We start from the raw sequence: 72,089 nt of genomic DNA on the forward strand, positions 1-72,089 counted from the left end.
AGAAAATGCAAACACCTAGTAAGCAACCTGAAAGCTCTAGCATGACTCATGAAGAAGAGGAAGAAATGCTACATGATATATCAAAATTACAAGAACAAGTGCAACAAATGTCACTCTCACAAAAGCTAACAGAAGCTAAGATAAACGGCGTGGAAGCTAAGATGAATGGCATGGAAGCTAAGATGGACAACTTGAATGTAGAAATTTTGAATAATATGACACTTATTCACAGAGATTATCCTGATTATACACTATTGTGGAATACATGCATAAGACATAACCTCCTCTACGTTGATCATCAATTTAGCAGCATTAAAAACAATGAAACATCAATCGCATGCACACATTAACACAATATGTATCCCAGGGAAATCATACAGCTAAAAACCCCACACTATCTGTATATTATAATGATTGAGAACATGTAACAATACATAGTACAATACTCCTCACAAGTATCCAACACTATCTCCACATGTTACACACAAACTAGCTCAGATCTGAAGCCTCAAATCTCCTCCACTGTTTGCCTGCCTCCACTGCGCAATTGATCCAGACTTAAACAGGAACGCAAAAAATTATAGCAATAACCATAAACACAGATATGCAGCGGAAATAATACTTCACTTCATTAATGTAAAATACTGAAATATGCTTACAAATAGTAATGGAAACAAACCAACTAGGGCGATGGTAGCTTATCTCTGAGAAGAGATGTGGTGGCTACATGCCTCTGAACTATTCTGAACTGTGTTACAATAAGGCTCGAAGGCCTATTTATTGTTGAGAAACAATGGAAAACCCTTAACATTCCGAAATCTAACCCTAGAAGATGAAATGCCAAATTGTGGGCCCCGTTTGGGTAAATGTGTACATCAATTTCCCGGGGTCGTAACTTTGGCATACGATCTCCATTTGACACGTACAATAGCTCGTTAGAAAGATCTATCCGAGCACTACAACTTTGAGAGGAAACATCAATCCATGGAACCATGTTGCCCCAGATTCCCAAAAAAACGTTGTTTAGGGCCTCAAAATGGCTCCGGAAGTTCAGGACCCGGAAAACCGCTAAAAATAGTAAACTGTGCTACAATTTAGGAAACTGAAAAGACTGAAAGAGATAGTTGTGGGGGTCCAAATGGGATAGGTGGGTGGCCACCAACATCCACCTGGATCATTCCTCCCCCCTTAGGAAGCAATGGTCCCCATTGCGTTGAGTTCCTCCATCTGCTGAACTTGTCCTGTAATCTTTGATGTGTCCAGTAATGGTGGGAAGCATGGTCGACGATGGTCCATATTGAACACTTGGTGCAGGCGAAGGAATGGAGGAATGATGTGCTCCAAAGAATTATTCCCCACAGCCTTGGTACTATTGTAAGGACCATGTCGGAGTGGTCTGAGCTTCTGATGGGTTCTAGTAAGGCGTTTTCTCTGTAGATGTAACCAAACTTTGTCGCCCACCTGAAACTTGTGTGGTACCCCGGTGGGTGAGGAGAAGTTGTTCCTGTGTTATGTCATGACCGTATCCCTTTGCTGCTGCTGCTGCGTGGAGGAACCCTTCGCGGGGGTCATGGATGTGGTAAGGATCTTCCCCTTACTTTGGGAGTGAACCAAATAGATGAATTTCCTGGTCTGTGATATGAGCTTGTTGCCTTTCTTAGCAGTGATCAAAGAAGTGGCGGTAGGTGGGGCTACCTCCGGTATCCTGTATAATGAATTATTCAAAGAAATAATGATAGCACGAGGCCTTGACTCATACACAGCATGTCGCCTTTTCAAGTATGGTTGGCCTAGTAATACATCACAAACATCCAGAGGTGTAACATCACACAATACCTCATCTGTGAAGGGCTTGATGCTGTAGGGAAGGCGGCACTGCTGGCGAACTTTGAGATCTCGTCCTTCATGAAGCCACCCGATACTTTACGGCTATGGGTGTGGTGTAGTTGGTAGGCCCAACCGCTTCACGAGCTCTACTGAAATAAGGTTCTTTTGGCTGCCACTGTCAACAATGAATTGCAGCGGCAAACCCTTCACCCACATCTGTGAGTGGAAAAGACACTCCCCCTCCTTTGGGTCTTCGGGCTCATTCTTCTGGATCTTGGCAGTGGTAATAGTGGCACTGGGATCCGCATCAATGATCTACTTCCCTTTTCCATTCCCCTTGTTAGGTTTTGGCTCAGGGTGGGAAGCCTTCAACTCGGCCACTAGCGACTACTTGGTCCGACACTCACTTGTGTTATGAGTGGGACTCTTGTGGAACTCACACCACTTTCCTGTGTCCTTCGGCTTCGTGGTGTTGTTCTTTTCTTGTGGCTTCGACGGGTTGTCTTGGGTCACCCTGCCTTGGATTTGTCCTTTGGGCTTCGGATTTGCAGATCCAAAGTCTCGCTTCTTCTCTTTGAACTTTTGCTTGATTTTGACAACGTATCAGTATGTTGTGCTGAGTGAGGAGATGTTTAAGAACTCCATCTCTTCCTGGATGTATCTGGGTAGGCAACCGCGATATTTGAGTGCCAGATGTAGCTCAGAATCTTTGATACCCAACTGTGTGCGAAGGGTATGAAAAGTGTTTGTGAACTCCGACACATCTTGGTCTCATCCCTGCCGCAGCGTGGTCCAGTTGATGTATTTGTCCTTAGAGCTTTTGACAGGGTAGTACTTCTCCTTGATGGCATCTCGAAAGTCATTCCAAGTGGGTGCGGCTGAAAATAGTGAGCCTGTACTGTCATCCTTCTGCTCGCAGTAGGTTTCCCACCAGTCCTTGACGTGGGGGGCTACTTTGAGAAGAGCAAAAACAATCTTTTCCTAACTTGAAAATTCATGAATAGAAAAATACTCTTCTAGCAAATTTAACCATTTATCTACGGCATCTGCGTCTATCTGACCCTCAAATATGGGGATTTCAAAATTAACTTGTACCTTAAAGGGTGTGGTGTTTCCAGAGTAGCTGTTGGAAGTCGATGCATCGCTTCTGGGTAGCCCCTGAAGGATTTGGGCAAAAGTGTCCATCATCACGTTCCGTTGTCACTCGAGGGCTTCTTCGAGCAAGATTTTGATAGGATCTCCTACCCCCTCATCTTTCTTCTCATCCGCCATAGGAGGCCGTCAGGATTTGCGAGGCTGGTCTCGCAAAGGTTCGACCAGTTCAAGCCCTAACTCCTTATATCCCGACCTCGTTGGGGACATGTAAAGAAAAACAGAGGAAAAGCAGACTGCTCTGATACCGCTGATCCAGACTTAAACATGAACGCAAAAAATTACAGAGATAACCATAAACACAGATATGCAGCGGAAATAATACTTCACTTCATTAATGTAAAATACTGAAATATGCTTACAAACAGTAATGGAAACAAACCAGCTAGGGTGATGGTAGCTTATCTCTGAGAAGAGATGTGGTGGCTACATGCCTCTGAACTGTTCTGAACTGTGTTACAATGAGGCTCGAAGGCCTATTTACTGTTGAGAAACAATGGAAAACCCTTAACATTCCGAAATCTAACCCTAGAAGATGAAACGCCAAATTGTGGGCCCTGTTTGGGTAAATTGGTACATCAATTTCCCAGGGTCGTAACTTTGGCATACGATCTTCGTTTGATGCGTACAATAGCTCGTTAGAAATATCTATCCCAGCACTACAACTTTGGGAGGGCCTCAAAACGGCTCCGGAAGTTCAGGACCCAAAAAACTGCTAAAAATAGTAAACTGTGCTACAATTTAGGAAACTGAAAATACTGAAAGAGACAGTTGTGGGGGTCCAAATGGGATAGGTGGGTGGCCACCAACATCCACCTGGATTAGAAATCTGCAAGGGAAATCTTGCACTCTGTGAATTCAAATTCCCTTGGTATACTACGCAAGCCATCATTGGCAATCTCAATCCATGCATGTGCAAATCTCATGCACAACTATAGTCACAACTGATAGCAATCTCAACCTCTAACACCTGTCTCCACTGAACTGTCCATGCACTGAGTTAACTGATGTATTCTTGAGTTAGTTTATGAGTTAATAATTAGTGAATTAATTAATAATTAATTCACACAACTCATCACTAGAGTATTCTTTAGTTAGACTAAATACAACTAGTTTAACCAAGTCAAACTGAACACAACTCCATCAACTCCACAATCAACTCCACCAAAACTCAACCACATGAGTTCTAACTGAAGTCCTGCATGCAATAGCTCAACTGACCCACAAGAAAAGTGTATTTCCTTCTGACAGCTGCATGTGCCACATCTGTAGCTCAAACTGAAGTGCTCCAAGAGGATAAGATAATGTTTATAGTCCAAATATTATTATGAGCTAATAATATTTGACTGTTCTATTTTTAGCCTGGTAGTCTAAAAATAGAAACCACCCATATGTCTAAAAATAGAAGTCCATCTATTTTTACCAACATGACCAATCATCCACAAATAGCATCCTGCAACTCACAGACCATGATCCATATGTCTAAAAATAGACATAGTCTAAAACTAGACTTTGCGCCAAAAATAGCCTATAGGCCCACTTAGTGAAGGTGACTTCTTTCCACTAAGCTCCATCATCTTGTTGCATTCTCAACATTGAAGATAGATTTGAACACAAATTTGAAGACAGGCATGGCAGATTTGAAGACAGATTTGACAAATTTTCTACAAGAAATACTTAATAATGGTGAAAAGGTAGTAAAGAAAACTCATGATGCGAACAAAAGAAATGTTAATCATGATTTCTTAGACTCTAATGTGGGATCGAAGACCCACCATATTCCAAAAATTGATATGAGGAAGTTTGATGGCAAGGATCCCGCAACATGGATATTACAAATGGAGCAATTTTTCGATCTCAATAATGTGCAAAACACACAAAAGGTACGTATTGCAACTTTATATTTGGAACCAAATTAGTTTGTATGGTATCAATGGCTTTGCTCTCGTAAACAAATTATCACTTGGGCAATTTTTACGGAAGAATTGATAGTACATTATGAGGATACAAAAAGCAACACTTTTTTTAGCCAATTGATAAGTCTCAAACAAAAGGGTTCAATAATGGAGCACATTGAGGAGTTCCAAAAATTGAACATAAGGGTAAAAGATATTCCAGAGGAGCATAGGATTGATGTGTTCATAGGGAGTTTAAAGGATAATATCCAACATGATGTTCGCGTTTGGGAACCTGATTCATTAGAGAAGGCATTCAGGTTAGCAAGAAAAATGGAAAGCAAAATTATGGCAACCAAGAAACATACCACTCACAACTATAAAGATGGAAGTGTGGTTGCCCCTAGTCTTCCACAACCTATAAGGTTGACACCAAAAAAATTGGAAGAAAAAAGAGCAAAAGGGCTTTGTTACAGTTGTGATAGAAAATACACTAAAGGTCATAAGTGTGCTGAGAAGAAATTATTCTACATAGATTGTGAAGAGGAAGAAGGAAAGGAGCAAGAAAGGTCAAAAGAAGAAGATATACTCCAGGAACAAAGCCTAGATAAAGAAGAAATGAATCCGACCATATCTTGTAATGCATTGGCGGGAATTACCACTCCTTAAACCATCAAGATAGAAGGACAAATCAAGAAGAAAAAGGTAATAGTGTTGATTGATTCAGGAAGTACCCACAATTTTATTCATTGTAAGGTAGCAAAAGAATTGAATTGCTTCTTATATTCAGCACCAGAGTGTCAAGTGATGGTTGCAAAGGGAGGAACAATAAATTGCTCTAGAAAGTGCCATAATATCAAGCTATCGATGGGAGAATATGTATTGACTAGCCCAATGCTTTCCATTCCAATGGGAGGTGCTAATGTTGTACTAGGAGTCCAATGGCTACAATCCTTGGGTACAATAGCTTTTAATTTTTAAGAACTTTTCATGAAATTTTCCATGGAAGGAAAGGAAGTTGAATTAAGGGGTATTGCAGGGAAACTGGGAAAGCTAATTAGCTCTAATGGAATGAAAAAGCTTCTAAAAAGGGAACAAAGGGGTGTAATTGCACAATTATGTTCACTAGATGTTTCCACATTGCAATCATCTATTTATCCAGATCTCCAAAAAGTCTTGGACAATCATTCCAAGGTATTTGAGACTCCCAAAGGTCTCCCACCTATTCGTGATCATGATCATGCTATTCATTTGATTCCAGGAAGTGTTCCTCCAAACATCAGGCCGTACAGATATCCCTATGCCCAAAAGAGTGAAATTGAACGTATGGTTGCAGAAATGCTAGAGGCTGGTATAATTCAACCGAGTCAAAGTTCTTTCTCTGCTCTAGTAGTATTAGTGCACAAGAAGGATGGATCATGGCGCATGTGTCCAGATTATAGGGAGCTCAACAAGCTCACTATTAAAGATAAGTTTCCCATTCCCGTCATTGATGAATTACTGGATGAATTGCATGGATCAATTTACTTCACCAAGTTGGATCTTCATTCAGGATATCATCAAATTAGAATGAAGACTGAAGACATTTCGAAAACAACATTTAGAACTCATGAGGGTCATTATGTATTTTTGGTCATGCCTTTTGGCCTTACCAATGCACCTTCAATATTTCAAGGTTTGATGAATTCCATTTTCAAACCATTCCTTAGAAAATTTGTGTTAGTATTTTTTGATGATATAATAATCTACAAGTCTTGGAAGGATCATGTTGAACATGTTGGCAGGGTGCTACAACTATTGGAGGAGAAACAATTATATAGAAAAAGATCCTAATGTTTCTTTGGAGTACAAGAGGTGGAATATCTAGGTCATATTGTATCTCATGAAGGAGTTAAGGTAGACCCTAGCAAAATTAAAGCCATTAAGGAATGGAAAATCCCCACATCCATAAAGCATCTGCGAGGATTTCTGGGGTTGACAGGGTATTATCGCAAGTTTGTTAAGAATTATGGGAGAATAGCATCACCTCTAACAACATTTTTGAAGAAAGATGCATTTTCATGGACTCCAGAAGCAACAAAGGCCTTCGAACATCTTAAAGAGGCAATGTGCCAAGCATCAGTCTTAGCTACACCAGACTTCACAAAAACCTTTATTGTGGAATGTGATGCTTCAGGAAATGGAATTGGTGCTGTTTTAATGCAAGATGAAAGACCCATTGCTTTTGAAAGTCGTCCAATCAAGGGAAAGTTTTTACACAAAGCTATTTATGAGAAGGAAATGTTGGCAATACTCCATGCACTTAAGAAATGGTGACCCTACCTAATGGGAAGACACTTCAAGGTAAAAACGGATCATGATAGCCTTAAATACTTTTTAGAACAAAGATTATCCTCTGAAGAGCAACAAAAGTGGGTCACAAAGATGTTGGGTTATGACTTTGAAATCATCTACAAAAACGGGAAGCAAAATGTGGTGGCAGATGCACTCTTAAGAAAGGATGAGGATGTGGAAGCATTGTTGTGCGCCATTTCTATTATCCAACCAGATTGGATAAACGAAGCAAGGGAGGAATGGAAGAATGACGAAGAAGTGTGGGCACTTATTCGAAAGTTACAACAAGATTCCAGTATGTCTGATACATTTAGCTGGCAAAATGATTCTTTATGGTACAAAGATTGCTTATACCTCTGTAAGAATTCCAAACTAAAACAAAAGATTCTTATGGAATTTCACACTTCTCCCTTTGGAGGGCACTTAGGATTTTTAAAAACTTACCACAGGGTTCAGAAGGAATTTTTTTGGGATGGCCTTAAATTAGATATTCAAAAATTTGTGGCGGAATGTTTGGTTTGCCAACAAAATAAAGTTGAAACAATTAAAACACCAGGTCTATTACAACCTTTATCCATTCCAAGCCAACGTTGGGAGGAGGTTTCAATGGATTTTATCACAGGTTTACCCAAGTCTGAGGGAAAGAGTGTCATCATGGTGGTAGTTGACAGACTTACCAAGTATGCACACTTTTGTGCATTATCACATCCATTTAAAGCCAGTACAATTTCTATTGCATTTATGAAAACAGTTCAAAAGATACATGGAAACCCAAAGATTATTGTAAGTGACAGAGATCCCATTTTCACTGGAAATTTTTGGACAGAATTATTTTCTTGTCTTGGTACTCAGTTAGCTCATAGCTCATCTTATCATCCTCAATCTAATGGGCAAATTGAGATAGTAAACAAATGTTTGGAAGGACTCTTCGTTGCTTTGTATTTGATAAACAAACACAATGGGTCAAATGGTTACCTCTGGCTAAATGGTGGTATAACACTTCCTTCCATACAACAACAAAAATTACCCCATTTATGGCACTTTATGGATATCAGCCATCATCCATCACATCATATTTAAGAGAAAATTCTAAGGTTCAAGCAGTGGAACATCACATCGAACATCAACAACAAGTCCTCCAACTCTTAAAGGATAACCTCGTGTTGGCACAAAATAGAATGAAACAACAGGCAGATCAACATCGCAATGAAAGAAGTTTTGATGTAGGTGATTGGGTATTCCTATGGCTACAACCATATAAGCAAATGTCCCTCAAGCAAGCTAAGAAGGATAATAAATTATCAACAAAGTATTATGGTTCGTACAAGGTGTTGCAAAAGATTGGTACTATGGAATACAAATTGGAGCTTCCTGCAGCTTCTTGATTGCACCCAGTTTTCCATGTTTCATGTTTAAAGAAGGTTATAGGCGACAAGCTCCCAGTTCAAACAATATTGCCAGAACTTGACGAGGAAGGAAAAATTATATTAGAACCAGAAGTAGTCACAGAAACAAGAACTCGATAGCTACGAAATCGATTAATTTCGGAGTATCTTATCAAGTGGAAGAACTTATCCGCTGAAGATTCCACATGGGAGGATGAGAATTTTATACAGAAGCATCCAAAACTACTCAAGCGTTGAGGACAACACCTTTTATGAAGGAGAGGGGCATGTTGGGTCCCTATAATACTAGTGATTACCCCATTACTATTGTAGTTGCATCCCTTATTAGTATTGTTGTGCCCCTATTATCCCCATATTGTTATTATTGTGCCCCATAGAATCCCTTTATTTTTATTTTTGTGGCTTTATATTGTTATTGTTAGGTCAACTGCATTATATTGTGAATCCTTAGACTCCTATATATAGAAAGGAGGTTTTTTCATTTGAATCATCCAAGAATTGTTCATTTATGTAATGTAAAGGAGGTTGCCCCCTCGAAGAGGCTGAATTCTAAAGCGTTGATCTATCTTTTCTATCTTTTCTTGAGCTGGTTTCATAACACCATTAGGCTTAAATTTCCTGGACTTCCAGACTTTCTTCTACATGATGTTCTATACCTCCTAGAGTTTAGAAGAAACTTGTTGTCTTTAGTCCATATCCATCAGAAAGGACACTCTATTCATATATTTGATGGCAAGGTCAAGGTAAGAATGACATCATATCACTCACTTGTCATCACTGAGATAAAAGAAGAAAGACTTATGAAGCTATAAGGAACCTTTGCTCGTTCACAAAACTTCTCATACAGTTCTCACTATGATGAAGGTACATTTCCATCAAGTTTTTCATGGCATGCTAGATTTGGACACTTAACTATGACAACCTCCGTTTCTTGAAAAAAATTGATGTTACTGGTTTGCCTACTATTTGAACAATGTAAACTTTGAAACAGGAACTGATACTGTTACCCGTTTCGTAGAGATAGCAAAAAAATGACCCGATTTTCAAAAGTGGTGATGCAGAATACACATGTTTTTTTTAGAACATGGTTTTTGGAACTTTAATTTTTTTCATGTGCATTAAGTTTTAGAATGGTAGTGATTTTCATGCTGATTTTAAAAAGTGAGTATTCTGCATCACACCCTTTTTTTAAAAGACCTATTTTTTGACTTTTAATTTTCTAGTGTGTGAAATGTAAAAAATTATTTTCTAAATTTGATAGTTTTTGAAGTGGTCATTTTATTCATATTTTCTTGTTCTCTATCTTAATTTTTTTTTTTTTTTTTTTTAGTGGGGTTTTTATTGTTTTGCGTTTTTAAATTAGAAAGTCGATAGTTTGAATTTTAGATAATCTACATATTTATACATCCTTAATTAATTTTTCAATCCACATGAAATAATTGTTTCTAAAAAACAACATTTTTTAACAATGGACATAAAAATAACCATTTTTAACATAAATATAACAAAAAAACTAAACGTTTTAATAATTTTTTGCTAGAATTAACATGTCAAAATCACAATTTTTATACAAAATATTAACTAAAAATGGTCAAATAATAGTTTTTTTTTTATGAATTTCATGTCAAAAAAATAATAATAACAACTTTTTTTTCAAAAAATAATAATTAACTTAAAAATCAATGCGAAAATCACAAATTACAAATATTGAACACATAACAACTTTAATTCATTGATTATTCTTTTCATGAAATGTCAGAGTCAAAACATTGCAAAGCTTGATTTCCAGGTATAACTTAAATTTAATCAACAATGTCACGCAATCCAAACTCTTCGTCCTCTAGAGTTTCATCATTGTCATCTTCCACAATATTTTCTGCTTCCTTTTGCGCTATTTCCTCTTTTAATGGGTCTTTGATGTCTGCAAATCTCCCAATATATGTCTTTCCAAACATTCCATGTAATGGTGGTTGGGGTTCCTTTGCCTTTTTTGCCACACGTGATTCACTAAAGTCCCCTTTCTTCAACCCAATTTCTTGCATTTCATCCGGAAGAAATTGAAGAGCATTAATTCTTTGCTGAATGAAATTGCATTGTAATGGATCTTTCTCAATTGCAATGCAATTTCTTCCTTTTTGAAGGCAGCATGCTAGTGTTGTACCTAATTATCAAGCACAAAAAATTAATGAAGTAAATTAGTACAATGACATATTAATTAAAAAAAGAACATATTGAAATTCAATTCCATGTGGCAAAACCTACCTGAGCCAGAAAATAAATCCAGAACCCAATCTCCTTCATTTGAACATATGTCTATAAGATAGTTAATCAATAATTGTAGTTTCTGATAAATGTTAACTATCTCTCCTTTCGTTTCTTTGTCTTCATATGTTAGTTTTCTCACAACAGCATCATAAGTCAGTATTTGGCTATGACTCTTTCTCTCCACCCGATTAAAAATCATAGACATATGGCTATCATCTTTTGCCCAACTATCAATATGAATGAACTCACAGTCATTTATAAATTGTTGATATTCATTGTTAAGAAGATTTGACTTTTGCCTGTAACATAAAATAGTAAAAGTTCAATTAACTTGTACATAAATGAATTTTTCAACATTAATCAAATATACCTTTAAACATCTTACCATGTAAGCTGCATCCTTGAATTTGTTTTCCCCTTGAAGCTTGACAATACCATTGCCAATTATGTGTCTGAATGAAATGTCACAAATCTCCATAATGGTGATGACGTCACTTCCATAAATCCCGCCACCACTTTATTAAAAGCTTGATAAGTATAAGGGTCACTATCATAGTAAATGTTTGGAATATTGAAACCATGGGGAATATCTGCAATAACCAGGGCATAATCCCTTTTTGCTACGAGTTTAGCAATGTCTTCACAGTCACCTTGTATTACTTGATATTGAATAGTGTCTAGCCCATTCCAAATGAAATGATTAAGAGTTGGATCAAGTTCAACATTCTTAATACGTTGCTTTCTCAGTCTTTCAATCTTTACTTTTTCCATAAAAGTCTTGAAACTGTCTAGTGCTCCATTATCTTCTTTCCTCATCTTTTACCAAACAAACAAATGTATGTGTAAGTTTTAAATTAAAAATAGTACACAGATGATTAAAACTGAATGTATAAATCAAGTTACCTTTTTAAATGCAAAATAAAAAGCTTTTAATGTTGATGCAGAACTTGAATCTAGATAGTTGCGTACAACATCATCCCAACTATCTTCATTCAACAGTTTAACCATTTGTTCCTGAATTTTCATGTAAACTTTGTGACTGCATAGATAAAGTAAGAAAAAGTTAATATAATGATATGTATAACAAATACTACCAATAACAACATGTTTTATTTAAAAGATAACTATAATCCTGGAAATAAGTAAAAATAATTCAGCAAACTGACTTTTGAAATTCTTCAGACATTTCTTCCAATGATAATTCCCCTGACCTCACACGAGATAATATTGTTTTGACAATTTTTTCATCTTTCACTCCTTGCATCGCCCTCCAAGGCGTGATGGTCATATCGTCTGGAAGTTGCTTCAGTTCAGGAGCTGATTTATTGTTGCTACATATCAATGGCTTAGACTTTTTGACCCTCTGGTTTTTAATGCCAATGTCTTCCCACATGCTAAAAATGTCATCAATCAAATACCAAATATCTCCAGTTCTAAATGCCAATTGGAAAATGTTATCAACACCTCTGAATAAATCGCTATATCTGCTGTCTTTTCCACCTCTTGAATTGGTTTTCTCTTCAATTTGATAGCCTATTTCTATACAACATTCCTTTCGGAAATCTGCAGTAATATTTATCTTATCCCCACCACATTTTTCTCGGAATTCACTATGAATAAATCTAACCTTTTGGATCAAAGTCATAGACATCCTATATTCATTATCTAAATTATGATCCAATGCCACTAACTTTGCTTCTGTTTCATTTAAACCAGCATAAATGATACATTTCATTGTTTCAAAACGTGGGTTATTAGGATATTCCTCCATCAATTGTCTTTGAGCTTCAACAAAATGGTTCCCCCCAAGCACATAATAATTGTATTCAAAACATTTTGACTTATCAAATGCTTCTTTGTTGGGAACTTGAAGTGGATCAACAAGAAGCACATAACTAACCACATGAGCATATGGATTGTACCTCATCAATGTCTTCAAGTTGTGAACATGCAGATGATGTGGCTTTCTGATTTGATATTGGCATTGTCCTTCACTTGCCTTATAGGTTTGTCTAACATTTAACTGAAATGTACGACCACCATCAATTAAGTTTCTCTTTGTCAAATTCTGTCGAATGGCATTTTGTTTTGTTTTGATTATGCCATCATCTAAATCAGCTCCTGGTGTAATGATTTCTCTGCTTTCTTTTGAAGTTTCACTAGGTTCTTGACTGCTGGTAATGACTACTTCAAGATCTTCAACTCTACTTTTTTTCGTCATAACATTCTCAAGAGATCTATTCTTGGGCATTGTTACTTTTGGTCTTTTACGACCTTCTTCAGTTCCAATGTCATCTTTAGTAATGGCAACATATGCTTCATTGTCAATTTCAACTTCATCGTCCTCAAAAGTAACTTGTTTACCCTTGCTAGATTTATCCACCAGAGGCATTTTTTTTCTGATTCTTTGCATGTAGTTTTGTAGCATCATCAATTACTACATTTTCCATGTTTTCCATATCTTCTTCTGACACTGAGTAAAAATGGCTGACAACTTTCATGATATCATGCTCTATGAAAAGAATGCCTCCCAACCTAATTGAACAGCTTTCAACAAAATTCTGCCAAACAAAATATCATATGTTAATATAAACAAAGTTAAAAAAATATAGCGAGACACTTTCAAAACGCAAAATAAAAATACAAATAACAATACTTACGATGTTTTGTGTCATCTCATTTACGATTTGTTTACACAACTTTGTAGATACCTCTCTCGTGTCATATAATGAATATGATAGTCGGTATTTAATCATTTCATGTGACTTGGGAGCTTTTGTAAGTACGTAAACAACTTCAGTGTTTGGTACCGAACACATATCTATGACTCTTCCCATCACCTCCAAATTTTCATTATTATGGGGTATATCAATGTATAGATATATATTCACAGTTGTGCTCTCTCTTTCTTTCACATACCAGACTCTTGATGGAAATTTCACCTCTTTTGAACTTTTCCAATCTGAGATTAGCTTCTTATCACTTGAAGCACTTGAAATATTTGTAGGCACGAGCTCAGGTGGAGTTCGTTCACCAATGTTTTTTGAAGATACACCTTTAAGACTCTTTGGTCTAGAAAGATTCACAGAAATTTTCCTTGATGTCATTTTCCTAAAAAAAACACATAAATTAGTAAATAAAAAAACATATTAACTTAAATTAATAACAAAAATATACCATAAATTTTTTATTTGTATAATCAGAATTGCCCAGCCACCTCTAACGGGCAGGCGGGTCGATGGGTGAGCGGGAGGTCAGGTGAGGGATAATGAGGCTAAGTAGACATTTAGGCAAGTATGGGCGAGCCCCTACCCACGCGCCGCCCACAACCCCCTAAGCTTCCCCCCTCCCCGCCCCCCCTCCCCTTCCCTCACCCTACCCCCTACCGTCCCCCTCCTCCCCCGCCCCCAAAACCCCCTCGCCCCCCTATCCCCCGCCCCCAAACCCCCTACACCCCCAACACCTCCCCGTGGCCGCCCCTCCCCACTGCGCCCACCACTCCCCACACCACGCGCCCCCTCCCTACCCCATCCCCCCCTCCCATCCCCGCGCCCTACCCCTTACCCCCCCTACCCCCCGCCAACCCTTATCCCCCCCCCTACACCCTACCCGCGCCCTACCCTTACCCCCCCCTACACCCCCTATTCCCCACCCGCGCCCTACCCCATTCCCCCCCTACACCCCCCATTCCCCCCCCGCCCCCTACCCTACCCCATTCCCCCCCCTGCGCCCCCTACCCTACCCTACCCCATCCCCCTACCCTACCCTACCCTACCCCCCCTGCCCTACCCCTACCCCCCCCCGCCCCCGCCCCCTACCCTACCCGGCCCACCCCATCCCCCCACCCGGCCCCCCCCATCCCCATCCCCATTCCCACCCGGCCCACCCCATCCCCATTCCCACCCAGCCCACCCCATCCCCATTCCCTGCCCGGCCCACCCCGTCCTGCCCCTACCCGCCTCACCCCGCCCCACCTCGCCCACCCGGCCCACCCTGCCCCGCCCCTACCCGGCCCCCTCCCCCGCCCCTCCCCGGCCCCCTCCGCCCCTCCCCCTCCCCCTCCCCCACCCCCTCCGCCCACACCTCCCACTCCTCCGCCCCCTCCCCGGCCCCTCCGCCCACCCCGGCCCCCTCCGCGCGCGCAGCGCCACCCCCGGGCCGCCCCGCCCCGCCCGACCGGCGGCGGGTTGATTCCGGGAATCGACCCGCCGCCGATCGGGCGGGGCGAGGCAGCCCGGGGGTGGTGCTGCCGCGCGGGAATCGACCCGCCGCCAGTCGGGCGGGGCGGGGCGGCCCTGCGCGGAAGGAGGGGGCCGGGGAAGGGGCGGGGTGGGCGAAGGGGCCGGGGAGGGGGTGGGGGAGGGGGAGGGGAGGGCGGGGTGGGCGGAGGGGCCGGGGAGGGGGCGGCGGAGGGGGAGGGGAGGGCGGGGTGGGCGGAGGGAGAGGGGGCCGGGGAGGGGCGGGGGAGGTGGAGGGGTGGGCGGGGGAGGTGGAGGGGTGGGCGGAGGGGGCCGGGGAGGGGCGGCGAAGGGGGAGGGGGAGGGGTGGGCGGAGGGGCCGGGGAGGGGGTGGGGGAGGGGGAGGGGCCGAGGAGCGGTAGGGGAGGGGCCGGCTGGGGAGGGGTGGGCGGGGTGGGTAGGGTAGGGGGCGGGGGGGGGTAGGGGGGTTAGGGTAGGGTAGGGCGAGGGGGGTAGGGGGGGTAGGGTAGGGGGCAGGGGGGGCGAGGGGGGTAGGGGGGGTAGGGTAGGGGGCGGGGGGGGGGGGGGGTAGGGGGATGGGGTAGGGTAGGGTAGGGTAGGGGGGTAGGGAGGTTAGGGTAGGGTAGGGAGCGGGGGGGTAGGGGTAGGGGGCGGGGCGGGTTAGGGTAGGGTAGGGCGGGGGGGGGGGGGGTGTGGGGGGGTAGGGAGGTTAGGGTAGGGTAGGGGGCGAGGGGGTAGGGGTAGGGGGGTTAGGGTAGGGTAGGGTAGGGCGAGGGGGGTAGGGGGCGGGGGGGGGGAATGGGGGGGTAGGGGGATGGGGTGGGTAGGGTAGGGTGGGGGGGGGTGGGGGGGGGTGGGGTAGGGTAGGGTGGGGGGGGGTGTAGGGGGGGTAGGGTAGGGGGATGGGGTGGGGTAGGGTAGGGTGGGAGGGGGTGTAGGGGGGGGTAGGGCTAGGGGCAGAAGGGGGGGGTAAGGGTAGGGCTTAGGGGGTAGGTGGGGGGTAGGGGTAGGGGCAAAAGGGGGGGGTAGGGTGCGGGTTGGGGGGCAGAAGGGGGTGGAGGGAGAGGGGGCACGGGGAAGGAGTTAGGGGGTGGGGCCCATAGGGCCGGCGTTAAGGAAGGGGGGGAGGAGTTGAGATTGGAGGGGAATGGGAGTTAGGGGGTGGGCTTATGGGGAGGAGAGTTGTGGGGTAGGGAAGGAAGAGTTGGGGAAAGGGTGCATGGGTGGGTGAGTTGGGGGTGGCAAGGGCTGGCGCATAGGTAGGGTAGAAGGGGGAAGGGGGCATGGGTGAATGGGAAAGATCGGTAATGGGTTGGGGGAAGGGGGCACGACGACGGCCTACCCACGGTTATTGGGTGATTGAGTTTGATTGGGCCCACCATGCTCACGATTGACATAATTGTTATTTTGGCTTGGAAAAATTATTAATTTAAAAAAAAAATCTTCTTCGACGTTAAATTAATTTAATATGAAAATTTTGAAAAAAAAATTGAACTTACCTTTCAATTGCGATAATTCTTCGTTGAATATGTTGTTGATAGCAATATAGCTGCTCCACAAATTCACGTCTTTCAACAAACTTCAGAAAACCTGGATGTGAGGTAAGTAATAGTGATAACGAAATTTAATATATAAGTGAAATTACGAAGATGTTTTTCTGTAGGATTGATGTGGGATAATTTGTTTTAAATTATTATAGAGCGAATATTGTAGAGTTATTTTACAATGGATTGAATGTGGGATTAATTTGTTTTAGAATATATTATAAATTTTTTTTTAAAAAATTAGTTGTTTAGTAAATATTATCTACTTTAACTATTAGAATAATTAATATAGAAGTTGTAGTTTACAATTTGAATTTCAGTGATTGATTTCATAAAAAAATTTAGTTTATGTTTTTCAATGAATTGTAGAATAAAATAATAAAGGTAAATAAATCTAACAAACTTTTGGAGGGAAATATTTTCGGGAAATTTTTTGGAGGGAAATATTTTCGCGAAAATTTTTGGAGGGAATAATTTTGGAGGGAATATTTCATTATTTAAGCTATATAATATTCTTAGGAGACTCCACTTGTATCATTCAACATCTTCTATGTGAAAGGGATGGATTGTTCTGATGGTGAGGTTTCGATTTATACACCATCAACATCTTCATCGCGTAACAACTCTATTCATATTGATGAATATAGCATGAATTCTTCCACTATGAATAGAAAGTCAATTCTTCCACTTAGTCCCGATTCTAAGGACTATGAAAGCAGCGGTGATGAAGAGCATGATGGTGAAGTTCAAAAGAATGGAGTGTCACGATGTCCACTTAGTCCTAATTCTGAGGACTATGAGAGTAGCAGTTTTGAAGAGTGTGATGGTGAAGTTCAAAAGAATGGAGGGTCACGGTGTCCACTCAGTCCTAATTCTGAAGACTATGAGAGCAGCAATTTTGACGTGCATGATGGCGAATTTCAAAATAATGGAGTGTCACAGTGTCCACTTAGTCCTAATTCTAAGGACTATGAGAGCAGTAGTGATGAAAAGTGTGATAATGAATTTCAAAAAAATGGAGTGTCAAAGTGTCCACTTAGTCCTAATTCTAAGGACTATGAGAGTTGCAGTGATGATGAGTGTGATAATGAATTTCAAAAGAATGGAGTGTCAAAGTGTCCAGTTAGTCCTAATTCTAAGGACTATGAGAGCAGCGGTGATGAAGCGCGGGATGATGATTTTCAAAAGATTGGAGTATCACAATGTCCTCTTAGTCCTGATTCTAAGGACTATGAGAGCAGCAGTGATGAAGCGCGGGATGATGATTTTCAAAAGATTGGAGTATCACAATGTCCTCTTAGTCCTGATTCTAAGGACTATGAGAGCATCAGTGATGAAGCGCGGGATGATGATTTTCAAAAGATTGGAGTATCACAATGTCCTCTTAGTCCTGATTCTAAGGACTATGAGAGCAGCAGTGATGAAGAGCGGGATGATGATTTTCAAAAGATTGGAGTATCACAATGTCCTCTTAGCCCTGATTCTAAGGACTATGAGAGTAGCAGTGATGAAGCGCGGGATGATGATTTTCAAAATATTGGAGTATCACAATGTCCTCTTAGTCCTGATTCTAAGGACTATGAGAGCAGCAGTGATGAAGAACAGGATGAGAGCAACAGTGATGATCCAATGATGGAGATGTTGCCAAGAAATATTGTATCGAGGAGTAGGAGCAGACCTTTTCGTATCAATGCAAACTATTCTAGTTATACAAGGGGTAGAGCAGAATATCTGACGAGAAGAAGTTCTATCAGCGCTCTCATTTCAAGTGAATGTTGCCAAAAAAATTGCTTGAAACGTATGGATTTCACATTTGCATTAGAAAGCAGGAAGAGATATTTGTCAATGAATAAAAGCATGCAAAACTCATATTTAGTTGGCTGCATGCAATCTACATTGTCAGGTTATGATTATCATATTAGGAATTTATTATTGTGTAGAAAAGCTTTCAAAATGTTTCATTCAATTGGGAATTTTCGTCTCTCGAGAATTCAAGAAAATTTGGAAAAGGATCCCACATTTTATTCAGAAGTACGTTATAAAAGACAGTTTGGGCCATTATCAAATACTGCAATGTCATGGATGAAAGATTTCTTTTCAAAGCATGGAGAGTGTATGCCAAATAGAGAGACAATACATATTCCAGATAATTTTTCAAGACGAGAAATCTACAACTTATACAAAGAATATGCAGAAAGTGCTGAGGGACAGGGCCAATTTATTACATATCAATATTTTGTGAAGATATGGAAGAAAGAATTCAATAATGTTCGTATTCCTAAGAAGACAAGGATGGGGATTTGCAGTACATGTGCTTCTCTTAAATCAAAAAGGGACAAATGTGAAGGCTCAGAAAGAGGTAAGTGTTCATAACTTTTACTTTCAAAATTGTATAGTCATCAACTATGAAAACATATTTCTTAACGAATTTCTTTTATGTTGTGTAGATTTAATTGTCAAAGAACTTCAGGAGCATCGCGAACAACAAACAAATGAAAGGAAGAAGTTGTACAAGCATCGACAGAAGTGTTATGATAATCCAAATAAATATTTGGGTTTGATAATTGATGGTATGGACCAGAAGAAAACACTTTTACCACATTTTGTTCGCACACCCAAAAATCTACAAGAGGAAAATTTTATTCAGTTTCACTTGGTCGGTTGTATGGTCTTCAATGGGAAAATGTTGCCAAGGGTGTACTTCACAGCTCCAAATATTCATAATGATGCAAATATGACCATAACCATAATTCATGATGTGATTTCTCATTGGTCTGGTAATCTTCCTGAAGTTTTGTATCTACAATTGGACAACACTTGCCGTGAAAACAAAAATCAGGTTGTTTTTGGGTATCTGAACATGCTTGTTGAATTGAGAATTTTTCAAAAGGTAAAGGTTGGTTTCCTTCTTGTTGGGCACACTCATGACCATATTGATCAGATGTTCAGTCGTTTTTCAGTCACATTGAGGAGGAAAGAAGTTGGGAGCTTGCCATCACTAATTGAATGTATTAAGAAATCATACATGCCAGAGCCTGCTTTTGAAGTGTTGGAAGAAACTGTTGACATGCGAAGGTTTATTCTAGGATCATATGGTGAGGGGAAATGCATTGAACAACTTAATGATATTAGCTTCCAACATCAATTTCGTATAAAAAAAATTGATGGGAAAACACTAATATGGGGCAAGAAGTTTTCAACTACTACAGAATGGGCACCGTCATCAAGTTTGCAATTTTTGAAGTTCATTCCAGATCGTCCAATATTTGCATCAAAAATATTGTTATTACAATCAGTTGGTGAAGTTCAGAATGCACGCAGACAGAATAGACATATAAATTATTCTGATTGCCTAGAAGAAATTAAAAAATGTATTAGATATACATATGAGTACTTTGACATTGCTGATTCAGTTTGGTGGGAGTCATTTTTCAATAATCAAAGTGATATCATTTCAACAACAACCAATGAAGATATACCTTTGAAAAATCCATTTATTTGGCCACAAAATGTGTCGAATGAACAAGAGGAAGTAAACATTGTTGAACAGCAACAAACTCAAGGTATTATTAATTCTTCACAGGCAATGGAAAGAGAGATGTATATTGGTTCTAGAAGATCTCGTGCAAAACGTGAAGCCATGGAAGACCTTTATAGGGGTTCAATACATGATATTAAGGAGGGTTGCATGATTGCAGTGCTAGCAGATGGAGATCCCAAAGGCTATCCATTTTGGGTTGCTAAAGTTATAAAGGTCTTTACAAAAAATGAGGATGTTACAAGTGTTGAAGTACATTGGTATGCCACAAATACACACCCATTCAATGGTGTGTATAAGCCAGAGATGGTAGTTGACAAAAAAAATGGTGGAAAAAGAAAAAGAAAGGGTACAAATATAAATTGCCGCCGCATAGACATATTACAATTGGAGGATGTTGACATACTTGTTTATGACTTCAATTTAACAAAGGGAGGAACTCTTCGCTTCAAGACGATAGAGATTCTGAAAATGTTGTTACCAAAAGGAATAGTGTTGACATGGGAGTCTGCTGAAACCAGTCGTAGATCTAGAAGACTTTTGAAATCTGGAATGTTGGGCATGCATGTGGACTCAGATGGGGCACTAGTTGATGAAAGAGAAGAATATGGAACATCTTCGTCAGCATCTAGTCACTCATCTGAAGATGTGAATTGTGATGGTGTGCAAGAAAATATGAGTGATTTTGAATAATTGTTTAAGACAGATTATATAACTGATGTATGCATCATATCTTCAAATAAAATTAATGTTTTCCATATGTTGTTAAATGAGAAGTTATGAAGCATTTTTATGTTGTTGGATTATGTCTTAAGTATGATAAATTTTATTGTTTAAATATCTACAATGCAATATCAAATTAGAGATATAATGTCTGTTTTATTCAGTATACAAATAAATACTTTTGATTTCATTCAGTGATATACTTTGTTCATAATGTCATGGTTTTTTAATTTTATAGTTGAAAAAATTTCAATTTCTTTTGTATCTAGCATGGTGTGGTTGAAAACATGTTAAATTTATACTTAGGAAAGAAAAATGATATTCTACCAGAAACATTAATGTGTTTTTTCCTTAAAAATTAACTTTGTTTGAGACATAAAAAATTGGTTTTATTAGCATTTTTTAAAAAGTTTGAAAATTGACCCTAAAAAAAAAAAACGTTATTCCAGTAGCATCACTTTCGTTTTGAAGCTATATTTTGCACGAAAATTTCGTAGTAAATTTCGTAGTCACCGCCATTTTTAAAACACGTTCAAAATTGACACCTAAAAAAAAAACATCGTTCCAGTATACACACTTTTCGTTTTTAGCACTGTTTTTGATGTTTTTTTGGGGTTTTTTGGCCAGAGTTCCCGTTTTGAGTTTATAGTTCCCGTTTCAAAGTTTACATTGTTTTTGTAGGAAACTTAAGCAATGTGATGCTTGTATCTTAGGAAAGCACAACAAACAATCTTTTCATGATTCTCATTCCAAAGCACATATAAAACTTGAACTCATTCATTCTGATTTATGTGGCCCAATGCCTGTTCCTTCTGCAAATGGTAATAAATATATGATGACATTTATTTATGACTACACCAGAATGTGTTGGGTTTATTTATTGAAGAACAAATATGAAGCTTTTGAAACATTCAAGAACTTTCATGCATGGATTGAAAATGATGCACAATCTCATATTGGCTCTATTCGTATTGATAATGGAAAAGAATACACTTCAAATGAATTTGAAAACTATATTCGTCAGCATGGGATCAAACATCAAACAACCGTGCCCTATAATCCCCAACAAAACGAGTAGCTAAAAGAATCAACATCACAATCTTAAATATGGTATGTTCCATGATGTTTTTCAAGAATATTAAGCTAATGTTTTGGGTTGATGCAGTTCTATGTGTTGTATATATAAAGAATAGGTGTCCATCTAATGCTACAGAAAACAAGGCTTCCTATGAAATATGGTATGGCAACATTCCTTCAGTGAGGCATCTCAGGGTTTTTGGTTCCATATTTTATGCCTTGATACCCAAGGAACAAAGAAACAAACTCGGTGCAAGGAGTTGCAAGTGTATCTTCTTGGGGTACTCAAATACCTCCAAAACATATCATCTCTGTGATGAAGTGAATAAGAAGTTTATAATACCTAGAGATGTGATCATTCTTGAATCTTCCAAGATTAACAATGTTGTTGAGCAACAACTTGATCGCTTGGATAGATTCAGACATGCAAAGTCTTTTCAAGAGTTTGATAATGGGATTCTACATCATGAAGGGGGGATTCCTATACTGGATCAATATGTGGAATCTTGTTTTGAAGCACTCTCTCCCTCACATGAAGCTACAACCATTGATGACACTTTGAGTAATGTGATTGCCATAGTTGGGAGAAAAAATCTTGATTCAAAACAATGTAAACTTTGAAATGGGAACTATAAACTCAAAATGGGAACTCTGGCCAAAAAACCCTTAAAAAACATCAAAAACAGTGCTAAAAATGAAAAGTGTTGATGCTGAAATAACACCTTTTTTTTCTAGGGTAAATTTTGAACATGTTTTAAATGTAGAAATTTTGAATAATATGACACATATTCATAGAGATTATCCTGATTATACACTTATAAGCAGAACATGCATAATACATAACCTCCTCTACGTTGATCATCAATTTACAGAAGAAGAAACATTCACAGGCGCAGATAGAAGCATCAATCACACATATCAACACAGTATTTTTCCAGGGAAAGCATCTCGCTAAAAACACCAACTATCTGTATATTATATTGATTGAGAACATGTAACAAACATAGTACAATACTCATCCCAAGTACTCAGTACTATCTCCTCATGCTACACACAATACAGCTCAGATCTACTCTCCAAATCTCCCTCGATGCTTGCCTACCTCCACTGCACAATCCCTGCAAGAGAATTGAATGAGAATGGTTTACCAAACTCGTATTTAACCTCCAAAGAATCACTCACACTGGGAAAGACGCGAGCAGAGGCTATAATACTTGGTATTGGCCAATTCATTGGCATACTCAATCCCTTTGATTGTGCAAATCATCATGCACAACTATAGTCACAACTGATAACAATCTGATCTTCTAACACCTGTCCCTGCTGAACTGAACATGCACTGACATGCAACTGAGTTAACTGATGTATTCTATAGTTGCATTATGAGTTAATAATTAGTTTAACAACTCATCATTAGTCTATTTGAAGTTAGACTAATTACAACTAGTTTAACCAAGTCAAACTGAACACAACTCCATCAACTCTACAATCAACTCCACCAAACTCAACTGATTGAGTTCTAACTAAAGTCATGCATGCAACAACTCAATTGACCCACAAAGAAAGCGTACTTCCTTCTGACAGTTGCATGTGCCACATCTGTAGCTCAAACTAAAGTGCTCCAAGAGAATAAGATCAGGTTTATAGTCCAAATATTATTATGAGACAATAATATTTGACTTTTCTATTTTTGACAGCCAGTCTAAAAATAGACTTTGATCACTCCTGATGTGATAACTCCTGCTGTGATCACTCCTGCTGTAGTCACTCCTGCTGTGATCATCCCTGCTGTGGTCACTCCTGCTGTGATCATCCCTGCTGGGATCCAAAAAATAGAACTTGCGCCATAATTTGCCTGCGGGCCCACTTAGTGAAGGCGACTCTTTTCACTAAGCTCCATCTTCTTGTTGCATTCTCAACAAGCATTTCTTGTTGCACACTTTTCAACACTCCCTCTCAACAAGAAAGGCTTCCTCTCAAACCTGATCCTGTGACTCTGGAATGTTCTCCATGCAACACATCTGGCCGATCCACTTGCTCTGTCATCAAAGTCTCTGACTGCTATTGCCTCTATCGACTGAAAACTCTGCATCTCTGTGCTCTTCAGTATCTGACTGCTCTAGCCTCTGTCACTCTGATCTCTGACTGCATCCGTGCTGCTGCTGGTTCTATCTCCCAGCATTGCATCTGCACTGCACCTCCCAACTAACCTCCCTGTTGGGCTAGAAACATACTCTGATGCTGCTGCTCTACCTGCTGCTGACAAGTGATCCCTCTCTGACATCTACGCTACTGCAACATCTCCATGCATTTCACACCATTGCACACCTCTCTGTGCCACCTATCACTGTGCAAAACACTTGTGCCTCTCGCATTGCTGCAACCTGCTAGCTATGCGTTGTCCTGGGATTCCCTACACTGTTGCTCTCTTTGCCGCTCCATCCGCATCTGTCTCTACCCAATCAGTTAGTTCCTGCTACTCCACATTGGGGCTCCCGTAGCAAGGTCTCATCTAAGAGGTTGGGTACCTCAAGGATCCTGCCCCTCCTCCTTGGGACGATCAATCCACAGCACCCCACCTCCTACTTGGAGGTATGGCTGCATGTGATCCCTCAGCCCACCTGGCTTGAAGTTTCCCCCTAATGGAGGTCTCTGGATGAGTAGATGTCTCTATTCGATCTCCACACAGCTTCCCCTGTTGTGGTTGCTCCACAACCTTCTGAAGCTGTTGCACCAATCATGGCTCCTCCACAATCGTCTGAGACTTCTTATGGCTCTGCATGTTGAGAGGTAATATATGCTCCCTCTCAACAACCAAGTCTCCATCAGTTGCCTCACTGCTCAAGGCTTCACATGCATCTTGAACCTCAAGAGCATACAGGTTCCTGATCCGTGAACCAATCTCATGACAACGAAAGCATCTCACCTTCGACTTGTCAACCTTCTTCCCATCATTGGAAGAACAAGATTTGAAAAGAGAAACCTTCTCCTTCCCCTTCTTCGCTTTACTCACTAAGGCACAGTTCTCCTCATCATACATAGATGAAGAACTGTCTTTGGTGCGCCGTCTAATCTCCTCTTGCACAAGATCCGACCAAAGTCTCTCCCATCCTGGCAATTTCTCCCTTCCATTCACCGAGTCTTGGTAGCTATGCCAACTCTTAGGAAGGTCAAGGAGTGCTAGACTCACCATCCTCATTCGACAGTCACCCCCACACTTCCCAGCTCATCCCGGCATTGGGTGAACTTCGTGAGATACTGGGGCATACTGTCTCCATTCTCACATTGAATGTTTATGAGTTTATCTCTTGCTTTGGAATTAAATCCGAATTCCACCAGCTCAAAACTCAACCGCTTCCGCTCTAAAATTCATGAGAACAAAGTATTTCTTATACAGAGATCGACTGTATGGGCATTCACCGGATATCTCACCTTCCAAAAGAAGGATGAATCCAGAGGCTACCTGGCCCGATTACAGACTCTGCCTGAAGAAATAAAATGTAAACACTTTCTGAATAATAGATCCAATGATCAATCCTCGCTTGATATCCTGTAAAAATCTCTTCTACAACTCAAGCAGCTCCGATACCATGTAGAAATTTTGAATAATATGACACATATTCATAGAGATTATCCTGATTATACACTTATAATCAGAACATGCATAATACATAACCTCCTCTACATTGATCATCAATTTACAGAAGTAGAAACATTCACAGGCGCACATAGAAGCATCAATCACACATATCAACACAGTATTTTCCCGGGGAAAGCATCTCGCTAAAAACCCCAACTATCTATATATTATATTGATTGAGAACATGTAACAAACATAGTACAATACTCATCCCAAGTACTCAGTACTATCTCCTCATGCTACACACAATACAGCTCAGATCTGCTCTCCAAATCTCCCCCGCTGCTTGCCTGCCTCCACTGCACAATACCTGCAAGAGAATTAAATGAGAATGGTTTACCAAACTCGTATTTAACCTCCAAAGAATCACTCACACTGGGAAAGACGTGAGCAGAGGCTATAATACTTGGTATTGGCCAATTCATTGGCATACTCAATCCCTTTGATTGTGCAAACTATCATGCACAACTATAGTCACAACTGATAGCAATCTGATCCTCTAACACCTGTCCTTGCTGAACTGAACATGCACTGACATGCAACTGAGTTAACTGATGTATTCTATAGTTGCATTATGAGTTAATAATTAGTTTAACAACTCATCATTAGTCTATTTGCAGTTAGACTAATTACAACTAGTTTAACCAAGTCAAACTGAACACAACTCCATCAACTCTACAATCAACTCCACCAAACTCAACTAATTGAGTTCTAACTGAAGTCATGCATGCAACAACTCAATTGACCCACAAAGAAAGCGTACTTCCTTTTGACAGCTGCATGTGCCACATCTGTAGCTCAAACTGAAGTGCTCCAAGAGAATAAGATCAGGTTTATAGTCCAAATATTATTATGAGACAATAATATTTGACTTTTCTATTTTTGACAGCCAATCTAAAAATAGACTTTGATCACTCCTGCTGTGAGCACTCCTGCTGTGGTCACTCCTGTTGTGATCATCCTTGCTGTGGTCACTCCTGCTGTGATCATCCCTACTGGGACCCAAAAAATAGAACTTGCACCATAATTTGCTTACGGGCCCACTTAGTGAAGGCGACACTTTTCACTAAGCTCCATCATCTTGTTGCATTCTCAACAAGCATTTCTTGTTGCACACTTTTCAACATTAAAAATGGCGGTGAAAACCAATTTTTTTGTGCAAAAATTGTCCAAAATACACAAAACGAAAAGTGTTGATGTTTGAACAACACTTTTTTTTTTCAAGGGTAATATTTCAACATTTCAAAATAATGGCGTAAAATATTTTATCATGACCTTGAAAAGCATTAAAATTTCAAAAAAATAATGAAAACATAAAATAAAATAAAAAATTAAAACAATGAAAAAACAAAAAACAAAGAAAAAAGTTAAAAAAATAACAAAACATAAATTAAAGTATATACTAACAAAAAATGTAAAAACAAAAAAATTAAAAAACTAAAAAGAAACTTAAAAATTATAAACAAATAAATAGTAAAAAAAAACATATTTAAAAATAATAATAATAATAATCTTGTAAACCATAAAAAAGATTGACAAAAGAAAACAAAAAAAACAAAAATATGGAAAAAAAAAAAAAGAAAGAAAAGAAAAAAAAAAACAACTCTAAAATTAAGTAGGTAAAATAGAAAAATTTAAAAAACATTAACAAAAAACTAAAAAAGAATAGAAAATTAAAAACAAACTAGATTTAAATTCTTTTTTGAAAATTAACAAAATAGAAAAATTAAAAACTACTAAAATTAAGATTAAAATGTTGATTACTTATATATATATATATATATATATATATATATATATATATATATATATGAGACAAAAAAATAAAAATAAAAAATGTTAAAAAAAAATTATCTCATAAACCATAAAAGAATTTTAAAAAAATAAAAATAAATAAATAAAAACAAACTAGATTAAAAAAAAAAAATAGAAAATTAACAAAAAGAAAAAAAAAAATAGTAAAACTAATATTAAAAACATAAAAACATAAATAAAAATAAAAAAAAAAAAAAAAAATAAATAAATAAATTAAAAAAAAAAAACAAATATGTATTTTTGATTAAAAAAAAATCAAATACTTTTTTTGTTTTTGGGTTAAAATTACATTTTTTATTTAAAAATAAAAAAATTAATTATATATATAGTTTAATAAAAAAATAAAAAATAAAAAGATTTTTAATTTGTTTTTTAGACCATTTTTTTATTTAAAAAAAAATTATTAAAAAAAAAAATTTAAACCATTCTTTTGTTTTTTTAATCAAAACAAATTATTAAAAAAATTTTAAAAAAATATGACCATGTTTTAAAAAAAAAAAGAAAAATATTATTAAAAAATAATAAAAAAATTACGGGCAGCCAGGCAAGTGGAGGGGCCTGCACACAGGCCCTCCGCCCATGGCCCCGCCACCATGGGTGGTCGGGGGGCGGGGAGGCGATTCCGCCCACGGCCACGCCACCATGGGTGGTTGGGGGGCCCCTGCTCCCCAGTCACCTGTGGTGGCGCAGCCGTGGGCGGACAGGCGATTCTCGAAATCGCCCCTCCAAGCTCTCGTAATTTTTTATTTTTATTTTTTAATAATATTTTTATTTTTTAAATAATAAAAAAAAATTGTTTAAATTTTTTAATAATATTATTGGTTAAAAAAACAAAATTAATAATTTGTTTAAAAAAAATGTTAAAAAAAAATTAAAAATTAAAATTTAATTTAATTTAATAAAAACATAAAAAAATGTAAGTTTAATAATACTCTTTTTTTTTTTGGGCTAAATAAAAAAATACATGTTTATTTATAAATTTTAAATGTTTTTAAATTTTTTTTGTTATTTGTTTTAACATGAAAACACATATATATTTTTAATATATATGAGTTTATTTTTGTTTTTTTAGTTTTTTTTTTTTTTTTTTTGAATGTTTTTAATATTAATTTTACTATTTTTTTTTTGGTTAATTTTCTATTTTATTTTTAATTTAGTTTGTTTTTAATTTTTTTGTTTTTTGTTTTTGTTAATGTTTTTTTAATTTTTCTATTTTCGCTTACTTAATTTCATATATATATTTTTTTAAATTATGTTTTTTTTTTCCAAATTCTTTTATGGTCTATGAGAATTTTTTTTTTTTTTTATAATAAATTTGAAAGTGTGAAAAATAAGTCCTCTAAAAAAAAGGTATGCTGTATCAACACGTTTCAAAATCAACATGAAAATCATTAACATTTAAAAACAAATATTTATATTTGATACATAAGAAAATTTAAATTGTCAAAAATATGCTAAAAAAAAAGAATTGTATTCTGTGTCACCACTTTTTAAAATCGGGTCACATTTTTACTACCCCTACGAAACAGGTAATTGTATTGGTTATTTAAAGTGCCAAATACTATGTTCTAAAAAAAAATATGTGTTCTACATCACCCCTTTTCAAAATCGGGTCAATTTTTTGCTATCTCTACGAAACGGGTAACAATATCAGTTCCCGTTTCAAAGTTTACATTGTTTCAACCCCATCTCAGTCAACTGAGCAACCTGGGTCATCTCAGAAAGGTCCTTCAAAGTGGATAACAAAGACACTTGAAAGTGTTCATCCTGATGACGTTGGAAAAACAGGAGCAAGAAGCTCAACTTGACAAAATGGAGGTGATGTAGACAATCCTAATTCACCAGTTGATATGGATGTTTCTTATGATTGTGAACTGAATTTGTCAACAAACTTCAAACCAACTTACTTCAAAGAAGTCGCTTCTCGTGATGAATGGAAAGAAGAGATGCAGAAATAATATGATGTTTTGATAAAGAATGGCACCTAGAAGCTAGTTGATCCTCCATTGGGAACCAAACAAATAACCTGCAAGTGGGTCTTTGTTGGGAGCGGGATCCCCTAAGGGTAGTTTTGGGGCTGAAAGTCGATGTTTAAGTTAAATTTTGTAATAAAATGATAAAGTCTCCGCATTTTGTGGTCGCGGAGCGCGAAGGTGTTATGTGTCATAAAGGGTAGTCTGCCATTAGTTTTGTAAAGTAAAGTCAGTTGTAAGAGATCTAACCATGGTTTGCGGACCATAGGATTGTATAAAAAGAGCTAAGCTCTAAGTAGTTTTAGAGACATAAAATGATGAAGAATGTAAGGGAGTCGTAGCTTTGAAGTAAGAAGTCTAAGTCTTGGGTCGTAGCATAGGTAGAGGCTTTGCAGTTGACTGCGCAAAGTCCTAGGGTAGAAGTTCGCAGCTGAGTGCGCAGACCCATGTAGCTATGTTTGCAGGGTGGACAGAGTTTGTAAACACTTGGAAGATATTAATAAAAAAAGATATTTTGCAATTTCTATGTCTTTGTTCTATTATTGCATCTTGATATGTTATGTATGAATTTCCTTTATTATGCTTTTATGATGTGCGAATGAATACAAATACATTAGATAACTGAACGTGATCAAGGATATCTATTTACGCGGTGTTAACTTTAATTATTTGATAAGATAAGCAAATCACTTAGACTAATTGGGGAATCTGCACAGCACACTGCCATAGCAACACGAAAGTACCTGAGCAGCCAGCTAGGGCTGCGCGAAGGTCGATCATACCCTTTCATGGAGGTATTGAAGGATAGAATAAAGGGCTCATCTTACAAGCCCTAGAGCAAAGCGACCTACACGAAGGCAGGGATAGAAGGAATCAAATGACATCACAACCATCTCAGGGTGCAGAAACTTGGTTCTAGCGTCCCACCACACTGCTTCGGGTGAGACTTCGATTCGCGCTCCACAGGCTGATGCCAAAAGAGCCAGTAGTGTAGGGATTTGTTTGGCTAATTAACGCTAAACCTGTGTCAGGCCCCCTCAAGCCAAAAAATGGTTATGTTGCTGGGACTGGAATCTGCATAAAAGATGTGTGATGTCGTATCACTGGAATCCATCTAAGAAGGAGATCGAAGACTGGTTGGACAAGAAGAACCACGAATTTGCGGTGCAAGAGAACAGAAATCCACGACTAACAAAGGAACAGTGGTTGGACAGATACTTGTATACAGATATCCATGAGATCCTTTTCTGCTCCTTCCCTATTGAGCTATATGAGTGGATCACAAAGCTAGCAGATAGCCAAGGAAGGTGGAAACTTGATGGTCCTATTGTGTGGACCCCGGAGCTAATATAGAAATTGGAAGCATCAGAGGATAAGATCACCTACGCTGTCGATCATTGGCTCGATTGCGTCATAGGAGGATTTGTGATTGAATTCGCGGTCGACACCTCAATCAGCTACAACGAGGTAGAGCGACACTTTTTCAAAGGACCACGAGGTAAGTACATAAAATATTTGAATACCAGGATTAAAATACTATTGTGCGAAAAACGGGTTATGTAGCTACCTTGATGTTCGGGACTACATGAAGTGGAAAAACTTACAAGAACAAAGGAAAAAAGGGTTCGGAGTATATTCCATTGATTTCACCTCCGAGAGGTGATGACGAAGAAATAGCGAAGGTTTCTCTGCAAAGTGCTATTCAGTTAATAAGACAATTATTCCCGCGAATACCACCTCCACCTACACCACCTCCTACCTCACCACCATCGCCTCCAACTTCACCGTACCACCTCCACCTCCACAACAGTTCAGTATGGCAAGTACAGTGAAGCTGCCTTTGTTCAAAGGCTTGGGAAATGAGGACCCAGACCAATTCTGGTTCATTGTAAGGGCTGTATGGGAAGCTCAAGGTGTTACAGATGATCATATAAAGAAGGTGACACTGGTTAGTGCTTTGCAAGATCGCGCACTAACCTGGTATATTAAGTACTCTAATGATAACCCGAATGCTGGAGTGGCAGACATCCAGACAACACTGAATAAAGAATTCAATAGGCCTAAATCTAAGGCGCAGTCGATTGTGGGATTCAAAGAAATTGCGATGCAACCAGGCGAGACGCCTTGGGAACTAGATCAGAGGTTGAAATGTACAATCTGCGAAGCCAACATGAACCTAACAGACGGACAACATCGCGAGTGGTTTGTTGCTTCGCTCCTGCCACACTTAAGGGCTACGTTGTTGTAGCAGAAGATAACCACTCAGGCGGAGGCCTTGGAGATTGCCATGAGACTACATGAAACTCCGATGCAAGATCCAAATCTAGGAGTTCAACAGATCCATGCGTAGTTGAAGAATCTGTGCCTTGAGATGCAAAGTCTGAAGCAGCACAGGACGATTCAACCAGAGGTGCGCGAGGAGGTAGGGTGCTTGAAATGTAAGAGTTAGGAGCATGACAAGGACCATTGCCCGGTCTTTGTGAACTATATTGCAGGAGGGGGACCGATGCCTTTAAGGCTAGAAGCTCAAGCAGGACCTAGCACGGGTCGTGCATTATGGTGTGCTATCTATGAGGTAGTCGGAAGACATGCCACGGATAACTATCACTTGCTACAGAAGTTTGTACAAACACTACAACAACTATTCTGCAACTTTTGTAGGTCGGTTGGGCATGATGAGCGTACTTGCAGGAGCTATGAATTGATGATGGATAGAACTCCCACCTATAGGGTTCAAGCCAAAATGTGACCCCCTGACAATAGCGTAGGGATGGGATGGACAAGGCCGGGGTGGAGGAGGACCTGACGGAGGTCGAGGATAGTTGATTTGCTACAATTGTGGAGGACCAGGACACTATGCCCATGATTTCACTAATCCAATGCGTCCGTCGTGCAAGTATTGCACATTTTTTGATCATGAAACGAAAGATTGTCCTACGTTGATAGCTAGGATATGTGACAAAGGGGCGCTACCACCTCCGCTGATTGAGAACTTGCAGATGATGAGGTCTGAGCCGCGCGAAGAGGATCCAAATGTAAATATAGTGCTCAGAAGTGGAATCGCGACATGACAAGGGGAAACAACCAGAAGACAGTACATGGGTTCGTAAAGCTTCGATGAAGGAGGTTGAGTTCGATTTGGAGTGCGCACATGAAACCTTCATGGAAGCTAAGAAGAGCTTCGCTGAGGCCTCCACCTCAGGAAGCAAGGATAAGCCCGAGCAGGAGATGGACCCCTCTATGCTCACAACTTTCCTGGAGACCTATATGAAGTTACTGTGCGATAGTAAGGTTGTGAAAGGGTTACAAGAGCTCATCAATAGATGCATTGGAATCGCGTTGGGAGAGCCGCGTGTAGTACGAAAGATTGACAAGCATGAAACAAGGATGGGACGGGAGATGATACTGACTACACAGATAGGAGAGTATGAGATGGATCAGGTTATTTTGGACCTGGGGTCAGACGTGAACGTCCTACCGAAGTAGACTTGGGAACGAATAGGGAGACTCGCACTGCAATGGTCTCCGATTCAGCTAAGGATGGCTAATCAACAGAAGATCATCCCCATGGGGTGGCTGCAGGGGGTGACCGTGGATATTGAGGGAGTGAGTGCGCTCGCTGATTTTGAAGTAATAAGATAGTGGATGACAACAATCCCTATCCTGTGTTCCTAGGAATTGACTGGTCCATTGATATTAATGGGGTAATCAATCTAAAGAAGTGGAATATGATCTTTGAGAAGAAATCACTACGCGTAATAATACCTCTAGATGTTGCTGAGGGATCGCATTATACGGAAGCAGTCTGTGATTATGAGAGTGATGACAATTTGGACTATATCTATAAGATAACAACACGAGATCAAGATTGGGTGAATCCCACCACGGATGGACAAATTACATGGGATCGCGAGAGTTCCTGCACTTCGGACTCCTATGAAGAGTTAGAGCACTGGCAAAACTGGTTACATGAAGTGACTACGCTGAAATGCAACATGATGACCCAATCGTTGCATTATATGTCCTCAGAGGTAAGAAATCTGCCTACTTATGATGGTATGAATGAGGTAGATATATTTTTGGATTCATTTGGAAGGGAGGTACTAGAAAAGCAGCATGTCCAAGCATTGGACTGGGCCCTATGCGCTACGCCTGCAAGATGGTGGGGTATGTTAGCACTCTAAGAAGCTCTCCTAGGTTGTGGCTAGGAGATGCCTGAAAACATATAAATATTCAATATCATTCTCTGAACTATTGGAATGGATTGGGGTTTGGATCAAGTCAGATGACTGTTTCAACTCTATTTTCACTCAAAACATGCATGAATACCCTTAGCTTGACAAGGCTTTCAACCACTAATCCTCAATAGTTTATAGATTCAATGAATAGATGGAGAATCCTGACTATACCAGTAGATACATACATAAACATATATGAATTTCTAGCTACAGAAGGTAAATGAAACTTACAAATCTAATTTATCATTGCAGAGATAAGATGACAGTTATCTGGCATTCAATAGAGAAGAAAACATGAAAAAGCCATTCAAGTGCAAGCTTAGAACAGAGGAAAGATGGCGATTGAACATATAACAGCAAAAGAAGCTTGTATTGGAATGAAGATGAGACACTGAGAGGAGCGAAGTCTCCACAGTGTCCAAAAGTTGAACCCTTGATACTTCTAACTTTCAGCCATTTACAGGCTTTTTACAATGCGCTCGGGCTCTCTGAGGCTTGAGGTGTCTTAATCTATCCCCTCTGGCTTCTAACTGCTTGATGCCATGATTAGACAGATATGAGCCAGAGGTCTCTTTTTATAACAACGTAGTAACCAAATTCTGGTAATTTTGTTGCACTGTCAAGTAGCTCGCTCGTGCCAGCGATGCTCCATGATCACTTCTGTTGGTTCAGCTGCATCGTGCTGTGGCTTTTTCCCCTTCTAGCCATCTGTCTCTTGGCCTCTGTCCTGTAACGGAATGGGTCTTCGAGCCTTTGAAATCCTTTCGAATACCAAAAATGACTATTTTCTGTTTTACACAGAGAAACGTTGCAACACTTTGAAATTCTGCCAAAACTTTGTTCATTCCAGACTTCAAAAGTCCTTAAATACGGTCTATTCCTCTATCGAGTCCGTCCTCATTGCTATCTCAAGTCACTTCGGCCTTGCTCCTTTGTATTTTAAACATATGTTAAAAATCATGAAAATAACGTGAAAATTGGCTCCCTCCGGACTTCAAATATGATATATTTCCCTTCACGAACCCTTTCAGGTCTGGGTCGTATCGCATCAACGTTGTTTCTTTGTATTTCATTAAATAACGAAATATGTGAAAATACATTAAGAAATGTCTTTCGGTGGATCTCAAAATCTATGCAATAATGTTTATATAGCCATCGGGTTCGGCTAATCACATCGCATACATGTATGGGCATAGGCCCCGCTCCATAATGTTTCTCTGATTGCGATATCGCAATGCGATTAGTCGCAATTGCATATCGCGATAGCCTCGGGCCATTGTAAGCACTCTATTGTGGTTGCTGATTGCGATGTTGTTGATCAGATCTGGACCGTTGATCAACTAGATCTGACGGCTATTGTGCCTTCACTTGTTTATGCCTTGGATACTCTGTTTTTCATGTTTTTACATGTTTTTGGCCTCTTGATAGTGTTTCTCTGCCATTCTAAGGGCTCTTCTCATGCGATTGTTTTGATCTTTGGCATGATTTTAGGAGATTTTGAAGACTTAGAGAGTATATTTGGATCCATTTGGATCAGGACCCGATGCTAACAATGGCTCCCTTTGGGGATGAAAGCCTCCCTGTGAGGTTTCAAGAACTACAGATTACTACCTTTCCAATAACAACCAAAACAAAATTATTTCCTAGTGTTCCATTGGGCATGGAGTTTATTTGCATAAAAAACAAAAACTGAAAAAGCCTATTACAATATTAAGGCCTTAAAGCCTCATATGAAGTAAAGTTTCAAAAACCGCCCATTGACTAGGCCATCAAAAACACCTTCACCCTCCAAATTGTGCAGAATGAAAGTATTGTTCATTTAAACTTGAGCAATGACAAGCAGTCCCGTCCATAAGGCATCACATTTACCATGGTTGCCCTTCTTTTCCTTCAATTCATCCCATTTGAGGACCCAGTTACCAACCTAAAAACTATCCAATTTTGCCTTTCTATCAAAGGTTTCTTTGATCTTCTTATGATGAATTCTTGACTTCTCAACCAGTTGTTCTCTAATCTGTTGTAATTCAACCAAGTTACTCATTTTCCTCGCTATGTCATTCTCTTCATCCTGTTCTTTTGTAAGAATTTGGCCATAGGGAGAATCAACTGGATAGGAAAAACAACATTAGCACCATAAACCAGCTTGAATGGAGAATTTACTATGGACTTCTTGTTGGTAACTCTATCAGCCCATAGTGCAAACTTCAACTTGGAATCCCAGTTCTTTTTGTTGTCCTCCAACAGTTTTTTGATTATCCTTACAAGACTCTTGTTAGATGATTCTGCGAGGCCATTGCCTTGAGGATAATATGAGGTATAATGCACCAATTGAATGCCCATGGATTCACACATTTCCACCAATTCTTCTGCCCTGAAAGTTGCTGCATTATCAGTGACTAGTTTGGTTGGGCAACCAAATCTAGTGAAAATATTCTCATTCAATAACTTTATGATAACCTGATGATTAACATTTTTAGTGGGTACGACATCAATCCATTTGGTGAAATAATCAGTGGCTACCAAGATCCATTTGTGATGGCCAATGGAATGTGGATTGATCTCACCTATGAAGTCCAAGCCCCACTGTTGGAAGGGACCATTGATGTGTACTGGCTTCAAGGGCAGGGATTTTAGCTGTTGTCTTCCTGCAAACCTCTAACATTTGTCACAAGACTTCACAAAAGAAAACACATCAGAGAATAGAGTAAGCCAATAATACCCAACTCTCAGGATCTTATGGGCCATGGTTTTCCAATAATGATGCCCTCCGTAGATGTTAGAATGGAACTGGTGCGTGACTTCCACAGATTGTCCTTTGTCTAGACATGTCAAGAGGATCCCTGATGGGTCCTTCCAATAGAGAAGGTTTTCATTAATGCAAAATTTGGCTGATCTAAGCTTAATGGCCCGGGCTTGACTCGATCTAAGCCCTGGAGGGACTTCTAGCTTCTGCAAAAAATGAACTATGCTGGAATACCATTCATAGGTGGCTAGATTTTCAGCCAAAGACTGATTTTGATCTCGCTTTATTGCTGCTTCCTTTGTTTGCTCACCACCTGAATTTGAACCCATGCAATTGATGTCTAACAAACTTCAATTTTCCTCAACCATAAGCTTAGCCAACCCCTGGCCTTTGACAAGCTTGGTGGGCTTCACCTCTATGTTGAACTCTATGAATTTTGCAATCCATTTAGCTCTCTTTCCATCAATATCTGGCTGAGTTAGGACATCTTTTACTAAGGTTGAAGGTACATACACAACCACTTTGGAATGCAAAATAAAAATTCTGAATTCTCAATAAGGTCATACCTTAGTTCAGCATCCTTTAGAGTTTTGCTGAAGAAGGCCACAGGGTGCTCTACACCTTCATCATTTTTCTGCAATAGAACCGCTGCAAGTGTATCATAAGAGGCAAAAGAGAAGATATGAAACTCCCTGTTATAATCTAGGTTGATTAGAGTGGGAACTTCCATGATAGCTTGTTTGATGGCTTCAAAAGAGCTTCTTTCACAATCTGTCCATTTTATTTCTGATCCTTTCTTCAGCATGGAAGTGATGTGCTTCACTAGCTCTGCGAAGTTTGGAATAAACCTCCTCACAAAGTTAACCTTACCCAGGAAAGATTAAATGTCCCTTTTTGACCTTGGGATGGACAATGTCTGAATTTCTTGAACTCTTGTTGGATCAATCTTCACACCTTTAGCAGAAACAATATGTCTTAGCAGTTTGCCTTCTTCTAGAGAAAACTATGACTTCTTTGGGTTTATAGAAATTCCAAAACATTTGTACTATAGAAAAACCTTCTTCAAATGCTGCAAATGGTCCTTGTGACTGCTGGAAAATACTGTTATGTCGTCAAGGTAAATAAGGACAAAATTTTCCTTCTCTCCCACGAAGGCCATGTCCATGGTCCTTTGAAAAGTAGTCCCAACATTCATCAGTCCAAAAGGCATCTTGGAGTACATGAAAATGCCCTAAGGAGTAGTGAAGGCGGTCTTTTCTTGATCTTCTGGATGCACAACAATCTGATTGTAACTTGAAATTCTGTCTAAGAAAGACATGACTCTAGCCCCTGAAACTTTTTATAGCAATTGTTCCATCTTAGGCAGGGGGTAGTTGTCTTTTTTAGAGAATTTGTTCAAATTCCTGAAGTCAACACAAACCCTGATTTCTCCATTTTTCTTTCTTACTACCACAAGTTTAGCTATCCACTTTGAATACCTTAGGGTAACTATGATATTGGCATCCAACAGCTTCTTGATTTCCTTTTCAATCAAAGGCAATAAGAGAGCACTGATAGGTCTTAATTTCCGCTTAAAAGGGATAGTGTTCTTCTCTAGTGGAATTTTATGCTAAATGATGTTGGTGTCATAGGTCTTAATCTCACTATACTCCCAAGCAAAAATATTAGCAAATTGTTTCATCAGGGTGCAATACTTGGAACTTTGAGTAGAAGATAAGTGAGTGGACAGATTTATGTACTTTGGATGGGCTGGACTCCCTACATTATGTTTATGAACAACAGACTCATTTTTTGTTTTGGCAGGCTTATAAGGTACATCATTATGATCAAACAGCGTCTCTAGGGGCACCAATCCTTTGGGTATATGGTTACTAGGTAGCTGAACAATGTTGTCCTAACCAATATCATCCTCTAGCTTGGACTGGTTGCATTCTTCAATGGTTTCGTTTTCTTAGTCGATGTGCATTTCAGAAAATTCATCAACGACTTATAAAAACCAATTAATTTCATCATCATCTTCAAAAGCTTTCCAGTATTTTACATTGTCAGGCAGAGATGGTCTATATTTCACCTGAACTTCATAAGTCAATTTAGGAGGCAAAGGAGGAATAAATGTGCTAGTAGACATATCAAGGGAATCAACAAGCTAGTTCTTCATTCTCGGGATGTAAGAAATGCTAAAAATATTAAAAGAGTGCTCGAGCTTCCATACCTCATCTCTATATGCTTTCAGCCTTGGATGCTTTGCTTGGAAAGTTTTGTTGACCTGTTAAATGATAAGGTCTACATCTCCAAACACCTTCAGACCTTTGATGCCCATTTCTTTAGCAATGTTTAAGCCCAATATCAAGGTTTCGTACTTTTCTATGTTGTTTATGACCTGAAAAGTTAACTTGAAAGATAAATGAATGAATTCTTGTGTGGGGGACACAAGGACTACACCTACCCTTGCAGCTTCCTTAGAGCAAGCTCCATCAAAGAACATGTCCCAAATTTGTGGGCCTTCTTCCTCTGTGATCTGGCAAACTGGTTTCTTAAGCTGCATGGAGGCCAACTGGGATTCTTCCATCTGAAGAACACAAGCTTCAAAATTAGTGTCAACAGCATAGATGGGATGATTAGTGGGATTCCTTTCATCACTAATTATATAAGCCAACTGAGCTTCCCTATATAATCTCCTACTCTCACCTCCAAAAACTGGGACAGTAGCATAGGACAGATCATTTTGCAATGTTCCACCCAATCTCTTGATCCAACCTTTGGAGAGAAACATGCCAAACTTGGGGGGTACATCTGCTACCACAATATCCATCATCATGCTCCTCATGGGCAGCTGAGACAAGGTGATGGCTAGGTACTTTATTAATCCCAAACATTTCACTTTTCTAGAGTCAAAAGAAAACAAGTCACGATAAGACTTGGTAATGTCAAGACCCAACTCATCCATGACAGCCTTGGGCATTAGATTATGGCTGGCTCATGTGTCCAGAAGGCAGTTGTGAAAGATTTTGTCATGAATAGTCAAAGAGACATAGAATGATGGGGAGTTGTCATCACAATTTTCAATCATTGGGCTGAGAACAACAACTGGTTTGTCATCTTGCAGATTTACATAGTTAGTGGAGGCTTGGATGGCTTTAGGCTCAAGGGCCTCAAGGATAGATCTCTTGAAGGACTCATTCTTCACTAGTTCAATCAGAGGTATAGGTATGCTTAGCTTCTGAATTTCTGATTCAAAACTGAAAGGAGAAGGAGACTTGTCAAGGCCTCTTACCTCGTGAGTTGGAGCTTTGAGGATGATGGGATCAACTGCCGGTCATTTCTACTTTTTAGCTTGCTGTATTGTAGGGACAACAGCTCTCTAAACAAGAGTTTCCTTAGCATTATTCATCTTCGACCTCAGATCATATCTGTGTTGATCATCAATTTTCAGAATAGCTCCACCATCCCACTCTTGGCTGATCTGGTCATTGAAAAATGACTTTTCATAGGCAGCTGAGGTAAAAAAGGAGGCACTGCCTTTGTCTTCCAGACAATGGATCTCATCATCTTCTTCAAACTGCTCTTCTTCCATGACTACATTCTGGAAAGGGATCTTCACCCTTTGGTCTTCATTGGCATCTTTGCTTCTTTGCAGAATCTGCAACTGCTCATTAGCTCTTCTATATGGATTTGGGTCTCTAGGAGCAAAGGTATTAGGAACTCTTCCTTTCCCAGGGTGCTGCTCAACCTTTAATTTGGAGATTTCAGAGGCTAATGACTCTATCATCTTGGTCATTTTATCTATCTTGGGATCTGAAGATGATGAAGATTTGCCCCTCTGTCTCCTTCTATCAACATTCCCCTTCAGCTTCTCCATAGCCATGATGTTTGATTCTACTTCCAAGGTTGCATCCTACATATCAGCCAAGGTAGAACATCATCTCTCCCTCAACAATAAACATAAGTCAGAATCAAAAGCACTGATATAGGTGAGTTTAGCAGAGGTAGTGGTGGGTTTTACTTCAACTGGTATCTTGCTATACATGCGGTTAAACCTCTTATTAAAATCAGACAACAACTCACCATTTTCCCTCTTTAAGTTCCCAAACTCAATGTAGTAGTAGAGTAAATCCTTGTTATCCCCCCAATGATTTAGGAATGCATCATCTAAAGCCTCAATATCTACTATAGACCTTGGGGTCAATTCTCTGAACCATTTTATAGCCTCTCCATCTAGACTTTGGACAAAGACTCTCATCCATACATCATCTTCACTAATGTCCAAGTTATCAGCGTAGCTATAGAATGATTCAAGATGTTCCTCAGCTATAACACCTTCAGTCCCAGTGAACTTAGGCCTATACTTCTGATATTCTCTAGTAGGCATGGCATTCAAAGGAGTGGGCAGTACTAGAGGTCCATACCTAGCAGCTATGATTCTTTCCATTTTGGTAGGTGCTTGTGGTCCTACCATAGCTATGGTGGCTACAAGGGTATTGGAAGTCTGAATGACAAAGGGTTGAGGAGTGACTGATAAGACTAAAGGAGTATGATGGATAGGAGGAGAGGCTTCCTTTGGGCTTACAACGAAAGGAGAACCTAAAGAATAAGGAGCTCTATGAATCTCTGAGATCTTTTCTTCACTGCTAGTATTAGATGCTATACTCTTACCATGTATTTGTTCTATTATAGAATTTTCTTAAAGAGATATAGAATATTGTTTAGAGCTACTTGAACTTGATGCTCCTTTCTACAACGCCTTTATTTCTTTGATGATTTTTTCAAGGTTAGGTACTGGGTCAGCTAGTGGCTTTTGAGGATTTCTCCTAGTATGCCTCACAAACTGAGCTAGCACTATGGAGTGGAGTCGCCAAGAAGTTCGTCCTCCAGTAGAGTCGCCAGATAGATGATTACAACTGAAAAAGTGTCCAGACTTTGTCTATCATCAAAGTTGGATCTGTGTCGTCCCCTAGGAAAGCTGAGCTTCAGTCTCCTCTCCCCGGCAACGATGTCAATTATGTTAGCACTCCAGGAAGCTCTCCTAGGTTGTAGCTCGGAAATGCCTAGAAACATATAAATCTTCAATATCATTCTCTGAACTATTGGAATGGATTGGGGTTTGGATCAAGTCAGATGACTGTTTCAACTCTATTTTCACTCAAAACATGCATGAACACCCTCAGCTTGACAAGGCTTTCAACCACTAATGCTCAATAGTTTATAGATTCAATGAGTAGATGGAGAATCTTGACTGTACCAGTAGATACATACATAAACACATATGAATGGCTAGCTACAGAAGGTAAATGAAGCTTACAAATCTAATTTATCAATGCAGAGATAAGATGACAGTTATCTAGCATTTGACAAAGAAGAAAACATGAATAACCCATTCAAGTGCAAGCTTAGAACAGAGGGAAAGATGGCGATTGAACATATAACAACAAAAGAAGCTTGTATTACTGGAATGAAGATGAGACGTTGAGAGGAGAGAAGTCTCCACAGTGTCCAAAAGTTGAACCCTTGATACTTCTAACTTTCAGCCATTTATAGGCTTTTTACAATGCTCTCAGGCTCTCTAAGGCTCGAGGTGTCTTAATCTATCCCCTCTAGCTTCTAACTGCTTTATGCCATAATTAGACAGACATGAGCCAGAGGTCTCTTTTTATAACAACACAGTAACCAAATTCTGGTAATTTTGCCGCACTGTCAGGTAGCTTGCTCATGCCAGTGATGCTCCATGATCACTTCTATTGGTTCAGCTGCATCATGCTGTGGCTTTTTCCCCTTCCGGCCATCTATCTCCCGGCCTTTGTCTTGTAACGAAATGGGTCTTCGGGCCTTTGAAATCCTTTCGAATACCAAAAACGACTATTTTCTGTTTTACACAGAGAAACGCTACAACACTGTGAAATTCCGCCAAAACTCTGTTCATTCCAGACTTCAAAAGTCCTTAAATATGGTCTATTCCTCTATCGGGTCCATCCTCATCGCTATCGCAAGTCACTTCAGCCTTGCTCCTTTGTATTTTAAAAATACGTTAAAAATCGTGAAAATAACGTGAAAATTGGCTCCCTTCGGACTTCAAATATTATATATTTCCCTTCACAAACCCTTTCAGGTCTGGGTCTTATTGCATCAGCGTTGTTTCTTTGTATTTCGTTAAATAACGAAATATGTGAAAATACATTAAAAAATGCCTTTCGGCGGATCTCAAAATATATGCAATAATGTTTATATAGCCATCGGGTCCAACTAATTGCATCGCATACATGTATGGCTATAGGCCCCACTCCATAATGTTTCTTCGATTGCAATATCGCGATGTGATTAGTCGCAATGTCATATTGTGATAGCCCGGGCTGCTGTAAGCGCTCTGTTGTGGTTGCCGATTGAGATGTTGCTGATCAGATCTGGACCGTTGATCAGCCAGATCTGACGGATACTATGCCTTCACTTATTTATGCCTCCGATACTCTGTTTTTCACTGTTTTTACGTGTTTTTGGCCTCCCGATAGTGTTTCTTCACCATTCTAAGGGCTCTTCTCATGCGATTGTTTTGATCTTTGGCATGATTTTATGAGATTTTGAAGACTTAGATAGAATATTTGGATCCATTTGGATTAGGACTCGATGCAATTATAGATGCGAGAGTAATATTTTTGAAGTCCGGCTTATGGCCAAAGCAGAGCAAGAGGAGATGTGGTCGTCGGAGCTAAAACAGGGGACATTTCCACTAAAAATAGCAGCACTGCATCTTAGGGGCTAATAGGGTATGCATAAGGGAAGCTTTGATGATTGGCGCGAATGCAGGAGAATGATGAGAACTCACTTTGGGAAGCCGAAGATGCAAATGACAGACAAGTATGATGGGCAGGATGATTTGTGCACGCATTTGGCAAAATGGACCCAGGCTTATGGAGAAAAGCCCCAACCTGAATGGGTGCACTTGTTCTATCACATCCTAGATATTGTCCCAATGAACTGGTATGTAGAAACCAAGCTCCGCCATGGGATAGGCGAATGGGATATCCTGCGCGAGGATTCATGATGACATTTAGTTTTGAGGATGAGTTTGACAGTATTGATGAAGTGCTACAAGAAGTGAAAGCAACAATATTTAGGATACCAGAGGATCCTTTAGACTTGATTCAGCTCGAATGGGCTACTTAGCTGAGTCACGTGCTAGAATGTTATAATGTAACTGCCAAAGAAGAGGAAGAGGATCCGTGGAAGATTAACATTCCAGAAACAGAAGTTCACCACGATGTTCAAGGACCGTAGATTGAGAATCCTGATATAATCGTGCTGTTGAAAACAAAACAAGTAAACATTGGTACGGAGGCAGAACCCAAATTCATGAAGATTGGAGACTACTGGGACGATGTGATGGTGGATAAGGTTGTTGAATTTCTCCGCGAATACCAGGATTTATTCCCTACCAAGTTTACGGATTTGAAAGGGATAATCAGGGACCTAGGAATGATGAAGATTACATTGAAACCCGACGCGAGGTCAGTTAAGCAAAGGCCGTAACGTCTCAATCTGAAATATAAGGAAAAGGTCCGCTTAGAGCTAGACAAGATGCTCGTGGCAGGCATCATTGAGCTTGTGGAAGAATCTGATTGGGTAAGTCCAATGGTGGTACAAGAAAAGAAGCAGAAGGATGAAATAAGGATATGTGTGGATCTCAGAAAGCTAAATGATGCTTATGTACATGATCCTTTCCCGACTCTATTCACTGATGAAGTGTTGGACAATGTAGTTGGCCAAGAAGCATATTCCTTCACTGATGGGTTATCTGGGCACCACCAGATCAAAATCGCGCCAGAAGACAGGAGTAAGACAACCTTCATGACTGAGTGGAGTTGTTTTTAGTACATTGTAATGCCGTTTGGGTTGAAGAATGCGCCTACGATCTTCTCACACATAGTTGTTGTTGCATTCAAAGAATTTATTCATAAGTTCCTGGAGGTATATTTTGATGACTGGACCGTTTTTGGGCTAGTTAGACGGCATGTAGCAAGCTTGTGTATGATGCTGGATACATGTCGAAGATACTAGATTGTGCTCAATCTCAAAAAGTGTCTGTTTTGTGTTCCTTTTGGGAACTTGTTGGGGCATGTGGTTTGCAGACAGGGATTGATGGTAGACCCCGCAAAGATCATGGTGACACTGAACTTGGAAGCGTTGAGGAGTGTGAAACAGCTGTGTGCTACCTTGGGACATACGGGATATTACAAAAAGTTTATTAAAGGCTATGCCCAGATCATCGCGCCTATGGAGAAATTGTTGAAGAAGGATGTCACATTTTGTTGGAACGATGACTATAAGAAGAGCTTGGATATATTGAAAGAAAATATGGTCACCGTGCCGACTCTAGTCTTCCTAGATTAGAAGAAAGAGTTTCATGTACATGTCGACGTGTCATGTATAGCGCTGGGAGCAGTACTGACACAATCTGGTGGAGAAGGCTTGGATCATCCTATCGCGTTCGCAAGCTAAAGATTATCTAAAGTGGAGAAGAACTATTCCACCACTGAGCGCGAAGGGCTAGCCATGGTGTATGCGTTCCAAAAGTATATGCACTATTTGCTGGGAGGCCATTTTAAGATATATACAGATCACTCCGCGCTAAAGTACCTGGTCAATAAGCCTGTGTTGGGGGGAGAATCTGCAGGTGGCTCTTATTGTTCCATGAGTATGATTTTGAAGTTATTATGAAGCCTGTACGACTGAACGCGGGACCAGACCATTTGTCGTGCATCGAAACAGGGGAAGATCCCACTAATTTGGAGGAGGGATTGCCTGACGCACGCTATTTGCAGTGTGCATCACAGATGGTCATTTTGAGGATACATTTCCTAATGACAAGTACTGCACCGAAAGGACACACTGTCCAGCAGAAAAAGGAATTAGTGGTGTGCGCGATAGATTTCTCTGTCATTGTTGGGCATTTGTACAAGATGGGGACTAATGAGATATTGTGACGGTATGTATTTGAGTTTGAAAGAAGTAGCATCCTCATGGATGCTCATGGGGGCGCCGCGGGAGGACATTATGCAGGGAGAGTGACCGTGCAGAAGAGTCTACGTGCAGGGTTGTGGTGGCCAACTCTCCATCAGGACTCAAAAGCATATTGTAAGGCATGTGATGTGTGTCAAAAGACTAGCAGTCCATCATGGAGGGATGAGATGCCTTTGAATCCACAAATGATGTTGTAACCCTTCGAGAAGTGGGCGATAGATTTTGTAGGACCCATTCAGCCACAAGGAAAGACAGGAGCAAGGTACATTATCACCGTGATGGAGTATTTGACTCGTTGGGTAGAGGTGTAGCCAGTGAAGGATTGCACGGGTGCGACTACTGCGAAGTTCCTATTTGAGCATGTACTGACGCGATTTGGCTATCCAAAGATCTTGATGAGTGATTGTGGTACGCACTTCCTGAATGAGACGATCAGTGCACTGATAGAGGAATTTTAGGTATACCACTAGAAGAGCACGCCTTATCACCCACAGGCTAATGGGATGGTGGAAGCATTCAACAAAGTGCTCGAAAATGCATTGACCAAGGTTTGCAATGCTCAACGAAGTGATTGGGACCTACGCATACCTATAGTATTATGGGCTTATCGAACGACATGCAAGAAGTTGACTGGACAAACCCCCTTTAGGCTCATCTATGGGGTTGAAGTGGTAATGCCTATGGAATACATCGTGCCTAGTTTGCACATAACAGTGCTCACAGGTATGATGGATCATGAAGCCCTAGAGGAGAGGCTCGAACAGTTGGATGATCTCGAAGAAGAGAGATTTTTGGCTGGATTTCACCAGCAAGTCCAAAAGCAATGCGAAAAGGCATGGCATGATTGACACATTAAGCTGTGCTCATTTAAGGTAAATGACCTGGTTTTGTTATATGATAGTAAGTTTGATAAATTTCCAGGGAAGTTCAAGATGCACTGGTTAGGGCCTTATGTTATTAAGGAGATTACTGATGGAGGAGCAGTACAGCTAGTCAAATTGAATGGAGAACCCTTCCCAGGAAAGGTGAATGGTAGTCGCTTGAAGCCATACACCGGCAGTCCAACCATGTGACTAAATGAAGGTAGCACAGTCTTAGTGCTCCAGGCAGCTGAAAGGAGGCGCGGGACTATAAACTACACTACCTGGGTTGGGGAGCTACGTGATTGGAGAATGGTGCGAAGCAAGGAAGTGTCATTGGGTCCGCAACAGCACAGAGGGAGCTATGCTACCTAGGGAGAAATCGCGTAGGTCAGCCAAAAAGTGATCATTACGGTCACTATTCATGAAAAGACGACAGAAGTGAGGCCAAATGGAGTGGGCGGCCGACATTTAAGACAAAATTTATGGCTTAGATCCTTGAAAATCTGCCACCAATCTGACATTAATGAACCAATTTTGGGGGGAATGGTCGGATTTGAATTCAAAATTCCCTATAAATTACAAGTGGTTGTCCAGCGAGAAACACTTGGCATTTTTAGTATTCAGTTTTTGAGATCTCAAACACCTATGGACCGAGAGTTCTTCGAGCCTCTCAAGCGGACTCCCACATTTGTGAACTTGCCCGAGACATCGCGAGCACTGTTAAAGAGTGTTATGTCAGCACCCCCATAAATTATAAATACAATGCAAGTAGTAGAAGATGCGGCACAAGAAATGGAAACAGAGGTAGAAGTAGCTGCTCCAGAAGTAGCTGAAGTATTGGCAGAGGTCCCTAAGTCACCGAGAATGCTGAGACCGAAGCCAACCCCAACCAAAGACACTGTGAAGGGAAAGAAGGGCAAGTAGCTTTCCATACCGGTTTACGCATCGCCAAGGAGAAACCCACCAAAGCATGCTACACACGAGAAAGGCAAGGCTATAAACCTAGAAGCAAAGGAGGAGGATATCAAAGACATCACGATGGACGATGAGGATGTGGGAATGGAAGTAGAGGAGGTTGAAACCTAGGGTACGGACCCTATTACGCAGTTGTCGGAGCATGTCCATCCATGCAAGCTTAAGTCCAAGGTCCCAAACGACACTGATGAGAGTAAGAATCCCCTGCAAACACCTCTACTACTGGATGAAATTGCTTTCGACGGTCTGCGTTTGGCACGGGTGCCGATACTGAAGCTTGAAGACTCGGATTTGGCAGACCACGAGAAGTTCCCACACCTAGTGACCGAGTAGCTAATGCGCCACATCATAGACACAAATATGGGAATGACTGTGTTGGAGTCATGGAGGTGGCCTAAAGGAGTAGAGAAGGCAAGGTTGCTCAACCTACTCTGGGTGTCACACTATAACCGCACCTCGGTGACAGTTTTGGTCATCAAGCAGTCGTTGTGCTTGGTGCATGATGGGTGTCTATGGCTGGAGGAGCCGATACCCATGACAGATAGGTTGATTCACCAAATAATGCACCTACCATATACAGGTGAGAATCTGATGATGGTCTTTGGTGGCAAGGGTGGTGAACAAGCTCTCGTAGAGTCAATGAAGGAGAAATTTAAGCTGGTGAAGAAGTCGTGCGGGCATGCTATCTCTAGCATCTGTAAACTCATTGTGAAGGTAGCCACACAGATCCTTGATGGGAAGGTAATGAGGAAGTGTCGTGCCGATGAGGTTCCGTCACCTGTCATCATGCTCACATAACAATGCGCTGAAGGAGTCTAGTTCAACTGGTCAGACTGCCTTCACGAAGAGTTCCTGGCGAACTACCATGAAGCACAAGATCTCAGAAAGATGTTCCACTACGCGTGGCTCTTGTTGTCGATTGTGCTGGTAGCATGGGAGCTACCAGAGGATAACTAGTTCCCTTTGGTCGCGCCCGACCTCCCTAAAGCAGTGAAGTACACTTTGCTGTGGGCGACCAAGGACACACAGTGAGTTCGAGACAACAAGATCTTCTGGATCTTGATGGAGATGAATATCAGGATGGCCATCAATCACAAGCCGCAATTGTCACCCATGGTGTACGCTAACCTACAGAGCTATGCCGAGTTCAAAGCCTATTTCCATCGAGTATCTATCAGGGCACAGAAGGACCCTGCGCGAAAGTGGTACGACTTGCCGTATCTGGCCACGGATGACGCCATCAATGTGGTGCTTGATCAATGGCCAATGGAGTGGCACACTACCACAGACTTGGTGGTGGCTGGAAGTAAGTCCACCACATAGAAGAAGAAGGAGGAGGTCAAGCTAAAGATGGCACAGCTAGTCGAAAAGGGGAAAAAGGAGGCTGCTGAGAAGGCCCAGGTGGAACAGGTAGAAAAACAAGCAGACAAGCAGACAGGCGGAACAGAGTGTGGCTCTAACAAAGGCGTGTGGTTGCCTTTTCCTGAGACAAAAGAGGAAGAAACAGAACAACACAGTGCAGATCCATAGGAGACGTCCACCTGCATTAAGCACCCAAGAAAGCTGGAGAAGGGAGTGTCTAGAAAGAAATCCAAGGGACCAAGACCTCGTTGGACCCTATCACATTAACAGAGGGCAACTTACATGATATCAGTGACACAGTCAGAGATGTCACTGTGGAGGCCCTCCAACAATTTGAACAACAACATCAGATCATACTAGGGGCTATCTAGATCGAGTTGCAGGAGTTGCAGACCCGGGCATCGCAGACTGGTACGGTGTCTACTAGTTTGGCCATCAACACTTCAGAGGCTGCCAATGTGCTGTGAACGAAGGCTTCCAGTGTGATAGTGCTATCGGATGGAGCACTGACCATAGACAATGAGGTTGACAGGTCCACTATCAGCGCCTTGAAGGGAGTTGGGCTGAACCTGGCAATGCTTCCACGTAAAGCACTCCACCTCTTGCAGGATGGAGTAGTTTTAGAAATGAAGGCCTGAGAGCACCATGCCCTCTAAGTGATTAGCGAACATTGGATCAACAACGAATAGATGGCCCTACAGAGAAATGCTACCATCACCACTGAAACCAAGGTGACCAACCAGAGCAAGAAGATCATGCAGGTCATTGAGGAGGCATACATAATGGTCCCAGAGTTTGCCATTCTAGAGGAAGAGCCAATCAAGGTACGCATCCATAAGTTGGCCACAGGGGTGTGTGAAACCTGGACTGAGATGGCACGGGTTCAACTAGAGTTGAACCTACAAATTACTGAGTTACAGTTGAGGGCCCAACCCTCCACACCACCAAAAGTAAAGGAACAGCGAGCGACCACTATCATAGAGGCAGTCGCAGTGGTGGAAAGTGCAATAGCAGAGTGCACGCAGTTGTTCGAGCAGTCATTTGAGGTCCTGACAAGCTTACAGGAGGACCCAAATGTACAGAGGCTAGAAACGGAAGCGCGTGAGCTACAACAACGTTATGATGAAGTTAAGGGCACAGTGCAAACCGTCGCACTGACACAGAGGCTAGCCAAGCTATAGGAGGCCAAGTAGTTGAAGGAACATGTGGACACAACGCTACATAAGGAAGCAGTGCTGAAGGTGTGACTAAAGCCCTGGCTGGAGGAAGCTTACACAGTCACAAGAAATATTGAACCCAAGCTTGCGACTCTTCAAGTGACGCAACAAAATCTTCACGCTGACAACTCAGGAGCAACGACTGAGAAGACAGTGGAAGATGTGAAGCAGGCAACAGCTTAGTGCATGACCAAGGTAGCGGTCATAAGGGTTGAGATGGATGGGCTTCGCGCAAAGATATCTACACCTACTGAGTGACTCGAGGGTGATTCATGATTTTTGTGTTGGGGGCCTGTTGGGAGCAGGATGCCCCAAGGGCAGTTTTGGTGCTAAAAGCCCATGTTTGAGTTAGATTTTGTAATAAAATGGTAAAGTCTCCACATTTTGTGGTCACAGAGTGAGAAGGTGTTATGTGTCATAAAGGGTAGTTTGCCCTTAGTTTTGTAAAGTAAAGTCAGCTGTAAGAGATCTACCCATGGTTCGTGGACCATGGGATTGTATAAAAAGGGCTAAGCTCTAAGTAGTCTTAGAGACATAGAATGATGAAGAATGTAAGGGAGTCATAGCTCTAAAGTAAGAAGTCTAATTCTTGGGTTGTAGCATAGGTAGAGGCTCTGCAGCTGAGTGCGCAGAGGCCTGGGGTAGAAGTTCACAGCTGAGTGCGCAGATCCCTGCAGCTGTGTGCGCAGGGTGGACAGAGATATTAATAAATAAAGATATTCTGCAATTTCTGTGTCTTTGTTTTGTTATTGCATCTTGATATGTTATGTATGAATTTCCTTTATTATGCTTATATGATGCCTGAATGAATACAAATACATTAGATAACTAAACGTGATCAAGGATATTTGTTTATGCGGTGTTAACTTTAATTATTTGATAAGATAAACAAATCACTTAGACTAATTGGGGAATCTACATGACACGCTGCCATAGCAGCCCAAAAGTACCTGAGCAGTTGGCTAGGGCTGTGAAAAGGTCGATAATACCCTTTCGTGGAGGTATTAAAGGACATAATAAAGGGCTCGTCTTACAAGCCCTAGAGTGAAGCGACCTACGCGAAGGCAGGGATAGAAGGAATCAAACGACATCACAACCATATCAGGGTGCAAAAACTTGGTTCCATCATCCCCCCATACTGCTTTGGGTGAGACTTTGGTCCACACTCCACGGGCTAATGCCGAAAGGGCCAGTAGTGTAGGGATTTTTTTGGCTAATTAATGCTGAACCTGGGTCAGGCCCCCTTAAGCCAACAGTCTTCAAGGACAAGTATAAAGCATATGGCTCACTTGAAAAACATAAATCCAAGCTTGTGGTAAAAGGTTTTGCATAAAAGTGAGGGGTCGACTATGAGGAGACCATTTCCCCCACAACAAAATGGGCTACCATTCGAACACTCTTTGCCTTGGCAACTCAGAACGGTTGAAAAGTCCATCAAATGGATGTAAAAACTACTTTCTTGAATGGAGATATGAAAGAGAATGTTTTTATGTCCCAACCAGAAGGATTTATTGTGAAGGGTCAGGAACACAAAGTATGCAAGCTTATAAAATCCTTGTATGGCCTCAAGCAAGCACCATGAGCTGGTACGAGAAATTGACTGAGCATCTTCTGAAACTCAATTTCAAACATTATAATATTGATGATGTAACTTTGTTTGTCAAGAAAGTTGGCAAAACAATTGTATATCTTGTGGTGTATGTAGATGATCTTTTGATGACAAGGAATAATGAGAGATACATTGAATCCATAAATAAAGAACTAAGGAAAGGTTTTGAAATGACATATTTGGGCTATGTTCACTACTATCTTGGTATTGAAGTAACTCAACATATGAATTTTATATTCCTCTCTTAGAAGAAGTACTTTGGAGATCTGTTGAATAGGTTTGGCATGGCTAAGTGTAATCCTTTGACTACTCTAATGGAACAGAAGTTAAAGCTTACATCCACTGAAGGAAAAGAATTTGAGGATGCAACAAAGTACAAAGAACATGTATGAAGTCTCAACTAGTCTACTGCAAAAAAGGTTCTAAAGTAATTGAAGGGAACTCAATACTTAGGACTCAAGTGTACACAGGTGGATGACTTTAGCTCTATTGGATACTCTAATTCAAATTTCGATGGAGATAATGAAATTGGGGTATCTACTTTAGGAAATATTATGAGTCTTGGATCAAACGTTGTCTCCTGGAGGTCGTGCAAATAATTAGTTCCAACAGATTCCACAACTGAGGTAGAATATGTGGCAGTAGCTGAAGCAACAAAGGAAATTTTGTGGCTTAAGAAAATTGTGGAAGATTTGCAAGAGAAACAAGTACATTCAACTCCTCTTTTGATTGATGACACTTCTGCAATAAAGTTGGCTAAGAAACCAAAGTCCCATGATCGAAGCACATCAGTACAAAATTCCATTTGATTTCACATCATGTTGAGGCCAAAACAATCCACGTATGACATGTTCCACAAATGAGCAGATTGTAGACATCTTCACCAAAGTTCTTGGAAGGGAAAAGTTTGAAAGATTCAGAATTATGCTTGGACTCACCAACATCCCTTCAAATTAACAGGGGGATTATTGACACCTAATCTTTGGGATTATGAAATCCATGTACATATTGTAAATAGAAAAAAAAAAGAAATTGGAAGATGAAGAGACAATGGGAGATGAAACCCAATAGTCTCCCTCTACTTGCATATATTCATATTATCTCTTAATGCAAAAGCAACAAATTCATTCGGAGTTAGTCCTAGCCTGCTAAAGTTCACCCCTCTTGGGTTATGTCTTTAGGTCTCGCTTCCAATGTTGGCCCTTTCTATTATATGATCAAAATTTAAATTGAATCAACATACAATGCTCAAATCACAAAAATAATGTTGCCATTGTATCCAGAACAACCAAAAACCCCTATTTAGGCTCTTTTTGGGCTAAAAAAACTTAAAATGGCCAAGTTAGGCCTCCTAGTTCATTTCTTTGCTATATGCCCCGCAGAATGACTAAAACTACTAATTAGATAATGAATCCCTTCTTTTGGAAGACTATTAAGCAATAAATTGGCGTAAGAACAATAGAAATATCGTCGAAAAGGTTGCATTTTGTCGCCTCTTTAATTGCAGCAATAAGACCTTACAGCTGATTTTCCAGCTCTGCTCTCGATCATGTGGCTAGGGGTTGGGCCACACGCTCGCCCCTACTACTCTTATGGCCTCTCTATTGGTCACATGTGTTCATCATATGACTTGGGTCTAGGACTAACCACCCAACCCTTTGCTTATGCTGCACCTGTGGTTGTGTGGCTTAAATGTGCCTAGGGCTAAGCTAACCGCATGCCCCCTCCACCTTCGCGCAAGGTCATGTGGATTGTCGTGTGACCAGGGTTTGGGGCCACATGCCCCTCCCCCTCCCGCTCCTGAACTGCCGAAACATTAGAATTTAAATTAAAATTCGTTGACATATATCTAATAAGTCTCATATGTGGTTATTCGAAAAGTCATGGGGTCAAATCTAGTGGAGGCATGTCGGTAGACCCATTAAAATTTTGGCATGCATCTTGAGGGCCACATGGCGCCTCCTAATTGACCCACATCAAAATCTAAAAAACAATCACAAATTGCCAACTTGCCTCGTATGACCATGCCACGTGTCAACATGTGATTGGACTGTACTGCACACTGTATCTACACAGTTAGTTGCTGACGTTTGCGCCATGTCACTGTATGACCTGCCCAATCAACCCTGCAAGTTGACTTTTTTGTTGTTTGTCAAAAACTTCAGAACACAATAAATTTCATATACAGTGTTAGATTGAGGTGATTCAAGCGACATTGGAATCAGAATGATGAGCACTACTATTTTCCACTGGTTTCGTGCGATTTTTAACACTTTTATTTTCGAGCCTACTTTTTATCCCCTAGATCATTCCTCCCACTAAAAGCTTTTGGACCACCAAAAGTCTATCTTTACTCAGAAAGTAAGTGAGGGTGCAACTCCCTCACTTTATTGATCTCAATCCACCTTTATTTATTGGGATTGGTACCTTTGAGCCCAACTCAGAGATACTCCACATTGTCCCTGCGTGAAGTCCTGATTCTCCAGTCAAGAATTGTATCTTCCTGCAAATCATCAAAATATTTGGGAGAAAAATCTTTAGTAGATGGAATTTGAACATTCTCTTCATGATCATAAATTATTGTAGGTTCATACAATCTCAAGTTTTCTACATTCACAATAGAATAAATTTGCATATAAGGTGGGAAATCTGATCAGAAATCATTGTTACCAATCTTCAAAATTTTGAAAGGACCATATCTGATTGGCTTGAGCTTTTTACCTTCACCTTGAAGTCTTTCATTGCTAATATACAACCAAACTTGATCTCCCACTTGGAAATCATGATCAACTCAATGCTTGTCATGCCTTGCTTTGCTTTGCTTTTCTCAAGTTTCTCTTGTACTCTTTGATGCACTAGCTGAATTTGTTCAATGAAATTCTTGGCTTTACATCACTATGTCCATCTACTACAATATATTTTCCAAAGATGAAATCTAAAGGAGACTTTGGTAAATAAACCAAACACACTTCAAATGGAGATACTTGCGTAGATGAGTGATTGACATGATTGTAGGCATGCTAGATGTAATGCAAATGCTCATCCCAAAGTTTAGGATGCTTACCACAATATCCACGAAGGAGATGCACTACTATTTTGTTTACCACTTCTGTTTGGCCATCGATTTGTGGATGAAATGTTGTGCTCTTCTTCAACTTGGTGTCCATGAGTTCCCATAAACTTGACCAAAACTTCCTGACAAATCGAGAATCTCGATTAGAAATAATAGAAGTGGGCAACCCAAAGTGAACCCATACATTTTGGAAGAACATCTTTGCGGTTTGTTCAACTGTAATCTATTTCTTACATGGCATCATTTTCTGAAACAATCCACAACAACATAAAGATAATCATGACCTTTCTTTGACATTGGTAGTCCTCCTACAAAATCCATACAAATACTTTCCCAAGGACGAGAAGGAATACGAATTAGAGTGTACAAACCCAATTTCCTATTGCTAGGCTCATTAGTAGCACACATGGAACATCCTCTTATATATATTGAAACATTTTTATTCATGTGAGGCCAATAACAATACCTCTGAATATGTGCAACTACTTTGCCTACACCAAAGTGACCAATATTAAGAGAAGTGGGGGCTTCCTTTACCCTATCGAAGACATAACTTTCCAAGATGATGCAATAGCTTGTTATGAACATGATAATCCAAATCTTCAACATGATTACCTTGAATCAAAGTTGCATAAGCATATTTAAAATCGTCATCTTTAGCATATTGTTCAATATAACTTTCATGCATGATTGAGTTATTCTTAAGAACGACAAATGAATTAACAATAGGCCTTGACAACATATCAACAACTTTTTTTTTATACCTTTCTTGTACCTGATTACTAAATGAAATTGTTGTAGAAATCCCATCCAATTGAAATGTCTAGATTGTTGTAGCTTTGTTTGCGATTGTAAATATTGCAAAGGTTGATGGTCATTATGAATAATCATTTCTTTTCCCATCAAATAATGCTTCCATTTCTTCGCGCTTTGTACCAAAGCATACAACTCTTTATCATAAGTTGGATAGTTAATTATTGCATTGGTAAAGGTTTCAAAATGATAACAAATAGGCTTACCATGCTACATCAACACTGCTCCCATGGCATAATCACTTACATTGGTTTGAATCTGAAATGGCTGCTTAAGATCTAGAAGTGCTGGAACTGGTGTTGTACTGATTTTCTCTTTCAATGTATCGTAGGCTTTCTGTTGCTTGCCTCCCCACTGGAATAATTATTTCACACTTGTCAAAGCATTTAATGGTGCTGCAATGAGTGAGAAGTTAGCTATAATTTTTCTCTAATATTGGATTGCTCCCAAAAATCTCCTAACTTCTGTTACATTGTTGGGTTTAGGCCAATTCACAATGACTTCAACTTTTGAGGGATTAATCTTCAATCCACCCTCCCCTACAATATGACCCAAATAAACCAAAGAGGGTTTCCCAAATTCACACTTAGACATCTTCAAATACAATTTTTATTTCTTTAAGACATCTAAAACTTGTTTCACATGCTTAACATGCTATTCACGAGTCTTACTAAAAATCAGAATATCATCTAAGTGGACTATGACAAAATCATCAAGGAATGGTCTCATCACATCATTCATAAATCTCATGAATGTTATAGGTGCATTACAAACGCCAAACAACATAAGTAACCATTCAAACAAACCTTGTTTTTCCTTGAAATTTGTCTTCCAAATATCACCTTCAACAATCCTTATCTGGTGATAACCGCTTCTCAAATGCAACTTAGTGAAATAAACAACATCCGTTAACTAAGCTAGTGAATCATCAATATAAGGAAGAGGATAGCAATTCTTTACCATGATTTTTTTCAAAGCTCTAAAATCCACACACATGTGCCATCTACCATCCTTCTTTAGAACCAAGACAATAGGAGACCCACAAGGAGATGTGTTAGGCATAATGACCCCTTTTTTAAGAAACTCTTGAATTTTCTTCTTGATTTCTGCATTCTCCAAAATTGACATTCTGTACATGCCAATGTTTGCAAGAGGTGCAACCTGCTGTAATTGAATCTCATGTTGGATTCCTCTTTTAGGAGGCAACCTTTTAGGTTACTGAAACGTAATGTCATATGTGTTAACAACTTCAACCAAATCATGCTTGAGTTTTGAATCACATCCTTGGAAAGCTTCAGATTCAACAATATCTTTAGGTTTGATCATCAAAAATACAAAATTATTACTAACATTTACAAGCCTTTTTCATTTGAACAACACTTACAAGAGATAAGTTCATCTTTTTGCGATGTGCTCTAACAATATACTCAATTCCATCTTTAAAAAAATGATATTTGTTCTCATGGAATATGGCTTTCTAGTCATACAAATATGGACTCCCTCAAACAATTCCACATATGTCAAGTGGTAAAACATCAAGCTCTACCTCATCAATAAAGTTTGCAATGATGGCGAATTTAAGTTTACATTTTCTTGTCACTTTCAATTTGTAACTTTCACATACCCAACCCAAAGGGTAAGGTTTAGGATGAGGTGTAGTTTCTAAGTTTAGTTTCTTGACAATAGCTTCAAAAATAAGGTTGACTTGGGATCTACTATCAAAAAATGTATCAACTTTTGTATGTTTTGTAATGACTCTAATATGGAAAAGCTCAAATCTCTCTTTATCATTTTGAGACTCAATAGGCTTACTATAAGAACTAGTACTTGCAACAAAATCTTTACCTTTCATTCCCATGGCTGTGATGTTGGTTTCATCACCTGAATCATATCCTAGATCTTGTTCAGTTGTTGCAACAGTCTTTTGTTTCCCCTTGTTGTTGAACTTATTTGGTCTCATTTTTTGATGTAGTTTCCAACAATGGTCTTCATCATGGCCTTATTTTGAACCATGTTTACAAGTAAGTTTCTCTCCCTCTTTCTTGATTGTAGCATTCTTTTTGCCTTTGCCTTTAAACTTCCCCTTTCCTTTGTCTCCAGATTTGGATGGCTTCTCGCTAGTCTCTTGAGGAACATTTATACCTCTTGCTTCTAAATATTTTTCCTTAACACATACTTCATCTAAATTGGTGGGATTAACATAAGAATCGTATGCCTCAAATAACTATGTAATCCACCTATGTATTTAAGGAGAGTGTCTTGCGAAGACAAATCTAAACCCAAGATTAAAGCTCCTCTTCTAAATTCTTGTGTGACACTTTGAACACTCTAACCTTTAGCTTGTCTAAAATTTTGCCATCCATAATTGATTTTTGCATATAAGCTAATGGATAAAATTACCTTCTTAATGCAACTACAAAATCATTCCAAGAAGAGATAATTTTACCACGTTTCTTCAAGTCTTATTGAGTTCTTGCCTCTCACCAGATGAGAGATACACTTTACAAATGAAGAGAATAAAGTTGGATCTTGGTAAAATAATCCTTAATCCTTTTAATCCTGCAATAGACTTCAATTTGACGAACCCAATTATCCAACTTTTCAGCATTTACTTCCCAATTGTACATAGGGAATTCAAACTTGACACCAAGCTTTAGCAAAGGAGACTTAGCATGTCCTCTTAGAGATCTAAGAGGAGTATGTGAAGGAGATGAAGAAGGAGATGAGGATGGATGAGATGGTAGAGGTGGAGGAGGTGGTGGGAAAATAGGCTTGCTCTCATCACCACCATTACCTTTTGGATGGGTTGAACTTTCCCCTTGCAACCTTGTTTTCCTTTCATTGTACAAGACTTTTATCATCTCTGACATATCATAGAAAGGCTTTTTGAAATCTCTCTCATCCTCAAGCATCAACTCATGTCCTTGTTCATGTTCCATGACTAGTGGAGTTCTTGGAGTTTGTGACCTACTTGAACCAATTTAAGGATTTGGTTCTTTAAGCACTCCTTCTCCTCTCTTCAATTTAGACCTTGTTAACATTCAAAAACACTTGCAAAAACAATGAAACCTTCAAAACAACCATGCTTCGATACCAAACTAATCTAAAATTAAAACTTGAAGGTTTCTTGAAAAAGTTTATAAGAAATTTTATGTCTTGTGGGCAATGGATGAAGTTACAAAAACACATAAACTTAGTGTTTTTAGTTAAGTTTTGCAGAAATAAAACAAATAAAATAGACCGTGAACAAAATCACACTAACAACAATTTGATGACAAAGTTCACCCCTCTTGGGCTACTTCTCTGGGTCTAGCTTCCATTGTTGTCCATTTCTATTATATTCTCAAAATGTAAAATATGTCAACATACAATGCTCAAATCACAAAAATAATGTTTTCATTGTATCCAGAACACACAAAAACCCCTATGTAGGATCTTCTTGGGCTAAAAAAATTGAAAAATGTCTAATTTAAGCCTCCTGGTTCATTTCTCTGCTATTTGTCCTACAAAATGACCAAAGTTGCTAACTAGGAAACAAATCACTTCTTTTGGAAGACCGTTGAGTGACAAGTTGGCGCAGGAACGTTAGAAATCGCACCAAAAAAGGTGCATTTTGTCGCCTCTTTAATTGCACCAATAAGGCCTCAGCGTCGATTTTCTAGCTCCGCTCTTGGTTGTGTGGCGCCATGTGGCTAGGGGCTGGGCCATGTGCCCGCCCCTTTGGATATGTCTCCCCCACTATCGGTCACAGAATATTTCCACCACTTTTAACTTCAAGTTAATTAATTTCAGAATTAGCCACTTTTACTTTTAGTTTCTCATTTCACTTTTCTTTAACCATTTTCTCTTTCTTTAATTAATTGATAAAAGAAATGAGAAATATTTTCTTTAATCACAATTTGATACAATTTCCATTCACTTGATTCTTACCAACTTTTTGTACCTTTTATCTCCTATTAGCTTCCACATTTCTTTGTTCTCTACCTGTTTGCTTCCACACAAAGATGTTTCTGGAAGTAATATAAAATATATAGGAAATGTATTCACCTTACTTGTGGTCTCATATTCTGGAAAATGTCTTTTCTGTCCATTTTCATTTAAATGTTACAAATCCTTATAAAAAAAAAAAAAACTCTGTAAATATTTGTTTTACTACTTTCACTTTCATGAAACTTGAAGAATTCTCCACTTCCCAATAATATGTGGATTAAATTCAAACGCAATATGAAAAAAAATATGCCACTAAAAATAATGGATAATTCACTTCCAAAAATGCTTCAAAGCTTCGCTAATACTCATTGTTATTTATTCATTGCCAATTGTGCCAACAATAAGAGTTACTCATGGGTAATAATGTTTATCTTGGTTGATTTTAAATTTATTTCTAGCAGTATTGTAGTATTTATCTCATGTGTCTGTAAGAAATGCACTCCTCAAAATGAATTTTATGATACTAGTACATTCTTCCCTCCATAAACTTCAAACAATGCATCCTCAAAAACAAGCTTAGTAGGCAGTGAGTTTATAATGTCAATCAGTGCTCTGATACCACTGTGGATAGGCCCGTGAATACACTCCACAATGGAAAAATGATTTCGTTCATGATGAGAACTTAATTTATACAAATGTAAGGTAGGTTCGAGATAAAACTATCTTGATAACTTATTAACGAAAAGTAAAAACTAACAAACAATTACTATTTTACAAACATAATCGTGAAGGATTAGTTAATAATAACAAAATAAATGTCAGGAGCTACAGTAAAAAACATTGTTTAATTTAAGTTGAATTTGTCTCACCTAATTCTAATTATGCTTCTCAAAAATGCCAAACCATCATCCACTACTTCAACTTCCATCAAGTTGTAAGGTTTTTTTTTTTCTCAAATCTATTAGATGTTCCATCCAAGTTTAAATAGTGTTAGTGAGGATTGCAGTTTAACCTCTACCTACGAAGGGAAATAGGACAACAGAGTGATATGGTGAAGGATAGAGAAGTAAATATCCTTAGAGTGGGGGGGAATTCCAAATGCTCACAGTCCTTGAGATGACTCCCAACAATACTGGGATCACTCAGAGTGAAATTAAATAAAATGAAAGTAACCAAGCTAGAGACCAAATTTCATGACCCAGTAGAAGCGCCTGTGAAATGACCTTCATTGTCCTCGAAATTGGTTGGGGGGAATATAATACAAGAAAAACAAAATTAATCCCAAACCAATATGGAGGAGGATGTAAACATAGACTATAAAACAAAGCAATCAAGAATGGAATGACGAGAAGAATAGTCCATATGTGATACCAAAGTTCTCACCAACTTTTCTGTTCTTTGTACAGGTTGAGTACCACTATATTTCCATATAGCCTTGTTAGAGAGGAGGTTGGGCATACATATAAGGATGGGATGGAGAGAGTGCTTCGCTGGCAAGGGGGAGCCAATGCTTCTAGAGAACAAAAATCCCCCTGGGACAATACCCAAATTAATGGGCACTAATATAGGGAGAATTAGAAACTATGTTGCTTTATCTGTGATTCTAATCCCCATCTATGCACTTACTATTAGACTGAGTTTTGTTTCTATTATGCCAATTTAGAAGGCTAGCTAGGCTTTGACGCTTATCTAGTTTCCACTCAAAATGATTCATGGCATGAGCTACATACCAAGCACCGATGTGACTGAAATGTACTTGGTTCACTCACTATTGGACTAGTAAAATGGCCCTGAAATTGGGCTTATTCAATGCAAAATTGATTGGCTTCATCAGGATGGGATGGCAGGGAGTCTCAAGCCACCCGTCTATCAAATCTCCTTAGACTATCATCTTCTTATGAACAATGAATGGTTGTGTCACACAACTGAGAATTAACGACTGTGGGGGATATGGTGTCATCACCTCCTATATTGTTTCTTGGTGGGGTGGTGGGACCATACTCCTCCCCATGGCTAGCACATGTCACCCCATCCGAGGGTCTAAATATTTCATCTTGGTGCCCAATGTTTCCAACTATTTATTTTTTGCATGTTTCTTTGAAAGGGAAGCCTTCCATGAGATCCTACTACATGGATAGTGGGCCTTGACATTCATTGCAACCATGGTAGGAAAGTAAGTCAACCATTTATTTTTTTAGTGTGGCAGATATGAGAGGGAATGGCAACTGGGAGAAGATTATTTTGAATTTATTTGGAGTATATACTAATAATCAACTGATAATCACCTTCTACAATTATACTAGTGAAATTATGAGATATTCCTATTTCAAGACTAACAACCAGCCTTGATAGTTCGACAACATTATTAGTGCTCATGCCTATCGAGATAGGAAAGAGATGAAGTCGAGCTCCATGGTGGTTTCAAATTATTCTCTATATCTTGAGGGGTCAAGGTTTCCTTTTTATGTACCACAGAAGTTGATTTTAATGATGTCTAAGGGAGGCACACCAAAGGGAGGGATTGGAGGCAAAGGGGGAGGGGAGGATGGAGGATAAGGGGGGAGAGATAAGGGGGAAAGGTGCCATTGTTGGAGAGTAACTAGTTTTGAGCCTTAAGCTTTCCAATCTTCTAAATAACAAGATGCAACAAGAATAGATTCTTTAATATTGGTTTGAATGACACTCCAGAGAGCCTTTTCAGGCACAGATGAATTTTTAAATATCTAATGAATCCTTTCGTTCCATAATTCCCATAGGAGGAAACCTAGGGCCAAATACCAAATGTGGTTGGGAATAGGATTGGTGAAGATATTGAATCACCGATTGGCTATAGTACTGGGGATATTGCATGGGTATTTGTCTAAGTTTGAAAGGATTAAATGGACATAATTCTATAACTCAAGGGAGTAGGAGAAATTATTGAAGAGACATTCCATATATTCTAAGTGATTAAGGCATAAGGGGCAGCGAGAGGGACCCATATAGTTTCTTTTATGTAGGTTATCTCAAGTTAGGATTTTATTTTGATAGATTATCCAAAGGAAGAAAGCTACCTTTGGCCACACATGTTGCTTCCAGATTTTAACCCATGCCACATCTGCCTATAAGGAGTTATAACCATCTGCTAAATCATAAGCGTTTTTGGCAGCGAAGTTACCTTTTGAAGTATAGCCCCATCTTATCTTATCTAGGTGAATGGAATATGACAACTTCCTTCTTTATAGTGATTTCTTGAACTGTTGGCATATGTGTTCCTTAGGTTTGGGTTGCCAGATTCTAGGGTCTGCCATTGTCTCCATTTGGAAGATTCATCATTATGGGACTAGTATTGAGCTACTTTGTTATAACATTGGGCTTTTATTTGAGCCATCATAGATTAAAGTTGTGCATTACTGTTCAATTTAGGAAGATATTTCCAGGAATCATCCGAAAACAAGGCATAATTGTCATCTTTTATTTCCAAAAAAAAATGGTGTTGGATGAGTGATATTCCTCTTTTTACCAATTTCGATGATTATGATATTATGGGGTTGAGACTGATGACCCCTTGGGGAGAAGATTGTGGGGCATATTTTCGATGTTATATTTTCTTCCATAATGTTGCTCCTCCTTATATCCATTTCCACTAGATTTTTTCTCCAAGTACCTCAACCATGGTTACAACGTCTTGGAGAACAAGGCATCCTTTTGGTTTAGTCTTGGATTTTTGTCCCAAGACTCTAGCACCCATTTCCATTCTAGGTTTTCTCTTCCCCCAAGGAATTTGCATTGAATTCTTCTAATTTCCTAAAGAATTGAAGAGGGAGTAATTAGTGCATAACATTGATAAATGGGAAGAACTTGTAGTATTGCTTTGAGAAGCACAACCATGCATGCGATGTTAAGATATTTGATGGTCCAACTCACTAGACTATTGTTTATCTTAGATAAAAGGTCCTCCTAGATTATCCATCTCAGTGAACTGTTAACTAGTGGGGCTCCAAGATACTTTGATGGGATTGTTCCAATTTGAAAGCCCATAATTTGGGTAATATGTTGCTGAATAGGAACAAATGTGTTAAAGAAAAAAGTTAGATACTTAGAGTTATTTATTTCCATACCTAATCCAAGAGGGAAGATTTATAGCACATGGGGAAATGCTTAGGCCTATTTCATTGTGAAGGTGCCCATACCCATGGTATCATCCACAAATTATTGATGTGTGAGTGGCAGATCATTCTCAAATAAATGAAGACTTTTTGGTTGATTTTATTGGACAATAGATTTGAGAAGTCTTCCAAGGGCTTCCATAGATATTATGAACAAGAAGGGGGATAATGGGTCACTCTGCATGATTCCACTTATGGGTTTGAACTATTCTAAAGGAGAGCCTTGTACTAAGATTGAGAAGGATTTTGGGAGATGAGGTTTTTAATCTCTCAATCCAAGTAATCCAATCTAAGGAAAATCTGAAAACTTAGAGAGTGTGACATAAAAAAATCCAATTCAGCTTATCATTTATGATTTTGAGAGATGTAGCTTCAGGAGCCTACTTGGTTAGCATTGTAGTTTTTGTGAGTGTGTGACCTCATGGGCCACCATGATCCCATCAAGAATCTTTTTGCCTTCCACAAACCATGTTCTCTCTGCATAGATAACACTGGAGAGGAAGGGTTTCATACTATTGGCCATAATATTTTGTACAACACATTGCACAAGGTGATAGGTCCGTAACCACTTGGTTCCTCCCCTTTCTCTTGTTTGGGGATTAAGGTTAGAAATGTGGCTTTTATCGCTTTTAGAATGGTACATGATTTGCATGATTCTTCCATTGCTACCCAGAGCCCTTTTGCTATGATTGGCGAGCAAGCCTGGAAGAATTCAATGGTGAAACCATTAGGCCTCATGGCCTTATTGTGAAGCATTTATTTAAGGCATGCTTCTACCTCCTCTTTTGTCACTTATGTGTTGCCTTTATACGAGTTTAGATGCCTTGGGTGCACAGGATGAATGTGCAGATCTAAGGGGTGAATCATCCCTTAATAATTAAAGTTTCTTTTAGATGAACTTACACACAATTAAATGAACTTGGGCATGATCTAATGGAAAAATCAATCAAATAAACAGTCAAGGAGGACTTGGGATGACATGGGAAGACTTGGAACAACTTGCGACAACTTGACCCAATGTGGAATTACTTAGGGGATGATTGGTAACAAGTTGTTAAATTGAAGCAAGATGATGAATGACACTTGGATCCATCTTAGAGTGAAGGAGCTTGCAAGTGCACAACAAGACTCATATAAAAGGAGGATGCCTCAAAGTGCTAACGCATAAGCAAGAAATCATTTGAGTGTAAGGAGCTATGCATTTGTGCCAAGATTAAGGTTAGGCATAATATGGCACATTGAATTGGCTAAGTGAGAAGAGGAAGAAGAAGAAAATAAGATTAGTAAGAGGGAGGCCTATAGTTACTTCACGAATTAGATTTTTAGTTCTTGTAGGCACTTGTATCTCATGTAAGTGTAGTAAATAAACAAGCCATGCATAGTTAGTTATACTCTTTTGTTGTACATTATAGCATTCTTCTTATAAATAAAATTAAAGCATTTTCCTTGAGCATCACCTACACTTCTATACTGTGATTGCTTTAATTGGATGAATGTTACATTCCTTTCCTTTGCTTTGTGTTGATTAAGTTATAACATTAGTGAAGTATAAGTATTATTAAGATGTTCTAAAGATGTGATTGGAATGAAATATAAGTTATAATGATCTTAGTTGTACATCTAACTTGTAATTTACACTGAAATTATAAACATAATTTAAACGAAAAAATATTATTTAATTAGAATAAACCTGTTACGAAAATTATATATTTTCTTTTAGTACAAATTATAATAGACAATATAGATATTTTTTTATGACACTCGGAGATATAACTCCGGAACGAGCTTCCTCTCATATTATCCCTCCAATTTCAAATATGTGAATTACTTAACTAAGGTATGTTATTAAGTATTTCCCATCTTCATATTCCCATATTTCTAGAACAAAGAACGCTTCCAAATTATCCCCTAGTAAAAATAAAACATCTTCCTTGTTAGCAAATAAGTGGTTGGTGTTCCACGTAGAAATTGTCGAAATCTCTTATCAATATTCTTTATTTAATTATCACAATTTTGTTCTAAAACATGCGACTTTCCCATTATTATGCTTTTCTTTAACTTCTCTTATTTCTTTTCTATTATTATGATAGAATCTTGAGTTAACTTCTTTTCTATTATTATGTTAAGATTTTGTTTCTTATTTTTGTGTTTTGTTTTCCTTCATGTTTTTTTATTATTAGGATAAGATCTTGTTTATGATGTTTTTGTTTTTTTTTTCAAATGAAAATCGATGGATTATTTTTGCAAAATTTAGGATGGCTTTTCACTTCAATATCAAAATATTTAAAATTTTAAATTCTTCAAAAATTTTCCCAAAATTAAATTACCTAGCTACCACCGGAGTTATTGTCATTTGACATTTTATTCACAAAATTATTAATAATAAAAGTCTAAGAATAGTTTAAAATTAATAAATAATTAAGTTATTATAAAATTTAGGTAAATAAAAAAAATAAATTATTTATTAGGTTTTCAATAACAAAAATTTTAATATCTATTTTAACTCTAGATTTACCAAGTGTGGAATGATATCAATTTTCTCATAATGCAAACTTAATTTTTAGTGCAAAAATTGAAAAAAAAATATACACTTGGATAGATTTGATTTCTCTTACACTTGATATAGATTCTAAGTTAAGAATAATCTATCTTAGCTATGAATAATATTGCTTATATTTATATAAATTTCATATCTTTATGCATAAACATATTCTTATTTTTAATATTATTAAATATATACAATACATTTAATTATATGTAGCATTTTCCTTTGACATGTTTTGTCTTTTTTTATAATTTAATTTTTTAATGTGATATCCATTAATTTTTATATATAGATAGATATATAATTTAGAAAATAATATTTATCGTAGATATTTAATTTTTTTATATCTATTATTAAATTTAAACATGAAATTTTGATAATTACAAATATAAATTATTATTTTAATTTATATATTCAAGGGATCTTAATTTTAATGTTTTATATATATATATATATATCACATTTTTTCTTTTCTCTTTTTTTCCAAGGAAATAAGTGCAAGGGCTAGAGTGAGGTTGTCCAACCCATATGTATTTAAAAGTTCATAAGGGTTGAATCCAATATAACAATATTGAGAAGCATGAAGTCATTATAATACTATTTATCAAGGCATTATACCTGATCATGATCATGTGGGGAAGATAACAATGATTCTGCCGAACCACTTATGGTAGCCCTAATTGACGTATATTTCTATTTTATATTTTATATTATACATTTTTTGATTATATATATATATATATATTAATTTTATTAATTAAAACAAAATTATAATATAACAAATTAACAAATTGATTCGAATCAATTTATTATATTTATTTATTGAGTGTAGAGTTAACAATTAAATGTTTACACTCATTTAGTGATACAAAAACACCTCTTTTATATTAAAATGTGAAGCACTTTTCGACACAATTAAATTATTATAAAGAAGAAAAAATAATAAAAATTTTATAATTATAATTTAATTTTAAGATTACACAAATTAAATATGTTTCATGAGATCTTTTGTTTATCTAGCCCTCACCTTTGTATTTGACTAAGCTCTACATCTATATTTCAATTTTTTTAACAAAAAAGAACATATCAAAACCATGTTATATAATAAATATCTATTTTAATATAATACCAAAATGTAGAGCATGAAATTCAACAATTAAATTATAGATTTTATTTTAACAACCGTAACTGTGCAATTAGAAATTTAAACGGTATAAAGCCTTAATTTGAAATGTTACTGAGAGAATAATTGGAATTTTTAAAGAAAAGTTAAAATTTCAAGAGAATATATGGTAATTACTAGCTAAAGGTGTTTTTGTTCCTACTATCGCAGTTACCAAGCCAACCTTTACCACCGAGCCTATCTGGGATCTACTTGTATATTCCCCAGATCTAGAAGTCGAATCTTCTGGCCTCTGTGCCCAGCATTCCAAGAACAATTAGGCTCAATGTCTTTCTCTATGGCTCTGTTATACATTTCCCTCTTCCCTCAATCTTCCTTTTTCCTCGTCTCTGTGTATTACCCTTCTCCTTGTACCTTCCATACCACCATCTCCATCTTTCCTCGGTCTATTGTCTCATTTACCTTCCAATGCATGGAGGAAAAACTTGGTCATCCGTCTCTTACGACTCTCCAGAGGCGGCCTCATTATATTGATTATACACAAACCTTCATAATGTATCATGAGATTCTAATTCATACTTATAATGTTTTGATTTAATCTTTATTCATAGTTTTATCTAATTGTATACTTTAATTTAAAAAAATTTAATTTAATTTATATTTAGATTTAATCTTATACTTTAATTAAAATGTTTTAATTTAATTCAAATTAATTAATTTATTTTTAATAGATTTAATTACTTTTATAGCTTTAATTTAATTTAAAATTTTAATTTAGTTTATATATCTCTCTCTCCATATATATATATATATATATAAAAGAGGGTATTTATATAGGTATATAAGAGTTGTACCCATATCAAGGTTTTACTTGACATATTTATAAGATTCTGATGAGTTAAGAATTTATTTCGATAATTGATTCATCAACCTAAACTTAGACATTTTTTCATATTAGCCAGTATATATACTAGTGCAATACATGTGGTTCATGCATATGTAGCTATCATATGCATGTATTGTATTCTTGCGAATATTCCAATGTTCTTTGTAATTTGATGGGTCATTATATGATACCCCTCCTTCAGAAAAACTTCATCCCGAAGTTAGGGTTTATGTAGTATATGAGTAGTTATTTAGTGATTGGTATTATTATGTAGGATTTGTATTTTGAACATTTATAGCTTTACAATCTTAATAGTCATACCATGCCCCTGCTGGGTTTCCAAGCTATTTTAGAATCATACTATCCATCCTAATCTCTTATCCTCTCATCTTATCCATCCTCTATTGGAGTATGTCATGGCGTCAGCTATACTGATCTAACCATTCATAGACTTTAAGGATGACATCATCGACTATAGCGACCTGATTCCTAGTAGGCATACGACAGTCATCATCACACGTCTAGGGGAGCATAACTCGCACAGTCCTCCCATGATTCTAGGTTTTGGAGGGTAAATGGTGGGTAATATGTCCACCCCTCCTAGTGGGACCAGGATCAACAGCTTGTCATGGAATTTCATTGAGCCATAATTGTTCTTGGAATTCTGTCATCACGTTGTCAGTTTGGTAATGATGTTATTTGGATTGTAACACTTGTCCATACATTATAATATATGCATCAATATACTCAAAACAATTCGTATTTAAATAATGGTTTTTGTATAAGTCATACGATATAACATTCTTGATCATATCCATCCTATATATCAATAAATTAGCTTTCATCTTAAAATGTAGTCATTCTTTTATTTTTATCTCATCCATAACATAATTCATGATTTAGATTTCATAGTAAGATTGATCAAATACTAAATTTCATGTTGGTATCCATATTTCAACAATGTTAATTAATAACATATTTTTCATTGGTATCCACGTACCAACATAGTTAAACAAATAACATATATTATGTACTGACATAATAAAATTTCATTTTTACATGTGATAATCCAAAATAATAATCTCAAGTATCCAATTCAAAATAAAGTAAATATATACAAAATAAGGTTTTAAATTCCTCAAGGTCAACACAAGTTGGGGTATTTTTGACATATGATCTTTGTATCTTCTCAGGGAGCTGATCCAGGGTTATATTTGTCCCACTGCACCTTAACTTGGTCTACCAGGCGGTTCTTGAGCTGTCGAAACCTACGTTTCAGTACACGTAATGGTTCGACCGAAATGGTTTCTTCGTCTGTTACCTGCAGTTGCTTCCATTGAAGGTTATGATGTTTTTCAACTATATAATGTTGTAATACAGATACATGAAATACATTATGAACTCTATGCAAGTGGGGTGGTAGTATAACACAATAGGCGACAGGTTTGACTTTTTCCAGTGCTTTGAATGGCCCAATAAATCAGGGTGATAACTTAGTTCTTTTTCCAAATCGAATAGTGCTTTTGTTTGGTCTAATGCTGACGAAAACCAAATCTCCTACTTCATAATTTCTATATGTCCTATGAGTATCAACATAGTTCATGTTCCTCCATCTCTTGAATTAATTCTGGCCTCACTATCACTCGATCTTCTAACTTGTCCCAACTTAATAGTGTCATGCAAGGTCTGTCGTACAATGCTTCAAATGGAGGCATTCCGATTGAACTATGGTAACTGCTATTGTATGTAAATTCAACTAAGGGTAAGTACATTTCCCAGTGTGCTTGCTGGTCCATAACATACATTCTTAGCATATCTTCCAGTACTTGGTTCATCTTTTATGTTTGTACTTAAATTTAGTTGAGTTTCTAAGACTAACTCCATACAAGTCCAAAATAGTTGGGGGAGGGATTCTATAGTTCCACAAAAAATGGAAAGTTTTATTAGAAATAAAGGGTTGGGTTTGATGAGGTATCTTGAATTTAAGAAAATATTACAGTTTAAACCTTCTAAGTGTTGTGTTTTTCTGTTAATTTTGTTTTAACTTAGGTAGGAATTTATTAAAATTGCATATTTACATTGTAAAGCTTGCACAATTCAAGTGTATTAAAAGTTTTTTAGGATGTTGAATCGGTATAGATATATTAAAAAATATAATTTAAATAATGGGTATAGATATATTAAAAAATATTATTTAAATAACAAAATTGATCATCTCACAAAAACATTATCACTAAATTTTACTCAAAAAGTCCAAAACTTATAACAATTATACTACACCTAAAATAAAAATATGATTACACAATCCGGTATCTTAAAAAAACAAAAATGTTAAATCCATATATTCACATTCAAAAATACAATTTAAATAAAAAAAAATAACCATCCCACCAAATTTATCACCAAATTGCACAATTTTTTTCTAAAACTTAGAAAAATTATGAGAATTATGTAATGTAGAAATATATCTAACAATTTTGCAAATAACTATATTATTTTCGTTTAAATCCCTTAGAGCTTCGAATTGATGTTCTGTTTCTATCTATTATAATGTACAATGGGTTACGCAGTTTATTAAGGAAATGACAAACGAAAACCACGCAATGACGAACGTACAACTGAATTTCTAATGTTAAAGGTACTCTGTTTTTGAACCGAAGGGTTTTAAAAACCGGTACTCTGTTTTTGAACCGAAGGGTTTTAAAAACCTACCACTATTTTTGTGGTTGGTTTTGTTAAGTCTACACAACCAAAGACATTGAAATTAGGAGTTGTTATGAAAGTTATGGAAATTTCAGTTATATTTGGAGAAAATTTGACAAGGATTTTTGTAAATCGAAGTTATAATGTTAAACATTTTTGATGGTGCTGAATCTATTTCCACCTTAAAAACACAAGATTCAAAAATTGTCTTTACACAAATTTTTGAAAATTTTTTTACCCACATTCTTACCACTTTTACCACTTTTTAAGGTCCAGCCAATTCCCCGTTTTGGACTTGGTTTCCCGCTTTCTTACCACTTTTTAAGGTCCAGCCAATTCCCCGTTTTGGACTTGGTTTCCCGCTTTCTTCCTGCGTGGCCAAGAAACTTATGAACCGGGGTTCGGATCTCGAAAATGATATGGAATGATTTCCGTATAATCAGAGTTCAGACAGTATTGGTACGAGCGAAGGCTTGTTCATTGGTTTCTACGGATTGAAACTTTGAAAGCCTCCACAGTTCCACTTACACAAACGCCAACTAGACTGCAAACTAGACTGCATGTGCAGAGAAACTTAGCTCTGGAATAGCGTGTTCTGACTGCTTTAGATTGACGGAAATCGAATATGATTGTGTCTCTGCACTAAACTTGCTTATAATTGGTCTGTCAAGATTAGGCGTTAAAATTACTGGAATCTTTACGTGAATCTACTCATATTCTGCCATAATTCCTTCTCGTGCTTCCGTCGCTGAAGAGGACGGCGGCAGCACTGCACGATAAGACTCTTTCAGGTTTTTTAGTTTTAAAATGTCTGCGTTGCTTTCGAGTTTAAGCGCTCGATATTTCGGAAAAGTTTGTGGTGTTGAGTAAAAACCCTAACACTGGCTCCGTACACGGACATGAAAACTCGCTCTGTGCTCGCTTTGGTGTAATTATGACAGCTACATGGACAGACATCGGTGCGGCCAGCCCCTTGGCAAAGCTTAATCATACAATCACCGCAGAAGCTTAAAGAATAATCATACAATCACCGCAGAAGCTGGGAACAAAATTCGACTGTGTCGGCGTCATAAGGATGTCCATTATTAATTCGCATGTCCTACGGGCCACATGCCTGAAGTTTCTTGAATAAATATACTTAGGACTAAGTCATTTAATTGTGCTTTTCAAGATTCTTGAATAAAAGGCAGGAGAAGCCCGGATTCACGCAGGTAAACATTTTCTTGTTTAGCTGAAACCTGCTTCGCTTAAGCTAAATATTCAGCGGCAGTAGGCGTGCGGCATATGTCCTATTTTTGCCAGAAATCCTGGCAGATACTGGCGAAATCTGTCAGCACCGATAGCATTGAAGAAGAAAAAACTAAGCTAAATGCGTCAAAGTTTTCGTGAACGCCATTAAAGATATATAGTGTTAATGGCCGACTGGGCCGAGACTTGCGAGGACGCAAAGACCGGGCAATACTG

Source organism: Pinus tabuliformis, chromosome X (genome assembly GCF_031772625.1).
Source record: "Pinus tabuliformis cultivar Carrire ecotype Pingquan chromosome X, CPIR1, whole genome shotgun sequence".
Classification (NCBI taxonomy): domain Eukaryota; kingdom Viridiplantae; phylum Streptophyta; class Pinopsida; order Pinales; family Pinaceae; genus Pinus; species Pinus tabuliformis.